At 42.5% G+C, this 72089-nt stretch overlaps 2 protein-coding genes across 2 annotated transcripts in view; one reads left to right on the top strand and one right to left on the bottom strand.

Annotated features, from left to right (window-relative positions):
- Window positions 1–27173: 27173 nt before the first annotated feature.
- Window positions 27174–60361, bottom strand: polr3c (polymerase (RNA) III (DNA directed) polypeptide C). The gene is made up of 13 exons (XM_080769097.1): window positions 60274–60361; window positions 54249–54403; window positions 53804–54074; window positions 49535–49860; window positions 48509–48613; window positions 47497–47670; window positions 46441–46492; window positions 44802–44862; window positions 43128–43278; window positions 39115–39216; window positions 34307–34356; window positions 31291–31440; window positions 27174–28643 (listed from the first exon to the last, which is right to left on the bottom strand). The coding sequence occupies exons 2-13, from the start codon at window positions 54393–54395 to the stop codon at window positions 28559–28561; spliced, it is 1674 nt and encodes a 557-aa protein (XP_080625223.1). The 5' UTR covers window positions 54396–54403; window positions 60274–60361; the 3' UTR covers window positions 27174–28558.
- A 3439-nt stretch (window positions 60362–63800) lies between these two features.
- Window positions 63801–72089, top strand: part of rnf115a (ring finger protein 115a) — a 23041-nt gene continuing 14752 nt past the window's right edge. The window contains exons 1-2 of the mRNA XM_080769099.1: window positions 63801–63890; window positions 69987–70045. Coding sequence (XP_080625225.1) covers window positions 63813–63890; window positions 69987–70045 — 137 coding nt within the window. The 5' untranslated portion in view covers window positions 63801–63812. The remainder of the gene's footprint in view (window positions 63891–69986; window positions 70046–72089) is intronic.

Raw genomic sequence — 72089 nt, 5'->3', positions numbered from 1 at the left:
ATACAAGGTCTATTGTGTAATCGACGAAAGAATGAACAAAATATACCATTTCAAAATACTTATTCCAAAATGAATGGTCATGTGATACGCATATGAACAGCAAAGACATAGATGAAAGCAGATACGACCTGTTACATCACGAATTAGATTCGATATCAGTCTGTTGGTCACACACACACACACACACACACACACACACACACACACACACACACACACACACACACACTTCAATTTCTTGATTTGAGTCCACATTTATAATTATAAAAAACATTATCAAGGGCCCAGATATTTTTCAGTTGCTTACTACAGTTGCTTCTGATGTCCCACACTGATGAATGATGAATTGAAAAGGGTGGACCCTGTTGTAAACAAGTGTAATTATTTATCAGTGTGTCGTCCTAACAGTTTTTGTATTGAGTTGTGCTTTCAGTGAAATGTACCCATTCTGCTAACTGTTTTAATACATACTTCAATCAATCAACACCCTCAAAACATGTGCCTCTGTGCTTGAATGTTTATCCAAAAAAGTCCAGAATGTATAGACTGTAAACAACGCATGCACATAAACTTAATCACATGCAGTCAAGGTCATACACTTCAGTCTGACAAACATGTTGTTTTTTTATTCATTAATATGACTATCAAGTAAATAAAAACATGCACTTCATCTCAAAACGGTTGCCTATATGCCTGGCCTATAGTCTAGGGTAGGCCTATACATGGCTTTGTAGGCCTAATGGTTGGAAAGCTTCCTCCAAACTATTATTATATAATATATATTATATTTGCAAACACATACAGTCAGTCACCTATTGCATTGAAACATTTCTGATTTCACACATTTTTGTAAAACACAAGAGGGTAATCAAATGTGGGTGACACATCTTTGGTATAGGCCTAGCCTAGCAGTTGAGACGAATAAGTCGATAATTTATTCTGACACTTCCCCGAAAAGGCATAGCTGTCCTGACCCCTAATTAATCATTTATTAATATATTATGGATAATTAGTGTGGACTTAGACTGTTATTCAGCTCAAGTAACTGCTTGTCATCTGTCATGCCTGGCAGCTGAACACAAGGTAGGCCTACACAGTGCGGCACTGCGCCTGATGTTCCGTCGCCGCGGTACAGGAATACTAGGCTATAGGGATATTTGCGCATGCCTTGATTGACAGGTCAATGATAACTCGTCGTCCGATCCTTTCCACTTTTACTTTACAGATGTTTACAGATAAATTGTTTTAACAGATAAATAGTTTTAAACACAGTCACCAGTCCTGGCAGTCCATTACATTACACAGACCGGTCAGAGTTCACGCCAAAGTGGCAAAGCCGACACACACACCTGCGCGCGCGCGCACGCACGCAATTGTTATTGTTCTCTATAATGCAATCTTATTGTCTCCTCGGTGACAAGCTAGGAAAAAAGATTGGCGATATGGAAACAATTAAGGATAAGAACAGATATGATCAGGAACAAAGCATTAATTGTCTTGATGTTGTATTGTGTTTTTGTTTCTGTATAATAAAGTAGGCTATTAAAAAATGGGGTGCCCGGTGCACCCCCGGGAGATCCATGGCCGCGTCCTAGGGACCCGTCCTGCACACAAGATTGAACTGTAGGCTACTGTACTGTAATGATTAGACGGTACAGTACTGTGCTAATCTGTTAGCTCTACAGTCGGCTAGCTAAAAACATATTGGAAGCTTCCGGATCGGTTCCGGATGTTAACGTTAGAACTACAAGCGGAAGAGGACTTCATTTTCCATTCATGTAGACGAAAGACAGATATTGGAAACTGAAAAAGGCATTTTTGTATTTTTGATTTCAGAATACTTGTTATCTTGGCAAGAGGTTGTTTAACAAAAAAGAAAAACGCATTTGAGTCAATTTTCGTTTTCCATCCTTGTAGTTAAAAAGCTGATATTGAAAAACAAGCCAATTTTGGAACACCAGACAGAATATTGATTGAACACAAGATACACGGATTATAGCAGACTCCTCACTCAAATGTGCACTTTTAGTTTTAGTTTGGGGAACTCCAAAGCAAACTCCCCCGAAAAATATTAAAGAGAAAATGTTTTTTTTCTTTTTTTTAATAAAATTGTAAAGTATTGAAATCCAATTGACCAATTCAAGTGAAATGTGTGTATAGTTATTGTATTTACAGTAGTTGTATTATGTTTAAACCATTGAGAGCTTCTGTCTGCACTGCCTGTCTGCACTGCAGACAGTGCTCACTGCTGTGGGGTAGGTATAGCCGTGGAAAGCCTGATCCGGTCTAAAGCCCGCCTACTGTCTGTGTCCGCTATGAGGGCCCCCCCACCCCCACCCCCCACACACACAACAGCAGTGACGCCACCATTTCCGTATCTCCACCCAAGATCCACCCAGACCCGGAGGTGAGGTCAGTTCACCTGTCATTTAGGCGCGACATCTGTCTGTCAGTTGTGAATCTTGAGACAATCATAGCGTATAATGCTAAGAAGAAGAAAGACAATGAAGGTCCGAGTCGTCCTCGTCCGCCAAAAAAGAAAAAAGAGTGAAGAAAAAGACGAACGTGAAAAGGTGACACTGAGCAAAATGAGGAAACTTACAGGGTTTTTCACACCATTGAATTTAGCGACGGCTTCAGCGGCTGTCGCTGAAGCAGCTTCTGAAGCAGCAACACTCGTCTACCCAGTCTGAAGCAGATGAGGGTGAAGCTGGCACTAGCCAAATAGACAACACGGAGGAGGATTCCTATAACAGTGACCCTGCTCGCTGGGGTAACATTGATGACAGAGTTCAATCATACTGGGCTAAGAAGGGACCCGAGTCCTGTCAAAATACGGAGGCGGACACCAAAGCATCTGAACGTCAATATAAGGATCAGAGGAGATTTTTCTCCAAATCCCTTTTCAAATGTGAGCTCCAAAACGGCGAGTTTGTGCCCAGAGACTGGCTTCTTTATTCCCCGTCCACTGCTTCCGTTTTTTGTTTTGCATGCCGACTATTTGGTTGTGGAAATAATACGCAGCTGGGCCCTTTTCAATCATGTGGTTGGAGTGACTGGAAACGTGCCTCGGACAGCATTCCGAAACATGAGAACAGTGACAGCCACAGGAATGCGATGTTAGCATACATTAAACGTGCATCAGCGATTGGAGTGATTGACACTGATCTGAGAAAACAACTGGAGTCGCAGTATACATACTGGCAAGTTGTACTTAGGAGAGTAGTAGCAGTTGTAAAAATGTTGTCAGAGCGGGGAATGGCTTTACGGGGCTCTAGTTAAATAATTGGCAGTCCTGACAATGGAAATTACCTGGGCATCATTGAGGTAATAAGTGAGTTTGACCCATTTTTTAAGACTCATCGAAAAATATGGTAATGCTGGAAAAGGTAAACCATCATATCTTTCCTCGACCATATACAGTATGATATGAAGAATTAATTAAGATGATTGGGGATCGAGTATTATCAGATATTATCACTGAAATAAAAATGACCAATACTCAATTAGTGTTGATTCAACCCCCGATGTTTCACACACGGATCAGCTCACATTCATTTTGCGTTATGTGTCACCCGAAGAAGGTGACATTCATGAACGCTTCATAAAGTTTCTTCCTATAGTTGACCACACGGGGGAGGATCTCTGTAAGTCCGTGATCACGGTTTTGGAGGAGATGGGTATTGAAATAGGCAATTGCAGGTGGCAATGCTACGATAATGCTGCAAATATGTCCGGAGTTTATAAAGGCTTACAGTCTCGCATGTAAGAGATAAAGCCGCTAATTGAATGGGTCCCGTGCACAGCTTACACGTTAAATCTTGTTGGTGTCAACAGCGTCAACTGCTGCCTAGAGACAGCTGCATTTTTCAACTTTGTACAAAAGTTGTTCAACTTTTGTTCCAAATCAACAGCTAGATGGGCAGTCGTAACTGCAGGACTGCAGGCTAATGAAAAGAACCGCATTGAAACACTGAAATCGCTCTCCGACACCAGATGGGCTGCACACGCTCAAGCGACACAAGCGCTGTTCAGAAATTATGCAAATATTCAAGCCTCACTTAAGCGCATTGCCGATAATGAGATCCTAAACCGTTCAATTCGAGATGAAGCAAGGTCGCTTCACAACAAAATGAACAAACTTGAGGTTGCTTTTCTGTGCTATGTGTAATTGTATTCTCCAGCGTTTTCATAAAACACGTGAGGCAGCTACAGGCTGTGCGTCTGGACTTGTGTAATGCAGTTGATTTGGTCAGATCACTGAGGTTATGTCGCAGGCTTGCGAGATCATTTTAATGTATTTGAGGAACAAGCTAAATGTATGTCTCCAACAGTATCACAACTTTACAAAGGAGACATAGAGAGACAAAAGAAACGTACAGTGCAGGCCGATGAGTCCACAGAACATGAGGTTAATTTATCAGGGAAAGAAAAATTGAGGTCCACAATGGGACAGGAGAGGCTAAATAGTCTGTCTGTGATGTCATTTGAGAGTGACGTCCTCCGTAAAATTGGATTTTAGTGACCTGATTAAGGACTTTGCTCTGAATAAATCCAGGAAAAAACACTTCACAATGTAACATTATATTGTAATTGTAAACAGTTCATATTTTGATGTCTTGTTTTGTACAGTAAACTGTTTGCAGCAGCATTTCCCTTGAAAGAAGCATTAAAAATACTCAAGCTTTCACATAGCATACTATTTCTTTATTGCTTATCTCTTTTACTGTGATTTTAATATCAGATTTCAAAGCACATTGTGAAATATTTTGCTGTAAAACTGCATTAGTGCACTATTGTCTACTAGTGGCTGCATTCATTCAGCACCATGGACAGTGACTAGTCTGTCTGCCTGCCTGCCTGTCTCCTTCTCTTTTTAGGGGCCTGCATGGGTACCCCAACATTACACCAAAATGAAAACAAAATACCCCCTGGGTACCCCAAAATGAAAACAAAATAGTGTGCGCGCCCCAAGGGGGGCCCTCAAATTTGCTCCAGCCCGGGGGCCCTCAGCAAGGTTAATCCGGCTCTGCCGATAAAGTATCGGGACATCTCTCATAACCTTGGCATGTCTTGCATAGTTTTTGGTATTAATAACCTTGGCATATATTGCATAGTTTTTGGTCTAGTTCATAACCGTGGTGTGTATTGTGTAGTTTATTGTATTTAGTTCATAACCCTGTTGTGTGTTGCATAGTTTTTTGGTATTTTGTTCATAACCTTGGCTTGTCATGTGTAGTGTTTTGGTATTTAATTCATAACCTTGGTGTGTCTTGTTGTGTACTTTTCTGGTATTTAGTTCATAACCGTGGCGTGTCTTGTGTAGTTTTTTGGTATTTAATTCATAACCTTGGCGTGTCTTGTGTAGTTTTTGGTATTTAGTTCATAACCTTTGAGTGTCTTTCAGGCAATGCGCAGCGGCGCGAGCGGTGCAGAGGCAGTCTGCCTGACGTTGGAGGGCTATGCCACCGCGTGCCGGGAGGCGGGCTTCACTGTGGGGGCGTGGCGCCACAACACCACCTGCTGTGAGTTGTGTTTTTTATTGTTAACGGAGGAACAGGAACGCTCCTGAAAGGGTTAATGCCATTTTTCTGTTGTATAAGTAAGATGCATTCCTGAAGCTATTTTCTTTTTATATCGGGTCAATCTCACATGTTGAGGTCAGGTCAAGGCTAAATTTGACCTATGGGAGAACAACAAAATAAACTGTCAAACATCACAAGAACTGGTATTTGTAATAGTATAGCACACTATGATAATATTTATCTTTTGCAACTACATTCAATATATATAAGCTTCAACTCGTAATCAGGATCATAAAATCAACAAAGCATTATCGTTCCCAAATCCTGGTCTACCTCATCGTCAAAAGTATATCCTCTTTATCAACATCCCTTCTCATTTGTAGCTTGAACATTTCATCAGGTGTCAGATCACCCTTAGCGAAATGTGGATCTCCCATCCAAATTGTGTGACATCAGCCAAATTAACTTTCAAGTTGAGCTTGGTGATCTGCCACATTCGACTTGTATATGAGCCCTCAACACGTGGTACAACAGGGCAACAGATTGTTACATTGTGACACCCAACTCACCCAGCACTTCAGGGTAGTTCCCTGCCAGCAAAGTATATTGTGCTCTGATCTTGCCTTTGCACATGGATATGAGGTTGCACAGGACTGTCCTATTCTAATGCTCTGTACTTTAGCCTATACTGTAGGTCCACCCGATACACCTCAATACACCAACAAGACAAGCACATCAGTTTATTCACTGAGCATGCGTATTAGAGCTGGGATCGGGCCGACTTTACACAGCCTGACCCGGGCCCGACTTTGTGTCCGAACCGAAACGAGCCCGACCTTAATTATTAATATATGCGTCCGACCCGGGCCCGACACAGACGCTCCACCCCCCCCCCCCCCCCTTATTTTTTCTTTGAGGAAGGCTACAGCTTGCCTTGCCTGACTGTTACAGTTGGACATCATGCCACTGTGTCTTGTATATTACCATGAAATGGGACCGTGTTATATCTATAGCCTACTATTATGATAGTAGGCCTATAACACGTCACACCGCACGCACTCACAACACACACACACACACACACACACACACACACAAACACTCCTGCAGTCTTACCAGCATTGATGATTGATTTGACATCGGCAATTCTGCATTAGCAATATTTAATCCACACAGCGTGTTCGTGCAAAGTTGCAAACTCTTAATAAAGTGCTATTCAATCAAACAATCCGCGCCAGCGGGAGGTGATTATTGGTAGCCTAATTCCATGGGCAGGATCGAGTTATTTACTCATACTCAACTCTTCACTGTTCAACAGCTAATAAATCAAACTATTTATATTAATCCAACCATCGCGGTTTACATGTTGTGGTTGTGATCCTCCGCTGGTTCTTCCAGCTGTGCCCCATATGTAACCTCAGTTCCTGCGCTCATTCTGTAGCTCCTGACCTACAGAATTAGCGTAGGGACTGAGGTTCACATGGGGCTACGTTCGCTGCTGCTGCTGCTTGCAGCACGTGAGTTGCAAGTTTGCAACAACAAGCGGTGCTGCTGCTTGCAGACAGTGCATTGTCACACTGAACCACCTTAGGCTACTCTAAAGTGCACCATGCGTCCTGGTTAACCAGGAAACACACAGACAGACTAGTCGGATCGTTTTTATTCATATTTACACATTTTATCTATCAACAGCATGGCTGGCCCGAACTGAAGCCCGACCACCAATTATGGTAATGCGCCCAACCCTAGCCCGACCCGTCGGGTCCCAGACGGGACCAGTCGGGTTTCGGTCGGGTATCCCAGCTAAAGTTCCAGGCCCGACCCGACGTTTTCGAGTCTCGGGCTCTGTGATTTTCCGCAATTATTTTTTTCTGTGTGATTATAATAAAAATAGCAATTCTGTTATTTGTGTAATGTGATTGTGTATATTGAGAATGTATTAATTATGAAGAAGGCTGCGCTAGGCGATTCACTTGTGACAGGAGTAGGACTGGAGGCGGGGGTAGCATCGCACTGGACTCAGAGGCCTCGTACACACAAACCAGGTTACTTCCATTGGAAAAGCATTGAGCCTGAGTCGCCCATGAAACACAGACCGAACAGATCATGTCCGTCCGGCATGTGTGTACGAGGCCAGAGCAGCATGCAGCCTGCCCCGCAGTCCTGCACTGCGTGCAGGCAGTAGCTACAGTAGAGAGAACAGTGAACGGTGTGAGACTTGCTTGCTTGCCTTGCTACCGCTGGTTTCCCTCTGGTTTGCGCACCAAACGAGCTACTAACCAACAGTTAACTTGCCAAGTTGCCATATGCTTAAATATTTTATAAAATCAATTGGATTATCACAGTTGAAGAAGCGTCAGGTTTTCGTCATGTTGCACTGAGTCTCGTTAACCCAGCTGGCTGCGATGAATAAAACCTAATTATTAATCAACGTCACCAAACGATCCATGGTGATGTATAACTTAAACGCTACACGTGAAGCAACTTCACTTCAGAGGGAGCTTCAGCTGCTATTCTTGTTTACTCACCAGTCACCACCACCACTGTATGGAATCAATTAGAATGATTGGAAATGGAAGTTATAGAACATTAATAGCCTATTCTAACGCGAGTTACATACATCCTTGAATTATTTCGATAAGTCCGTTGATCTCCGTTCTCACTTTCACACTGAAAAATGGCACAGCTGCGCCACAATTTAGTGCTGTTTTTTTCTCTTTTCTGTCAGGCTTTTGTCGGTCTTCGGGCTTAACATGGTAATTTTTTGGGTTGAGCCGAGCCTCGGACCGACACAGTTAGGGTAGGGTCGGGCCATAATTTTTGGGCCCGTTGAGAACTTTAATCCCAGCTCTAATGCGTATCACCCTGCACCAGGGACATAATGATGCCTGCCTCATCATGACCAAATGCAGTATCTATCATCATCATTAGACAGTGCTTCTTTCCTCTATTCAACAATAGAACATCACTTTGGGTTTGGTATGGACAGCAATACATAATTACCTGATGGAAATTTCACTCACTGATTCAGCCACATTCCTTTAGCCCTAAAACCCCAAATAATTGTTAATTAGTAGGCCTACTAGTTTTATATAGCCGTTGTAAGCTCCTGGCAGCCATATTGGATTCCATCTTGAAAATGACGCCTTTCCAGAACATATGTTCCTAGATTTTCAGTATATTAAGCATGCCTAGAGGTACCAGAACCAATTGGAAAAACCTTTTCAATATTTATTTTGGCGGTATATTACTATGTTTTTCATTGACCCATGTAATTTTCGTGTTATAAAATAAAATGCATGATAGCACTGATAAAGCTACCACTTGCTATCACCTATTTTGTAACTCTAGACATGTACACCTTCACATAAATCACTATGAGCATTAGTCGGCCCGATGGTAACGACCAACCGACCAAGCTCACGGTCATGTTGTAAACACACAATACAGTTTCAGTTCGTTATCGTTTTTCTTTTCCTTTTCTAGTTTTTATTTAGTTCAGTTATTGTTGACATGGTAACCATGGTGATATGTTGACACAGCGTTGCAGTGCCCAGTAGAGGGCAGCAGCGTGCGGCGCTGCGTGGACCCCGCTGTCTCTTCCTGCCCCGCCCTGCTCCAGCCCGGCTCTTCGGCGCCCAGTGGGCGTGGCCAGGCGGTGGCGACGAGGGGGCGTGTCTGCTACGAGGGCTGTCAGTGTGACGGCGACGACAGCCTGTTGGACGGAGACGCCTGCGTCGCAATGAGGGAGTGTGGATGCTTTCACCAAGGACATTATATCAAGGTATGGACAATATTGACCTCATGCACACAGCGGCCATCTTGTCAGTAAGTTACTGGCAGGGTGGCAATTAGCCGCAATTTGCCATTGACGGCCCATACATCCAAACAAAAGTAAAATCTGATTGACAGCACATTAAGCCTGTCCCTGAACATTCAGGGTTCGAATGTTCGCTCGTTAGGGTTGGCACTCAAATCTTAATTTATGGCCTTGAACCATTCGTTTTTATTTATTATTATTATAATTGTTTATTATTATTATTTTTAAATACTCAGAAATATATCTCATGCGATATGCATAATAAGAGTACTATGTTCATGTTGTGTTTACAATAATTTGAAAGTCCTGCATGACAGCAGAAGAGACAAACAGTGACACACACACACACACACACACACACAATGCGATTCGTACAGGTACTCACAATTACCATGTTTTGGGGGCTGCTTGAAAACTCATTCAACTCATGGCTCATTTTTATGGAATGATGAGCTCGCATCAGCGACGTAGGTTGCCCTACTCATAGGATATTTGTGCTTCCCCCCTCCCGACGAGAGTGCTGCTATTCCTCATGCAGATCGGCTATTTTCACTGTTTGCGAGGACGCACACACAGCCGCTCGTCATTACGTGGCGGAGAAAATTGTTATTTTGAGGGTCGGCTTGGCACTTGACGCTGTGTGTGTGTGTGTGTGTGTGTGTGTGGAGAGATCAAGAAAGGGAGCTGTGCTCTCTTCAGCGCTGCGCTAATCATGTTCAAGGCGGATGTATATCGTGTTGAATTGCAGCCTGGTTAAAAGCAATCGGAGAAATTAATTAGAAACAAATGGTCCAGATGTTCGCTCGAAAATTCCTGCCGAAGTTCGAGTCCTAAAAACAGGGCCAGGGTACAGCCTTACAGCCCATACATCAAACTCGAATCTGATTGACAGCCTATACATCCAAACAAAAAAGTCTTATCTGATTGACAGCCCATACATCCAAACAGAAAAGTCCTATCTGATTGTATTAAACAACGTTAAACTCACCAACATTGCAGCTGTAAGAAAAGCTTGAATAGCCTATATCTTCTTTCTCTCTGCAAAGTGTTTGTTTCATGAAATTCAAGTGTTGCAGTTTGGAAGTGCTCGTTGGCTATCGCCCAACGGCCCTGCGTATGACCTGTTTTGAATTTGCACATAATGCAGGAGGCAGCATAGGCGGCGGGTGCGTAAGGCTAGGGAAGGCTTAGCCTTCCCAAAAATTATGCTGGGTATTTTTTTAAATGTATATAATATATGTGGCAGCATTATAGAAGGCTATTGTGTGTGTGTGTGTGTGTGTGTGTGTGTGTGTGTGTGTGTGTGTGTGTTGTCGCTGCCCCCTGGTGATCGCTGATCGGATAGGCTATACACTATACAGCAACTGGCCTAATCAGCATACTATTGGTATGTCTGTAAACCTCGTCCTTCCAGTCGCTTTGTAGCAAAGAGTAGCGCGCACTGGTTTGTTTAGGGAAACGGCAAAACGCAAAATGTCTTTTTCAAGGCAAAGATAAAGTAATTCAGAAGAAGAAGCTGTGAGTCGGCTGAGAACTCAGCAGCACCAGTGCCCGCACGGTTCACAGTTCACACCACTGCAGCAACACGTTCAGCGGAGTGACTGCTGTCTCTGTGCCGTCTGTGAAGAGCCATGAGCCGCGACTCCCGGAGGGGCAGCAACACCGCCGGGTAATCTACACTGACTGACTCGAGACTTGAGAAAAAGACGTCCAAAAGTCGTTGTCTGTGTATAGGCTAATTCATTGGTAAAAGTATGCTAAATAACTCATTTTTAGACCATCTGGGAAATAAATAAATAAATCCGCGGCAAGAGTCCCCCCCCCCCCCCAAAGCAATTCTATAGCCTACCCAAAGGTAAAACGCACCCGCCGCCTATGGCAGCAGGACGTCTCTTTGCTGAAAGCAAGCGCTTCCAAACTCTGACGCGTAGTAAAATAATCACCATCGACGTAAGCAGGCTGCCTGTATCAAGAACGCAAGCATGGAATCCTGTTCGTGTTTGAGTAAGGTCGCTGTGATTGGCCAGTGCCCTTGTGCAAGGTAAGAACGATCCATCCATCCATCCATCTTCAACCGCTTAGCCGTAGTCGGGTCGCGGGGGCAACAGACTTCCCTCTCCAGAGCAACATTAGTGACTTCCTCCTGGGGGGATCCCCAGACATTCCAAGGCCAGTGAGCCAATGTTTATCGATGAGACCTCGGGGTCTCCTCCCAGTGGGACGTCCCTAAGGAGACGCCCGAGAGACGGGGACAATATGGTGCCTTCCATCAAGGACAATACATCCATGGTAAGGACAACATGGCTACCTGTATCAAGGACACTACATCAATGTAAGGACAATATGGATGCCTGTATCAAGGACACTATGTATATCACTTGATGTAAGCAGTTCGAGTAGGACCTTTTGACCCCTGCAGATGCTGGGCCATTCACAGTAGGTACTCACCCATTGAACACACACACACACACACACACACACATCTGCCTGACGGTTTCTCCATTCCTCTGCAGGCGGACGAGGAGCTGTTGACTGAGCGCTGCGCCCAGCGCTGCCACTGTCACCCTCTGGGTGGCGCCGTGTGCCAGGCCACGCCCTGCCGGCCGTGGGAGCAGTGTGCCTTGCTCGACGGCGCTTGGGCCTGCCGCCCCGGGCCTCAACCCCCGGCCTGCCGGCTCCTAGGCGGCATGCACCTCACCACCCCCACCGGCCACACAGTGGCGCTGGCGGACTCCCAGGTCAGAGCCCGTCCGTTTCCTTAACCAATGAATTGTTTGCTACAACATGGATATATATTTAACCAATTGAATAGTTTCCTCAGGTGTACCACTGCAACGTGGATATATATTTTTAACCAATGAAATGGTTTGCTCAGGTGTACCCCTACAAGGTCGATATATATTTTTTTTTCCACCATCTGTTTATTGAATATTTTTTGTTTACAAAATGGACATGAAACAGTGAAAGTGTTCAAGACCCTATGACAAATAACCAATGAAATTGTTTCCTCAGATGTATCCCTACATGGATTTATGTTTTAACCAATGAAATAGTTCCCTCAGGTGTATATATTTTTTTCCTCAGGTGTATCCCTACAACGTGGTGTCTCTCTGCGACCGGACCAGTCGGAACTGGTTCCTCGTGGTCTCCTTCCACGGCCGGTGTGACAACGGCACCACCCCCAGGACAGTGGACGTACTGCAGGTCCTCTTCCACGGGGGAGTGTCTGTCACCATCCAGGAGGGGGCAGTGAAGGTTCAATTACATTTTATTAACCCATTTAGGACTGAGACGAGATTCTAGAAATGTCTTCTAAATCATGACAGTTTTCTGAAAAACCTGTTTCTATATTGTTTCTCAAACTATTTCATGTCGAGGACCCCAAAAATTATATGTAATTATTGGCCACGACACCCATCTGAAAATGTGTTGTTCCAGGGACCTCCCAGAAGCAACGATACAAGTTAAAAATGTTCACTCTGAAAGAATATTCCATGACAAGGTGTTGGCACTGCTCGCAGACACTGAGTGGCCATAGAGCATTGATCACGCCTCCAGGTCTTTAGTTTACTCAAGTTAGGTAATAAGACCTGGTACTTAAGACACGCAAAATACAGCCCTATGTGTGCACGTCCCTGGTGGACGGTGGAATGTCGAGGATTCCCAGCTCAGTCAGTGTGAAATCTGGTCGGATTGAGAGGTCACTTGAGGAAAACAGCCGTTCGTAGGCTGGTAGAAGTGGCAGAGAGAGCCTGGACTGTTGGCTCTGGCATAAACGAGAGGACAATAATGGAAGCCTGGAGGAGAGGGGCAGTGATTCAACCACAACTGTGACGTAGACCGAACGGCAAAGGCTCCAAGGACAGTCAGAAATGCAGTTTAAGGGTTTTTATTCTCCCCCAAACTCCTCCACCAAACTCCAGTACAGATTTGACAGTGCAAAAAAAGGGAAAATGGCAATAATACTGGCCAAAATTAGAAAAATGAAAACACTAATGAACAAAACCCAACTGGATAAGAACTCTCTTCAGGCTATACCTTGATCACACATGTAGCTCTCCCTCTGTGTCATTGCCCACCGGGCCACATCTAACTAACTTGTCTGTCCCTGCAGCCTCCCTATAGGAGTGGATCCTACCACAGGACACAGAATCAATATTAACATTTCTTCTCAATAAATACTTTCACTATAAATACTTCCATAAATAGAGCGGGGGAGGGGGGCACAACACAGCCATCAAACAAATGTTTGGTCAAACCATGTGACTTGGAAATACATTGGGGCGGCCATTAAACACGGACAAGACACAAGACGGATGTTTTTTATGTGTGAATGACGCCTAAGAAGGTCAGGGACCACCTGATGACCTCTCTTCCAGGTCAAGGCTTTATCCATTAGAAATATTAGTATTATCGCATCTTTACAGACTCAAAGATTTGCGCCACATTTTCAAGAATTTTCAGTGGCAACGAAAAACGTATGAAGAAATGTCAAGCAGAACCCGACTCTTAGGGGTGGGCAGCCATCTGCCCAGGCGCTGTTGGCTATCCTCTATTTAAGAGTCTTGAGAAGCATTCATATTTTAACGGCGCGGTAACCGGGATTTAGTACTGATTAACATTGGCGTGTTGTGTGCAGGCCGCCATCTTGGGAAGGGCAAAACACTAATATACGCGTTAAAAGTTCCTGGCGCCATAGGATTTCATGAAATAGACGTTGATTTAGTCCTTGCCGTTCAATGAGTTAATGCGTGGTCCTCCCCAGTGATTTCTGCCCCCCCTCCCTACATTTTAGCTCGCTAGCATTGACGCTATGCTTTTTTGTGTCCAAGATGGAAGCCAAAAGCGGACGCGCGTCATAGTGGAATGCCCGGCACCAAAGCGCCATTGCACCTTCGCCCAGTAGGCGGCACTGTATGTGTTTAATATTCACCAAAACCAGAACCAGACCAGAACTCCAACCACGAGACTCAGGCAATCAATTAAAGCCTCTACAACCACTATATTAGTGGTTCCTACAGCTTTAAGTCCAAATAATCTGAACTAATGTTGTCGTTGTCCCCTAGGTCAAAGGTCATCGAGTGCCCCTCCCCCACACTGTGTCATCGGTCGGCGTGTCCCTGTCGGTGGGCGACACCCTGGACACGGTGGTCCTGAGAAGGGGCATGGCCTCCCCGGGAACAGAGGCGTGGCTGGAGGTGGAGGCGGGGCTTAGTGGCGAGGCCACGGTGAGGCTTGCCGCCGCCGGCGGCATGGGCACGCTCTGTGGGCTCTGTGGTGACACGGGCCGCGCCCCCTTCCCGTCGCGGCAGCCAATCACGTCGTGGCTCCTCCCGGACGTTCCAGCCTGGTATGTTGATGAGCTGCGAAACGTCAGATTCACTTCATTGTCACTTGGATGCACGGTTTAGGTACATGTGAACAACGTACGCTCAGAAGCTCCAATAAAAACATGATAAAACCCTACCAATGGACTTCCATCCATATAGCCTATAAGTATATAAACTCACCAACATGTTCTTGTCTTGAGATTGCACTATGAAACTGGATTTCAGATGTTAACTTTAGCTTGTAGATTGGCTATTTTCAAGGTGCATACTACGTATACAGCAGTTAAAGGGACACTTCATCCTTTTTGCAAAAGTTAAGCAAAATTAACATTATGTTAATGATGTTTAGAAGCTTTAGAACACTTTGTAGATGTAGATTAAACTACGGTCAAAATGAACATAAGAGGACGTCGGCTGGTACTAGAATGCTTGAATGTTATATAGGCAAAAAAATGGTGCAAAAAAATGGTACAAAAAAATGCAATGAATTAGTTTGGTTAGTCAATGGCACATACGGCCATACTAGGCTGAGCCTTTCTTCTTCTCAATGTAAAACAACAACAACAAAGCCCGCCTTGGTTCCCTGGATATCCGGTGCTAAACACAAATGCATCATGGGATATGCAGTTCAACTTATAATCAGTTTCTTAGTAAGCAATATCAATCAAATAAATCATACTGTGAATTAAATCGACTTATTTTCTTTTTAATCAATTATCTTTTTAACTGTAATAATAATAACAATATGCAATGAGCACATTTAACTGTTATGCAATATAAACATTACACAAATGAACTGTAACCTAAGTTAAGTTACAACACACTTTCCTGGGGGTCTTTATGTGTGTAATATGTGGTTTTAGCTATTTTAGATTGTAGCAGTGAGCACAGTGTCTCTGATGTCAAGGACACTGGTCTCACTACCTTCCTGCACTACAATTCCCATAATTCTTTGGTGCACTGCTCCTCATTGTGGATAGAGCTGTCTTACTGAGACAACATGTAGTCCAGGAAGGAAGTGAGCCCAGTGTCCATGACATCAGAGACACCGGGCTCACTGCTACATTCTAAAATATCTAAAACCACATATTACATACATAAAGACCCCCATGAAAGTATTCTAAAGCTTCTAAACGTCATTAACATATATCTGTTTACAAAAAGGGTGAAGTGTCCCTTTAAGCCACATGGCGGTGTTGTGAAATTCGACCGGACCAATATTCCTCAGTGTGTGCGACGCGTGTCTGTCTGAGACCGAGAGGTGAGAGCAGCAAGCAGTTAAAACGGGGCGGGGGGGGACCTTTGCTGGTAGAACTCAACAGATCTACAAGCTAACACAACGCTTGTAGATCTGTTCTTTTTGCATGCGCACAAAATGTGAGATATCAACATGTACGTAGAGTCGCCATACAGGGTAACCCCCTAAAGCAAAAACATAAACAATGCTCAATTCTCTTTTTGCACTATGCCAACCTTTGACATATAACGACCAGTCCCATATTGCTCATTAAAGTGCCTGGGTTTTTTTAGCGATTGTTTTACCTTTGTAAAATCACAGAATATTTTCTGTCGCGCCATTCCCTGCAAGAGTGCTCTCAAACTATGCTGACGGATGTCGTAGAATCAGGGGGAAAAATAATGGTCCATGTGCCACAAACCGTTTGAAAGATACACGCTGTTATTGAGAGCTCGCTCCGCGTGCAGTTGTCCATTGAAATGCACTATAGTGATGTTTTCAGACTGGATCATGTGAATTATTTTACCAATGGGAGGTTGTGACAGAGAAAACATACAAGTTAGGAAAAATCAATAATAATGTGTAATATCATTTGTTTTTACAACTCTGAGAATTTTTTATTACGTTTTCTCTCTCTCTCTCTCTCTCCACAGTGGCTTCAACCAATGACGACTGCCAGAGTTATTGCATATATGTGTATATGTGTTGCATATGTGTATGACAAAACAATACAATGTTTATTTTAAAACTACAGTTTTGTGTGACTTTTCCTTCTAATCTATAGGCTGTTGTTTATCTGTTCTTGCATGATGGCTTAGGAGAACACTGGTTCCCAAACCGTTCCCCTTCCCCCGTTAATGTCGGAACACATTTGTTATGGGTCACGACATTTACCGGCATTTTTTCTTGTGTTTGTATGCGTGTGTGCAGTTTGAGCATTTTTAATATGTAAAATACACTTATTACAAAACAAACGTGAGGAGTAATGAAAATAACCAAGCTACGCCGATCTACAAGGTCACAACGTGGCGCGAAGCGACACGTTGTGAGCTTGTAGAAATTTTCTCAATTTGTTCAAAATTAATGGAATTTCACAGATATTTCTTTCATTTCTTCACGACATTACTGAAAAAAATAAACTTGGATTTTGTAATTCATGAAAAGCCTAGCTTTGTCTGGGAATGTTTTTGGACAATGTTTTGAAATAATATATTTTATTTTATTTTTACATGTTGTGCCTGTATTGACAGTTTCAGTGAGACGGCTATAACTATTTTGGTGATCGGAACTAAGGGATTTCACTTTTAAAAAGGATTTGGTAATTGTATCATCTACTCAGGCTTATGTGAACACCCCAGACAGTTTTTAAATTGATTCAGTGTTTAGATATTTGATATTCAGTTTAGCTGCCCCCCCCCCCCCCTTCCTATACAAACCCATTATAACTTCAAGCAGCAGGCACTTAAACACATTACTGCAGTCAAGTCACAGCAGCAGAATGACTTACTTTGTCACATTAACATTAACATAGTGCTGCAGTCAATTCACAGCAGCAGAATGACTTTGTCACAGTATTAGAGTCACAAACAAAGGTTCCGTGACCAATGACCCTATTCTGCCATACATGATAGGGTGTTATTAAGATAGCCAACTACGCCACCTGGGGAATTGTGCCCCAGGAGATATTTTACTAAGAATAACGCTGAAGTCACCCGGAGCACTTAATGACTCCCCAATACAGATTCAGTAACAATATAGGCAAGGCAGGCAGAAACGTGTGTAACCAATATACAAAGGATTTATTAGATGAATTGGTCAGCAATATATAATTCATCAATAAAACAATGCATCAAGTAAGAAGATATTCCATTCATCAATAGGACTGTTCAACAATAAATATCAATAGATGTATCCAACAGAGTTAAAGTGCGAGCGACTATAAAGTGCATATAGCTAGGGATATCGCACAACTATAAGCCAATACTGGGGGGAGGAGGGGAGCTGGGCAGGCTCACCAGTCCAGGGTGGTGGTAATATAGACAACAAAACAAAACGGCGCAACTCAAAATAAACCACAAAGAAAGAGTAAACTAAAGAGAAAAGGGCATTACCACCACCACTGGACGGCCGTCAACTGCTCCAGCGTAGCTTGTCCCCTGCAGCACCGGTCCTGTAAGGAGGATAAATATTATATCATATATCAGACCTAGAATTATGCATGAAGACACTTTTCCTTATACAAACTCATTATAACTTCAAGCAGCGAACAGGCAGGCAAGCAGGCACTTTAACACTACATTACTGCAGGCAAGTCATAGCAGCAATATGGCTTACTTTGTCACAGCATACAGTAACTTTAACACAGTTCTGCAGTCAAGTCACAGCAACAGTATGACTTACTTCTGGATTTAGATTTTTTTTTAACCCATGACCTTTAACCCTGATAAAAGTAAGTGAAATAACTAATGTATGTTTTTTTGTGATCATTAGAATGTCTAGAACATGTTTTATTCATTATTGTGAAAGATATCCACCAAATGTAAATTATTAATGTATTATTAGTATTTTAATAATTATTATAAATGTGCATAAAATTTACAAAATTTCCTCTGATAAGTCATAGTAGTAAAAAGTAGTAGTAAGGTTAAAATCTGTTTTTTGCAAGTATAAATTAATCCGGGTTTTACAGGGTTAACGCAGTGCTGCATTCAAGTCAGTATGACTTACTTTGTCACAGCCCGCAACTGCATGATGATCCTATCATGCAGGCAGACGGGCAGCAGACACAGAACATCCCGACTCCCGACCCAAACACTGATGAAACTTGTTGTTTGATTAAACATAATGTGCCATGTTATTTTTGCGCCGAGGAGGTATGTATCCATCGCCTTGAACGGCCAACAAAATAAAATTCCGATCTCCCTCCGGCTCCCACAGGCTAGTGAAGCGCAGTAGCCTAACACTTTCAAAGAAAGAAGATAATCTGTTGGATGGCACTTACCGTACACCGCCTTCTAATGAGAGCGCAAAATCTGTCTTGGAAGAGCGCCACCCATCGACTAATCTAATATACGGCAACCTTCCCTGTGTTTCTTCACTGGTCCGATCCAGAAGAGCACAGTTTGCCGGCCACTGCTACAGAGCTGACAATGAGGTTATATATCTTCCCTTACTTCTTCTCTGGAGTCCTGCCTCAGGGCGCACCAGAGGTAGAAAGCTGTCGTTCCCTGATGTCATCGCTATAGGGACACATGCTTCAGTATAGGCAGGAACTTGGGGTGGCAATGAAGGACCGGGAAGTCTGGCGTAGCATTGTGGAATCCATGATCTCGACCGCGGTCGAAAAATTATGATGAGCCTAATGCATGATTTATTCTTCGTCGTACAAAGTGTTCCGTGCTGAAAAGAGGCTGCTTTCTGTCTACCGAGCAATCTTCATTCCTTCTCTCACCTATGGTCATGAAGTGTGTGTGTGTGTGTGTGTGTGTGTGTGTGTGTGTGTGTGTGTGTGTGTGTGTGTGTGTGTGTGTGTGTGTGTGTGTGTGTGTGCGCAGGCGTGTGCGTGTGTTTGTCTCATACACTAGAAACAATATAGGCTTAGGGTATCAGCAGAATTTCTGTGCACATGCTAAGCACACATGTAGGCGCGCGAGTGCACGTGCATGTATGTGTACCGAAATGAAAAATCACCGTTACACCACTGATGACAGCAGATACTTTCACATTATCATCATAAAACATGTATATTTAAGGTCTTTACTGTTTACTGTGAGATCATTCATTATAACATATCAATCAGATCATAATTATTACTCACCTTGAATAGAGTTTCTGTAAACACAGACTCCTGCAGAATCCTGTTTCCAGCTCTGCTCCTCTCAGCCTGCTTCCCTCCAGCCAACACCACCCTGACATCTGATACACTCTGATGTTCTCCTGACACACACACACACACACACACACACACACACACACACACACACACACACACACACACACACACACAATTAGCCTACACCCAAGGACCCCCAAGATCATATGTATTTGGCCACGGACCCCCATGTGAGAGTGTCCTCGGTCAGGGACCCCCATGTGAGAGTGTTGTGTGTCAGGGACCCCCATGTGAGAGTGTTCTGTGTCAGGGACCCCCATGTGAGAGTGTTCTGTGTCAGGGACCCCCATGTGAGAGTGTTCTGTGTCAGGGACCCCCATGCATTTGAGAGTGTTCTGTGTCAGGGACCCCCATGTGAGAGTGTTCTGTGTCAGGGACCCCCATGTGAGGGTGTTCTGTGTGTCAGGGAACCCCATGTGAGAGTGTTCTGTGTCAGGGACCCCCATGCATGTGAGAGTGTTCTGTGTCAGGGACCCCCATGTGAGAGTGTTCTGTGTCAGGGACCCCCATGTGAGGGTGTTCTGTGTGTCAGGGACCCCCATGTTAGAATGTTCTGTGACAGGGACCCCCAGAAGAGAAGATTTGTGTTAAAAAAGCTAATATATTCAAATGTAGATGTACAAGTGAAGTGATGCACTGCAAGCCTGTAGATCTGCTATTTATGACTAACCAACATATAACATATGCAGGAACATGTTGCAGTGGGACCCCGTGGAAACCCCTCAAGGACCCCTGGGGGTCCTTACCCCTTAACCCTAACCCTCAAGGACCAATGTAGCTAAAATAACATGTAACTGTATTGTACAACACTTACATATTACATATCACTTACAAATTAGAGAGATAGATACCGACAGACAGGCAGACAGACAGACAGACAGACAGACCACCTTCACAGAGAGCTTTCGGAGCTTTCAGTTTCCTGGTCAGTGTCTGGACACGTTCCTCCATGTTCCTCTTCCTCGCTGACATCTTCTCACAAACGTCTCCATCAACTTCACAGTGTCCACCTGTGTTTCCTGACAACATCTGATCTATCTTCTCCAGAAGCTGTGTGACCTGACTGACATCTCTCTTCTGGTTGTTGAAGACATGGTACCTGTTCCCACATCGGTCAGCAAGCCAGCGGAGGTCTTCTCCTTCAGCATCAATGTGCTGCTCAATGCTTCGTTCTCCCAGACGGTCTCCATAGACTATAGAGTGACTCCAGAGGCTCTGTGGCAGAAGGCTCATGTGTTCCTCTACTGCTACTCTCATTTCTTTGGTGAATCAAGAGGAACGGCCAGAAGAACAGCATGTGGTCCAGGAGGACAGAGACACACACTGTCCTGGATCTCCAGTCTGTCCATCTCTGAGGTGTCCTGTAGTGGACGGTTGTAGAACCAGCCTGGTGAGTCCACCACTGTCACATGTCTCCCTGCTACGCTGTCCTGTCTCACCTCACAATGCGCTGACCTCTGACCTGCTTTAAAACCACTTCCTGTCAGAATGGTGTTTCCTGCTGAACTCTTCCCAGAGCACCACCTTCCCAACACCACAATGCTGAGGTCGGTCCGTCCTGTCAGAGAAAACATTGTTTACTTTCACTTTGTTTAACAACATCTTCAACGTTTTTGTTTTAGCTACAATAGTTGATCTACAAGCTCATATTGCTTCTCAACCAGGGTGGCAGTCAGACAGATATTTTGTGAAGCCACTAAGGAAATGAAAGTTCATATAATGGCCTGTTGTGGCGCTGTCACTGGACCCAGAAAAACCCCATAGAAGTCCATGTATTTGGGCCAAACTTCACCTAGACTGTATTACCTTAATAAACATGGTCATGAATACTTTTTGCTTTCAGTCACTAGTTTAAAGTCTCATTTCTAATGTCATAATATTCTTTTTGGAAAATGATGGTCCCATTTATAAAAAAAATTACCATAATGCGCATGTTCTGAGGGGCGTGGCTACCGTTACAGTCTATGAACGGGATCCCCCACCCACTCGAGTCAAAATAAAAACCAACGAAGAAGAAGGGGGGAAGTCCTGCCTCGTTGTCTGGGCCAGCCAATGGGCCAGCTGGGCCAAAACGGATCTAGAAAGATGGCGACTTCCATTGCAAGGACTGACAGGCTTCATTTTACGTTCATGTTAGACCCAGGGAACGCTTTGTCCATATTTTTTACAGTCTATGTTCTCAACGTGACACATTGTGAGCTTGTAGATCTGCTGTTTTCTCTATTTGTCATAACAAAATACATCATTGCTGTAAATTAACGACCTGCCTCATCATATAATACAGGAGTGTCACTCTAAAGTAGGCTAATGAAAATAGAAGATCTACAATTTTATTTTATTTCATGTTAATGTTTAAACATGCTGACCCAGGTGTCCCTATTTAAAAAAAAGAAAAATAATAGTGAAAATAAATGAACCAAAAGCTCACATCACATTGCAATGCGCTGTGTTATGAGCTTGTAGATCTGCTATATATTTTATATCAACCCTATACTTAGTTGAGTGGAGTCCCCCAGGGAAGTGTACTAGGCATCTACATGTTTTCACTCTACACTAAATATATTAGCCTACAATAGCTGATCTACAAGCTCACAACACGATGCTACGTGACACGTTGTGAGCTTGTAGATCAGCTATTTCCCCAGAATGTGGGTATAAGCCCTATATACATTATTATAATTATGCCAAATGGTGAACAGAGCAGATCTACAGTACAAGCTCACAACACCTCACACTGTGATGCGTTGTGAGCTTGTAGATCAACTGTTTTGGTGAACTTTTCTTATTTTAACCACCAGCCAGTTTAGAGCCCTGAGGAACTCCGCTCAACCATATGGGTTTTAACCTATTCTGGACGGGAACCCCTTTTGGTGTTTTAAGCATTATGTTATGTTTTAGCTATTGGAAAATAGCAGATATACAAGCTCGTAGCGCGGCACAGAGTGGCACACTAAGAGCATGTAGGTCTGCTATTTTTGAAAAATCTTAAAAATGTGTCGCAAATCTTTCAATATTCTTTCAGAGCGAATGTTTTTAACTCATATCTTTGCTTTTGGGGTGGGGGGGGTCCAGGAACTACATAGGCTATTTTCAGATTGGAGTCGGCGGCCAATTACAGATAATTTCGGGGTACTTGACATGAAATAGTTTGAAAGCCACTGGTATACGGTAAAAACATAGGTTTTTCAGAAAACTGTAATGATTTAGAAGACATTTTATTTATTTTGAGTTTACCAAAAGCTCTTCCCCCGATCAGAACAATGCTCAGTTCTGACGGGTCGCTGTTCTTCCCTGGTTGGAAAAATAAATATTGATAAAGATCACAGATGAGACTAAACCTTTTTTTCCCTTTTAAAAAATAATAATCATTGCAATTATTATGCTCAAACTGCACGCACGCATACACACACACACACACACACACACACACACACACACACACACACACACACACACACACACACAATGTTTCACCTGCTGAAGAGCTGCTGCTCTGAATCCATTTCCACATTGTAGCGAACTGGAAACACCTATAATAATAATGATCATTGTATATTAATGACATTAATAAACCATACAGTATCATTATAACCTTTATTTAAACTCAGAGAACAACGAGGGACAGCCGTGGTAAGAATACAATAGAAACACAGCAGTCACCAATACATCACTGATTATAAATAAAGCAGGAAACTAACTAACTAAACTAATACACAAGATAAATGTATACAAACAGTTACAATGTTGAATATAAGAGTAGAAAAACAACATATTGACCAGTACTGACCTAATGATTTACAATTTATGCATTTAGCTGATGCTCTTAATCCAGAGCGATTTACAGTAAACTGGTAATACATCACATACATAGAAATAGTCATCATGAATCCTACGTAAGCTAAGAACCTGACAGTGGAATATATATATATATAATGAAACTATGCGTATACTAAATAGTGTTGTCTACACTAAGTTACATAAGTTGAGCCTGTCAGAGATGTCAGAGAAGTGATTTATAAACATTTTGTGAAGCTCATTCCAGACACATATGTACGTGTGAGACTTTTGCCTGACGGGGGCGCCAGAGACAAGGTGATGAGCATTCATTATGAAACCTGTTCAGCAGTGGTGGAAAGTATGCATGTATGTACTCAAGTACTGTACTTACTGTAAGTACAATTGTGAGGTATTTGACTAATTTTACATCTACTCCACTACATCTCAGAGGCATATATTGTACTTTGACTCCACTACAATTATTTGAAAACTCTAGTCTACTTTACCTAGTAGATTCTGAGTATTGCTACAAGACATACATTTCCCTCGTCAGCCCTATAGGCCTATAGCGGAGGCTCTACAGGCAGAATTTTGATGGAATCGTGCACTTAAATGCATGGATTCAGATTCAGATTCCTTTATTTGCTATTGTGTAAAACAAATAGGAATTTGTTTTGACATTGCGTGTGTGCATTTCTTATTCCTTTTTTCACAATAACAACAACACAAATACAACACTGTGCAGGAAGTATAAATATAAAGTGCAGAGTTTATGGAACATAGTGCAAACACACGCATGCACACACAAACGAGCAGGTTTAAGTATGTTTACGTATGTATATATCTTTTTTTCTTAATTTTTATCCCACGATTTTTGTAACCCATTTTTCACCCCTGTGTCAATTATCTAATGTGATCCTGGGCTCTACACACCCTCCGCCAACCTAGTCCCCATATATGGGGGACATGGGGAGAGCAACGGACTTGAAGTCCCTGCTTGGCACTCAGCATCAATGGGTTGGATTGGGGCGTCAGTCCCTGCTTGGCACTCAGCATCAATGGGTTGGATTGGGGGGTCAGTCCCTGCTTGACACTCAGCATCAATGGGTTGGATTGGGGGGTCAGCCCTGCTTGACACTCAGCATCAATGGGTTGGATTGGGGGGTCAAATCAACTAATTAAATGATTCCCGAGCGAGCGTGGCACGGCGGCAGCTCACCGCTCCAAGAGATGGGTCAAATGCGAAGAACAGAATTCACTGTGGTAACCCATGTGACAAATCGTACGACGTTGATCCCTCCTCCCTTCCCAGACTTAGTTTTCACACCTCTAAACCTGTGCTGTGACAATACAGTCGATTCTGATTCCAGGTTAAGTCATACTAGGCCTACATTCAGTGAAAACCAGACGCTATGTGAGCTTGTAGATCGGTTATTTCCTGCTGTTGATGTACAACAAAATAGTGTTTTTGACGCGGTTAATAAATACTGATAAGGAAGTATCTGGTGTCGTGTCGTCAGTATTCATGAATTAACACAGCTCTGCATGTGATTTACAGAAAACCAACTAGTGATGCGTTTAAAGATGACGTTTAGTTTGTACCTGATGAAGCAGAGAAACAGCTCGGCGCGTCTCGTCTCCCAGCGTCTACATGCACCGAGAAGTGATTCAGTGAAGAAGGAAGGAAGGAATAAGATCTGTATCAGATGTTTAATTATTAACCCTACTGTAAGGAATAACTGTGTGTCAGAGTTCAAACTCCATTATCGGTTGTATCAAACCGGCCTCTCCCACTTAGGCACTTTCCAGCCTGGCTCATTCATTCCAATGTAAATATCATGGAGTTTACACATTAAATACTGGTTCATTTTTGGAACCAGACCTTCAAAATCTCTCCCAAATCCGTCAACAAGGCCTGCCGTATAATGCACTGGAAAAATATGTTTTTTTAAAACAATGTTTTATCATATAGGAAAACTATTGGTGGAGAGGTTTGTCCATTCTCTAACCCATGTTATGCTTAGCTGTGATTGGACCATATCAGTTTGGGGAGGGGCTTAGCTAAAGGTCTAGAAATTCTGACCGATATTCGATCTCCGGTTATGTACAGGGTCAGATCTGCCGATACCGATTCTGACCGATTCCGATATTATACAGAGGATCAAACCTATATTGGCCCAAAGTGTTAATGTGTTCAATCAATTAATATGCTCTTTTTCCTCAATGAGACGAGTACACAAATGAAATGTGGAATTTTACCATTGACGATCTCATTGTTATTGTGTCATCAATATCAGTGAAAATAATCTGGATTATGTGCAGAGCAATCCAATACCAAAGTCGTATTATCAATGGAAAGGGACAAAATCATGAGAGAGAGAGTCACAGTTCGTTCCAAGACACTGGGTTTGTTAAAACAATCGAAGGTGAACAGAATAAAGCAATAAAGCAAACAAACATCACAAACATTAGAAACAGTTTCTCCTCACACAGCGGATTGCACTGCCGCCAGTGTCGTTTTCGTCAACTATAAAACTAAGACGAAAAATGTTCGTCGTTTTAAAACCTGTTTTTTTTTTTTTGTATCTTTTTATTAGTAAACCTCTTTAATTCACATGTATACCTTTTGGTTTTGTTTTTCTTTTCCTGATCTTCTGATGTATTGTGATGTTTTTCTAGAGGATATTGTATTACTCGACGACACTGAAAATGAGTTTAATTACTCAGTGTAATTTCGAGTGCCACCATTTTTTCCCACCCTAAAACATGATCATCAGGTATTATTACAATATAAGGGGGAAGAACTTCTTCCAAAAAGTGTACAGTATTTGTTAAAATCATGCTTTTATATGGACACGCCCACCAGTTCATTAAGTATGCCTGGTGGGTAGGTACACTCACAAAAACATGCAGTAATCCTGGTCTCTAAACTGCCTCCCCCTGGCCGGCCGGGGCGCCTGATGGAGGGGAAAGGAACTGGTCCAACCAGGGAAACTCCCCCCTGTCAGGTGTAAAAGAGCAACTTGGACACTCAAGCATGAAGGAAGCATGAGTTAAGTCCGTTGCTCTCCCCAGGTTGGCGGAGGGTGTGTAGAGCCCAGGATCACAGTAGATGATTGACACAGGGGTGAAAAATGGGTTACAAAATCGTGGGATAAAAAATATTTAAAATAAAAGAAAAAAAGTATGCCTGGACTGAACTGAAGCCCCTGAACTGAAGCCCCGCCTGTAAAAGATGGACGGAGTCCTCTTTAAGCAATATGAACGTTTATTAGAAGACAAGGTTGGCGATACAAGCTGTGGTGTTTACGTCTCTCTGTCTCAGTGTGCAAGGACGGACATCCTGTCTGGTTCGTGCCTGTCCTATATACCGTAGTACTGCGCAGTGCTGCGCAGGTACCATTGTGCAGTCACAATGTTACCGTATATGACACCGCCCACAGCTATAGTTGTATGATAAGGGGGAGGGGTTAGTGGAGGGGCTGATAGTGTGGTGTCACTATATTACAAAGGGAATATATGCACATAAAAACGACTCCAGGGTGTCTAATGAAGTACTGTCACCTCATAGACACATGAAAAACTGGAAAGATTGTGGCACTCCATCTTTAATGAATGAATACTTGAGTTGCTATTAAATGCCTATTTTGTTTCTAAACTCCTCTGGCGTCTCACATTTCGTATTAAAATCATGCTAATTTTGACCGACGGGGTACTATGTAGGCCTTTGTCTTGAAAACGTTGTGATGAATCTGCTAGATACATTATGATATCCACAATGTTTCCAATGCTCCTTGGTTATATTGTACAGGCTTCTTTTCTCTGAAATCCAGTGCATTTAGCTTCTGGCTTGCATATTGCTTGGCCACTGTTATTTCTCACTATAGAGCACCGAAGTCTGACGTCACTTTCAGTAGAGGGCGTCAGTCCCCAGGTTCATGTATTTGTTTAGTTGCATTGAAATCCACATTGAGGCGATTTTAGATCGCCTCATATAACAACTGTTTGAAAAATAAACATGTCACCCCGGCCGCTTCACTCATATGGATATGAAGAATCAACTGACTGAGAGAAAACGCTAATGTTACTGCTGCTGAATTAGTTAGATTTTCACTAGAAGCAGACTGTATCATATATGAGTGACTGACTGTTGCAAACGATACAGAGACACCTCCCTAACAATAATGCAGACAGCTTGTTTATTTTTGGACCACAACGCTCATAGTAGATGATATTAAGATCACCCCATGTTATTCTCCATAGAGAAATTACTTCCGCGAACCAGGGGAATCGTCGGGATGAGCGAGTTACGTCAGGACTTCGGTGCTCTATAGAACACAAGTTTTAATCAGTTTTAGATTAATTGATTTGCTGATTCTCATATACACACAAAATAATGACTCAATCAAAACAAACTAAAAACAAGCCTTTTCCCAAAGCTTCAATGCACTTTAACAGGTGTCAATTAAGTACAGGAATAATCATAATATCAGTGTGTGTGGGTGTAGTTATGTTGTTGCATGTCTTCAGCAGGCTGGGAGTTGAAGACTAAGGGCTCCATTTTCGTCACCGCTAAAACCCTTCACTATCACTATTTTGAAAAAACATTTTTGAATAGTTCAACTAGCCAATCTACATTGACACGTTGTGAGCTTGTAGACTGGCCATTTGAACTATTCAAGTTTAGGGATATGGGGTTTAGCAGTGACGGAAATGGAGCCCTAAGAGCTCTGTTTTCGTCCATGCTAAACCCCCATACTCAACATTTCTAACATAAAACCTTGGTGTACTCAACATGCCCTGGGTTCACATTCTGGCAAGTGGACTAATAAGGGGTTTAGCATGGACGCAAATGGAGCCCTATATGTTTTCAGTGTGTTGTGTGATTGCGTTGATGTTGTGTTTTTGTGATGCGAGTTGTGATGTCTCTCAGTGCAACGCTGTAGTTGTGTTTTTGTGTTGATGTTGTGTAGTCTCTCAGCGCGAGGCTGTGGCTGTAGAGTTGACGTAGGACTCCAGTAGGAAAATCGTTTCATCCACCTGGTTTTCTGTTGAATCCAACCTGAGAGACAGAGAGAGACACAGACAGACAGACAGTGTTAATGACACTAATGAAGGCTCTGTTCCATTCTGGTCAAACAGAGTTAGTGTTAATGATTAGAGGTGCACCGATGTATCGGCCGACAATCGGTAGGGGCCGATATTGGGCCCAGCGATTTATAGCAGCGGAGGGAGCACTTTTACTGACGGGATGTTATCCCGGATGTGGCTGAAGCAGCTAAATGTAGCCAGAGGCTGATCCGGGAGGTATGATTAAATCTACAGCCACTAGCGACGGGACCGTGGTGGGCCGTCTTTGCTTAGAATTAGACGTTATGATTTACATCTAGAGTTAATAACGTTTTAAGATTTTTGGTCTCGTCGGCTAAACAGGGAGGGGGGGGGGGGGGGGGACATTTTCGATGACTTCCCCGATCTAGCGACGCATTGTGAGCTTGTAGATCGGCTATTTTCAATAGACTTTGTTCACATTTTGAACTTGTGAAATGGGACATTCTGCACAATGAATACCGGAACTTTTAGTACTTTTAAGTACATTTTCAATGCCATACTTTTACTTGTAACGAAGTAGTTCTAAAATTGCAGTATTGGTACTTTTACTTAAGTAAAACAATTGAGTACTTTTTCCACCACTGGTAGTATGGCATGTAGTCTTGTTAATGTGGTGTCTCAGAGCCTCCAAGCTGCTGCTCCCTCAGGTGTGGTGGTCATTAGTATGTAGTATTATACCAGTGTATTGTGGTAGTACCATAGACTGTAAAAAATATGGACAAAGCGTTCTCCGGGTCTAATATGGACGTTTCACAGACTCTCTGACTCACGGTCTGACTCTGCACTTGCTTGGTGCAGAGTCTGCAGAGCCTGGGTCCCACAGGGATCGGTTCTTGGTCCCCTCCTTTTCTCACTGTACACTAAATCCCTTGGCACTATCATCTCTGCTCACAATATATCCTATCACTGCTACGCCGATGACACACAACTGTTTCTATCCTTCCCCCCCTCTGCCACTCAGGTGGAAGAGCGCATCACCGCATGCCTGGCTGACATCTCACAGTGGATGTCCTCCAACCACCTCAAACTGAACCCAGACAAGACTGAGCTTCTCTTCTTCCCAGCTAAGTCCTGCCCTATGCGGGAGCTAACTATCTCCATAGACAACGCCCTGGTAACGTCTGTCCCAACAGCCAGGAATCTTGGTGTTGTCCTGGACAGTCAGCTCTCGTTCAAAACTCACATCACAGCTGTCACTCGATCCTGTAGGTTCACACTCTATAACATACGACGAATTAGACCGTTCCTCACCCAGGAATCAGCCCAGCTCCTAATCCAGACAACAGTCTTGTCAAAACTTGACTATTGTAACTCCCTCCTTACTGGCCTACCAGCATGTGCACTTAAGCCTCTCCAGCTGATCCAAAATGCTGCAGCTCGCTTGGTCTTCAACCAGCCAAAATTCTCACATGTCTCCCCCCTGCTCCGCTCCCTCCACTGGCTCCCGGTCGCTGCCCGCACAGAATACAAAACCCTGATGCTGGCATTCAAAGCAACCAAAGGTATGGCTCCCCCATATCTTGCAAGTATGATCGAACCCTACAAACCCTCCCGCTCACTCAGATCAGCCAACGCAGGGAAGCTGGAAGTACCCTCACTAAAAACGCCGGGACAACGCTCCACACGTCCCAAACTCTTCTCCCTTCTGGCTCCAAAACTGTGGAATGCACTTCCCATTGCAGTCAGAACTGCAGCATCACTCCCAATCTTCCGCCGTAGTCTGAAAACCCACCTTTTCAGACTCCATCATGGCCCATAGCACTTACCCCACCCCCTTAGATAGCAATTCTAGTAGTCATAGCACGTCATAGTACATATGTGTAGCATAGTAGTATAGATGTATAGCTTATATGTATAGTTTCATTATAGATATTCCACTGTTACTTTCTTAGCTACGCATGTTTCATGATAAATGTCTTTATGTGATGTATTCCCATGCTTTTGTTCTTGCTTAATGTAAGTCGCTCTGGATTAAGAGCGTCTGCTAAATGCCTAAATTGTAAATTGTAAATTGTAAAATGAAGCCTGTCAGTCCATCTTTGTAGATCCGTTTGGGCCCAGCTGGTGATTGGCTGGCCCAGACAACGAGGCGGGACTTCCCCCCCTTCTTCTTCGTTGGTTTTTATTTTGACTCGAACGGGGGGTGGCTCCCGATCACAGACTGTAACGGTAGCCACGCCCCTCAGAACATACGCAACTTTATGGTAATTTATTTTATAAATGGGACCATCATTTTCCAAAAAGAACATTATGACATGAGAAATGAGACTTTAAACTAGTGTCTGGAAGCAGAAAGTATTCATGACCATGTTTGTTAAGGTAATACAGTCTAGGTGAAGTTGGGCCCAAATACATGGACCTCTATGGAGATATGGGTTTTTTTGGGCCAAATGACAGCGCCACAACAGGACATTATATGAACTTTCAGGAAGTCCGATTTCCTTAGTGGCTTCACATAATATCTGTCTGACTGCCCCCCTGGGTAGTACACAGTAGTATGTATGTAGTATTATACCAGTGTATTGTGGTAGTACACAGGATGTATGTAGTATTATACCAGTGTATTGTGGTAGTACACAGTAGTATGCATGTAGTACTTGTTAATGTGGTGTCTCAGAGCCTCCAGCTGCTGCTCCTCAGGTGCGGTGATCATCTCCTTGACCTCCTGCAGCTGTTCGTCGTCCGCGCCGCTGGCCTGCAGCGAAGCCAGGATGGCCTCGATTCGCTGAGACTTCTCCAGCAGACGCCTGTCAAATCAGACACAAGCCAATCAGAGTACAGCAGGGGTGGGGTAGGCCAACCTTTTCAGGCAGGGGGTCGGCGCCTGCCCCTCCTATATTCAGCTATTAGTGTGGATTTATAGGGCGCTAGCCCTTCCTATATTCAGCTATTAGTGTGGATTTATAGGGCGCTAGCCCCTCCTATATTCAGCTATTAGTGTGGATTTATAGGGAGCTAGCCCCTCCTATATTCAGCTATTAGTGTGGATTTATAGGGAGCTAGCCCCTCCTATATTCAGCTATTAGTGTGGATTTATAGGGCGCTAGCCCCTCCTATATTCAGCTATTAGTGTAGATTTATAGGGCGCTAGCCCTCCTATATTCAGCTATTAGTGTGGATTTATAGGGAGCTAGCCCCTCCTATATTCAGCTGTATTTGTGATGATGTATGATTATCATAATTTCAATAGGCTTACATATTAAATCATAAACATTCTATTTCACATGAACAATGTATTTATTACAATGCAGTTGAGGGGCAATATATGTTTTATATGCACGATTACAAATAAAATAATTGAATTGAGAGTAGCCTCCGCTACTTCCTCATTTGAGGGACTCGTCGTGTCATCGTCGTGTAATATTGTGATTATGCTACAGTTACCCGTACAAAAAACAACTCAATGTCATTGTTGTAACGAAGATCGATAGAAATTCATATTTTTTAAATGTCATATTTAGCCATACGAGCGCAATATCCATAGCGTCCCTCCCAGCAGCTCGGCCAATAGAATGACGGGGGGAGAGGGGGTGGAGCTAGATTTGAATTTGGAAACACTCACTCACTTCTGTGTACAAACCAGGGGGGCAGTCAGACAGATATTTTGTGAAGCCACTAAGGAAATGAAAGTTCATATAATGGCCTGTTGTGGCGCTGTCATTGGGCTCAAAAAAAACCATAGCCCCATAGAAGTCCATGTATTTGGGCCCAACTTCACCTAGACTGTATTACCTTAATAAACATGGTCATGAATACTTTTTGCTTCCAGTCACTAGTTTAAAGTCTCATTTCTAATGTCATAATATTCTTTTTGGAAAATGATGGTCCCATTTATAAAAGAAATTACCATAAAGTCGCGCATGTTCTGAGGGGCGTGGCTACCGTTACAGTCTATGAACGGGATCCCCCACCCACTCGAGTCAAAATAAAAACCAACAAAGAAGAAGGGGGGAAGTCCCGCCTCGTTGTCTGGGCCAGCCAATGGGCCAGCTGGGACCAAACGGATCTAGAAAGATGGCGACTTCCATTGCAAGGACTGACAGGCTTCATTTTATGTTAGACCCGCGGAACGCTTTGTCCATATTTTTTACAGTCTATGGTACAAACACTGGAAACCTGTCTATATTTTATCGTATGATGTACGATGATCAGAGCACCGCTCACTTCACACGGGTGTGATTTTTCTATTAATACTATAGTGAGAAAATTATTGGAGATTGAAGCAATGTTTTTAATTTAACCCCTTGGTGTTTTAAGCATTATGTTATGCTTTAGCTATTGGAAAATAGCAGATCTACAAGCTCGTAGGTCTGCTATTTTTGAAAAATCGTGAAAATGTGGCGCAAATCTTTATTTCTAAAACGGGTAGTCCCAATACTTCATTCTGATTGGCTGGTTACCGTCACATGACCGGTGTAAATTTCACCGATAACCCACTCCTTCAATCACTTTGTATCATCCTGCAGCCTTGTAGCTGAACTGGGGAAGGGGAGCGCTTGATTGCTTTACAAACACATGCCGTGCGTCTAAGCACCGCCCGGCTCATATGACTGTGAATGTGTGGCTCCAGGCAGCCCCGTAAATACATCAAGCACTATTCTCCCGTCACTTAGGCTACTTGCCGAGCAAAACAAGGAAGTGTTGTGGCTCTGGCTCGCTCGCTCTGGTGGCGCAAAGCGTAGCTACTTTTGTGAATTTAATAGTTTTATTAGGTTAATATTGCTATATGTTTGTAACCGTTTTAGAAAAGCAATAAGCCACTCGAGGCCCCAGCTTACCGTCTGAGGCTACAAGAAGAAAAATGGAGGACAAATGGTATAAATGGACAATATTTAAGGGTATAGGGGAATGAGAGACAATTGTAAATGCCTAGAAAGATGTATGTAACTTTTTAAAACGCAATGTCGATGCCTGTATTTTTTTATTTTTATGTTTTTTATGTTTTGTACGTCTGTGATGTAATATGTATTGTAAGTTTGTTTTTTCTGTCTTGTCTTGAAAAACAATAACATTTTAAGTTATAAAAAAAAAAGAAATAGTTTGAGAACCACCGATATAGAAACATGGGGTTTTCAGAAAACTGTCAGAATTTAGAAGACATTTGTAGAATCGTCCTCAGGTCTAAATGGGTTAAGAGCTGATGGACAGCAGGTTTCCACCCACACCAATTTGCCTAGCGACCAAACTGATCTACATAGTATCTGGAGGGGACTCCAGAGCGCACACACAAGTGCCCTCTCCTACCTGGAGAAAAAGTGGGATTCTTATGATTCCCATTTTGTTTCAGTTTTTTGGGGAAGGGGAGTATTTTTACGCCTTTACTGATAGTACAGACAGGAAACAGTGAGACCCCCTTTTCCACCGGTTATTGGTTCTCAATGATAGATTTAAATCATACCTCCCGTTGTTGTCGATCGCCTCTAGAGTTTTTTTTGGCTACATTTAGCTGCTCCAGCCACATCCGGGATAACATCCGGGCTGTCGGTAAAAGTGCTCCGCTGCTATTTAAATCGCTGGGCGCTATGATTTAATGGATGAAATAACCCTGGACATTCAGAGTGTTAATTAAATTAAAATAAATAAATAAATAAATAAATAACTGATTTCACTCACTTGTTCTCTTTGGTTTCAAACAGGCGTCGATCTATGAGGTTGGCCACCGTCTGTACGGGAGGAAAACGTTACATTACTCACACGTTACTTACAGTAGAACGGTTGAATGTTACATTATAAACGTTACCCACTGAGGACACTCATATACTTATACAGTAGAGCTGTTGGGAGTCTATTATAATAATTAAACTATTGGGGGGGAAAAAACAATCTTCGATCCCTCCCTCCCTCCACTCAGATGTGTCCAAATTTGACTGAGGGACTGCCATTGGATTTTTTGTTTCTGTTTTTTTTCATGTCGTATGAAAGCAGGGAATCATAGCTTCAAATTGACATATTTGGTTGTTCAGTTTGATCCACCAGTTTTGGAGATATGGCTTATAGAGTAATGTCTTGTAGAGAAACAGCGAGTTGAGAAAACAGGCTTGAAAGGTTCACTTCTGTGGTCTCTAACATTACACCTAGCTAAATGTTTAAGCCTTTATTTCATACTTACATGTCGATTTCAGCTCCGACACTTATTTCAGTCATGCTCTAGTCTAGTATGTGAAGAGTCTGCCTGTGCTATTAACTCATTTTTGGAGAAATAAAAAAAAGTTTTTCTCCTCTGGTGAAAAGCTGGAGGTTGCGCGATGGCAGGCTATCAGTCAAATCGGGTCACAATTTATACCTCCTCCTCCTCCCCACACCTACACATATACATAGTGTAGGTTACCCTGCAAAAAGACCCAGGCCGTAACTTGCTCCTCCAAGGGAGCTGGCTCTATTGTCGCTTGCCTGGTCTACCGAGTTTCACAGTTTGGTTCGGTAATCTCTCAGTGCAACTGAGGTCCAAATTGTTCAGATTGATGCAGACTGCAGGGAAGATCATAGGGTAAGACAACTCTCTGCAGTCCATTTATGAGCAGGCTACATTAAAACAGGCTAAAAAAAAATCATCAGTGATGTTACCCATGTTTTAAATGGCGAGTTTGTACTTCTGCCCTCTGGGAGAAGATACAAAGAACCAAAGTGGAAATGGGTGGGTGACGTGACATGGTGTCCCTGGCTGTCCTCAGTGTCACTCATGTATAAATAAAACATATATTTGTCAAAAACCTTCTGAATATTGTGCAGGACATTATGCTCCATGTGAACATACTCAAGATTAAAACATTTCATTCGTTATTTCTTCAGAATTTTCAACCAAACACAGCAAAAATCATATGGTGCGACTGTCCCGGCCTTGTTTCTCAAAGTAGGAACTTAAATAAAACTAAGGAAAAAAATGCTAAAATTATTTTAAAAATTCCATAAATATAATATAGATGTCTATTTGTGAGCCTAATCTTTTCAAAGTCCAAGCATAATGTTTTCAGTCATTTCTGATCAAAAAGATTTTGTCCCCCAAACCAAAATCATATTGTGTGACACCATTTTGGGACATTTCAACAGGCAATTGTTTGGACACCCATTGGGATAGAGAGGTACTTCTTCAGTAAGGCTGTTCAGCACTTGCATTACAATAGCATGACAGGTGTCTGTGGTGAATTATCATTTTAACCTTTTCATGAAATACGATCTTGTTGGAACGCTGACCAATGCGACTCTTCCAAGTGTCTGTGGGTGTGACACCTTTTTCATTAAAAAAGCTAAAGGTATTAGATTTTTTGGTCATAATTACATGTAAATCTATGTTGCTTTGTTATAGCTAGCATGTTGTTAGCATGCTAATGTGTAGCTAGTAGCCTCAATGTTATGTTAAGTGCAGAAAACGTAATATGGTGTGACACTTTATCATAATGGTGTGACTGTTTTCCTGTCACGCCATATGAGTTTTTTGTCACACCATATGGTACAAACTGTATTTTCCTACAGATATAACAATAAATAACAAAGTTCCATGCTTCTTTTGTCCATTTAAACATTTGTTTTAAACATTTTCACCTAAAATCTGCAACTATCCACAATAAATTGTGTTTAATTTCGTTTTATTCAGTCATTGCCATGTTATTCAATGTTAAAGCAATTTTCCTGTTGCTGTTTTTCCTGAGTAATTGTTAAATCAATCTGTAAAGTTCAGTACTCACTAATAAGTAGGTTAAAACACAGTTTGCTTTGAAAAATTAAGATATGATCATACGGTGTGACACAAATGATTTGGTGTGACGTTCCAAATAGTGAAAAAAATCATAAATGTATTAATGATGAAACCATTAATGTTCATGGATTACCGTAAATCCTCAAATAAACTCCTCCTTTCTATTAATTACCGAGCCCCTATTAATCACCGGGAATGGCGTTGAATTAAGTAATCAATTCCGGCCTCCTTTTATGAGCCGGGGTTTTTTGTGTTGTTTTTTTTTTCAAGTGCCGTATCTGTTACTTTCGCTGCTCTGGCTGGCTGTGCCTGTCACGTTAGCGTCCACTGTCCAGATGCCGTGGCTGCGCTGCTCGGCTCGCACACAATACAACAACAAAGTTAACTTCGGAAGAGAGCCCCCACATGCAGATCTGCCCTTCATGCAACGTCGATGAGCGCATGGGGGGTTTTGCAGCCTGGCGCACTGGCGCAGCTCCATGCGCGTTGTGGATCTCTCATTTTATGGAACGAACGTACCACCGGTATGCTGTTAGCTTGTTGCTAACGGGACCCTGTTAGCAACAAGTCTCTCTCGCTCTCTCTCTCTCAGACGTTCTCTCTAACACGTCTCTCTCTCTCTCTCTCTCTCGCGCGTTAGAGAGAGACGCTCTCTCTCTCTCTCTCTCTCTCTCTCTCCCTCCCGTTGAAGCACTGCAGTGTTGCACTGTTCTGATTTGATATTACCGGTATATGAAATAGCCTATCATACATTTTATTTTTATGTTATTATTTGCATCTGAACTTGTCAGTAGCCTAACTGTAGGCCTTTACCACAGTACTGTGGTAGTCTATCTCAGTTGAAGTTATATACCGGTATATTTGTGAATGTGTCGACAGATTTGACTGAGGGACTGCCATTGTATTTTAATTTTTTTCATGTCATATGAAAGCAGGGAATCGTATAGCTTCAAATGACAATGACATTGGTTATTCAAGTTAAATTGATGTGTTGTTGGTTTCAATAGGCTACATGAGCCCAATACATTTTACTGTGTTCTAACTGACCCAAAATGAAAATTTGAAATAAATTCCTCCTTCTTATAGCTGCCTCCTTTCAATAAAAGCCCGGTATCGGGATCGGTTGAGACAAATAATAGCCCGGGTTCCTAAAAGAGGATTTACGGTACATAGCAAATAGTTTAAGGAAGAGTCACAAATATTTGTGTAATTTTAGAGAAAGTTTTGTCACAATAAATACAAAATATATTGAAAGACCGATAACATGGGCCTCACATTGAGTGTTGATTACGGAAATAATATACAGATTTAATACATTTTCACAAAACTATAGTGGATTACAGGTTAGTTATGAACTTAAGAAAGGTGTACTACATTTTCATTTTATAAACAATTATTGTCATGTCACACCATATGACGATTTTAGGCACAAGTACAACAGAATGCTGAATAAACTCTGATTCCAATAAAATATCTAAAAACAAAATATGTTTCCATAAAGATGAGAGTGAGTAGAACAAAAGTAAATCATTTTTATTCCTGTTATTTAAAGGTTTTTAAAAAACACTTTTTTTGGGGTGTCACGTCACTGACCCAAATACATCAGATTAAAAAAATCGTTTGTACCAGCATCAACCAAGATGTTGAACGAGGCTCTGAAACAGCAGTAACTGTGTGAGGCTAGATTATCCACATCATGTGTGCAATGGTGTAATGTTGTGTCTCCCTCTGTAATGTATTTTTGTTTGTCATTGATGTTTTATGTGTGGCTGTAGTTGGGGTGAAAGCCCAAGACAAATTCCCCTTGTGGACAATACAGTTTACCTTGACCTTGAGTTGGGAGTCAGATCGGGGTTGTACTCCAGCTCAGGGTGCCTAAAGGACAACTTTAGTTTTTTTCAACCAAGGTTTTAGGTTGATATTAGAGAAAGAGTGTTTTTTTTGGGGGGGATTTTAGCTGTTTTTGACAGGGGGGTGGGGGCATTCAAGCATGGGGCTAAATATGTATTTATTTTCTTTACAAAATGTTATAGCGATTTCTTTTATTATTTACTATCCTACTAGACCCCAAGAAATTACATCTGGCCACAAAAGATCACAGGATCTACTGAATGTGTCAAATTGAGCCTATTACAGTATGGCTTCTCCCCAGTAGAGGCTACCTTCATATTCAGTAGATAGATCCTGTGAACTTTTGTGGCCAGATGTAATTTCTTGGGGTCTAGTAGGACTATAGTACAGTAAATGATAAAAAAATAAATCACTATAAAATTATGTAAAATAATACATATTTAGCCCCATGCTCGAATGCCCCCGCCCCCTGTCAAAAACAGCTAAAATCCCTAAAACGAAAGAAAGCAGCAAATGAAAAAAAAGTAACACTAATCTTTTACTTTCTCTAATAACAACCTAAAACATGAATCTTGGTTGAAAAAAACTAAAGTTGTCCTTTAAACGTTGACAATGTATCCATCTCTCCACCCATCCCTCCATTGTACCTTGACGTAGCAGTGTTGCAGCAGTATGTGTGTGACTGTGTGTACCTTGTAGAAGAAAGTGTGTGTGCCTTGTAGCAGTGTGTGTACCTCGTAGAAGAAAGTGTGTGTGTGTCTTGTAGCAGTGTGTGTACCTTGTAGCAGTGTGTGTAGCAGTGTGTGTGTACCTTGTAGCAGTGTGTGTGTGTGTGTGTGTGTGTGTGCCTTATAGCAGTGTGTGTAGCAGTGTGTACCTTGTAGCAGTGCTGCAGCAGCATCCTGGCAGTGGAAAGCTGGTTGACAGTGTAGAGGTAGAAGGTTCGAGAGGGGGCGTGGTCCGGAGTCTTGGGAATCTCCTGGCGGCAGCAAGTGAAAGTGGTGCGTTCAGACAGAGGGACAGACAGACAGACAGAGGGACAGACAGAGACAGACGGATTAAAGCTAAACAAAATCTCACGACTGACAAAATGTTGCTGTTGTTTGTCCAAATGTCTGAAATAACTAATAATAACCGAAAATAGGCGGGGTGCATACTTAGTTTAGACTAGTCATTGGTTAGACATGGGTTAAGGTTAGGTTTAGGTGAACTGCCCGGGTGCAGTACGTAGTTCAGACAAGTCATTGGTCCGACAAATGACAACCCACCTCATCTCCTAACCTAACCATAACCGCAAGCACGGGAGCACCCGCTAGGGGGTACATACTTCGTTTAGACTAGTCATTGGTTAGACATGGGTTAAGGTTAGGTTTAGGTGTGCTGCCCCGTGGGAGGTTAGGTTCAGGGTGAGGGTTTGAGATAGGTTGTAGTTGTAGGACTAATGACTGGTCTAACCAATGACTAGTCTAAACCAAAAACTGTCTAAACTAAGTACTGCACCCGACAGACAGACAGACACCTGCAGTTGCACCAGGTTCTCAGACAGACAGACTGACACCTGCAGTTGCACCAGGTTCTCAGACAGACAGACTGACACCTGCAGTTGCACCAGGTTCTCAGACAGACAGACAGCCTCAGCAGGGTGGCCTCCTAACTGCAGTGTGTACAACAGGGGTGCCCAACCTTTTTTGACCAAAGATCTACTTTCAAATTTGCCACCTAGCCGAGGGCTACCAGCCCAACATTTACCGTAATAACCCATTCAACATGCACATGACCAACAGAAAATATTAATAGTCATTGTAAGGTCTGAATTACAAGAATGAAAACATTGCAACTTCTCATTTGGGACTCCACATTTATTGAACTCTGCACTACACTGTACTGTACTTTTCTTGAATTGTGCCCATTCTGCAAATTGTAATATTACATTTTTCCATCAATTAAAAGTCAACAATCACTGATTTATTTTAATAATGTCAGTCTACCTCAGTGGGAACGCTGGCACTGGGGAGAGGAGTCTAGTTTCTCAAAGTCTGGGTTGTAGGAGCTGGTTGCAAGCCTCAGGCAGGCCACAAGGTGGCCATCTGTCATTGTGGTTCTGTACTTTGATTTGATGAACTTCATGTGAGAGAGAGCAGACTCACACAGGTAGGTTGATCCAAAAAAAGCCGTTATGTTCATGGCACATCTCTTGAGGTTAGGATACTTTTCAGGCAGCAGTAGCTCCCAGAACTCTCCCTGCATCCCTTGTGTTGCCCTGGATTTAATCTCGATGTCATTTTGAAGTGTGAGGATCTCATTCTCCACAGAAGGGCTGTCCAGGTGAAACACTGAGGCTACTTTGGATGTGATGGCATCGATATCCACTGTTCCAAAAGTGCAGTGCAGTGTCCTCCTCTTGTCTCCTCCTCCTCCCGTCCTCCTCTGTCCTCCTCTTCTTCTCTCCTCCTGTCCTCCTCCTCTGTCCTCTTCTTCTCTCCTCCTCTTCTCCTGTCCTACTCCTCCTGTCCTCCTCCTCCTCTCCCCGACGTTGAACTGCTGCTTGCCGGTGTGGAAAGTTGCGCAGGTCACTGCTTTGCAGTCTTCTTGTCCACAGCTTGAGCTTGGTTTTAAACACATTCACAGAGCTGATCATGTTAATTATGCATGTATCCTTCTTGCCTTGCAGCTCTAAATTCAGCAGGCCAGTGAGATCGGTTAGGAATGCCAAATCCAAAAGCCATTTGTTGTTCTCCATGTGTGAATTCGACATGTTTACCATAAGCTTTTCGCTGAATCTCTCCAGAAATGTACCTCTGCTCAGCCACCGCCCACCTTACATCTGTGTGCAGCAGCAGGTCTGTGTGCTCTCCTCCGGTCTCCTCCAGGTGTGCACGAAACAACATCCTCTGTAGGCTCCTTGCGTTAACGGAGCACACAATCTTCATAGCGATATATCCAAACTTTCCCACACAGCGCTTGTTGGTGAATGATGCAATGGTAATTAAGGAAGTCCGGAAAATCGTCGCTTTTTTTGCACAGTCCAATGAAACCATTTCTCCCGCCAACCATAGGAGGTGCCCCATCGGTTGTAATGGAGATGAGTTTATGCAGGGGCAGTTTGCTCTGCTGAACGAATTCCATGAACGCCTGAAAGATATCTTCACCTCTAGTGTGGCCCTTAAGTGGCAATATGGTGAGAAGCTCTTCTTTTGCGCTCATGTTTTCAAAGGCCATTCTAATGAAGATACATAGCTGTGCCACATCTACCATGTCAGTGGATTCATCGAACTGCAGGGAATAACACTCACAATTGTCAATGTCCGTTTTTAGTTGCTCCTGGACATCTGACATTTCCTTACAGCGCCGGGTCACAGTATTACGTGACAGCAGCTTTGACGGCATTCATAATATCCTGCTTGTTTTTGAAGTCATCAAACAGTGAATCAGCAGCAGCAGTAAACGCCTCTTTTACTAATTCCCTGTCTTTGAAGGATTTATTTTTCTTTGCGAGAACGTGGCTGACACGATACGACGCTATTGTAGCCGCCGTTGCCTTGGTTGTCGGCCTCGTAAAAGTTGCCTGTTGCCCTACTAAACGGTCCTTCAATTCCTGTACCTTTGTCGTTCGTAGGACTGATTTCTTGGGGAAGGCTGGGTCAATCTTCTTTTGGTGCATTGAAGAATAATGCCGCTCCAAGTTGCACCTTTTGGGGAGGGCCAGCGTCGCATTGCAGAGCAGACAGATCGATTTATCTTTGAAATAAAGAAAAACTCCTCCTCCCACTCTTTGTGAAAATGATATGTTTTGAGTCGTTTCGGTTGTTGTGCCATTATTGTCGCTTGTCTCAAATCACCTTTTTTCTACACCAGTTTTAATGCATCAACACATCCGCCAGCATGATGGGCGCAACTCCACCTGCTGACTTGATTTACGGTTCATTGACCATTGACAGCTTCCAATTATAATTTATTCACGTTCAGCAAGCTTAAAACACCACCTCCGCTGTTTTCGACCAATCGTTAAATGTCACGTTTAATTTATTCACGTGCAGAACAGATGTACTGTACAAGCGAACAACCTGACTGATGCAATGCATAATGCACTTGTAGGAAGGTTGTAGAGCTGCTATTTTCGGTAGCAGTGTATTATGGAGGGCTCAAGCTATCCAGCTCGCTTTTTTTTCTTTTCCCCCCGAAATCATCTCGCGGTCGACTGGCAATCCTCACGCGAGGTTAGTTACACACCCTGACTTCCAACATCACAGCAAAGAGTATTTCAACAGTGGGCTCCACAACTCAATTATAATTCAAACTGATCGCTGCCAGACCAATCTCCCCAGCGAATGTTCTTTTTTTCCCCCCCTGTGTGGCAGATTTGTCTTGTTTCTAGTGGTGGGAAGTAACTAAGTACTTTGACTTAAGTACATTTTAGGTATTTGTACTTTACTTGAGTATTTCCAATACTTTTACTTCTACTCCACTACATCTCACGAGCCAAAATTTGTACTTTTACTTCACTACAATTATTTGAAAAAGTTACTAGTTACTTTGGCGATTTTAACATACATTAACCACTTCACTACATTTCGGCCATTTGAAAATAGATCTACAAGCGATCTACAAGCTCACAATGCGTCGCAAGCTTGTAGATCGGCTATTTAATAGATTTTCTACACATTTTGAACTTGTGAAATGGAACAGTCTGCAATATGAATACATTTTGATGCTGACACTTTTGTACTTTTACTCAAGTACATTTTCAATTCCGTACTTTCACTTGTAACGAAGTAGTTCTAAATTGCAGCATTGGTACTTTTACTTAGGAAAACCAATTGAGTACTTTTCCCCCCCACCACTGCTGGTTTCCAGGCTATGTACAGCATGTCTTTTGGGGCCTCCCTTTACCTGCAGTTGCACCAGGTTCTCAGACAGCAGGGTGTACAGCATGTCTTTGGCCTCCTTGGCAGGAATCATGGCAAAGTCCTCCACCTGCTTCTGCTCCAGGTGACGCTTCCTGAGCAGCAGGCGGAAGATCCGCCCCGACCTGGAGCCAAACCTGAGGGCGATTGAAGTTGATGATTTAACCTGATTTAGGCCCGACGTCGACATTTAAAAGAAATCTTTTTAAAATGTATTTCTTTCTGAAAAACCTCATGTTTCTATATCAGTGGTTCTCAATATATCATGTCAAAGGACCCCAAAAATTATATGTAATATGCCGCCGACCCCCATCTGAGAATATGTTGTTCCAGGGGACCTCTCCAGAAGCAAAGGTTTGAGTTAAAAACCGTCCAAAATGGGTTAAAGCAGGGGTAGCAGGGGTGCCAACATTGGCACAGGGGAGGGTGATCACTGGCACACTGACATAAGTGTGAGAGAGGACATTTATTTTATAATATTAAAGTCTCCTCACATCAGTGGGCAAATTACATCCTGCACATAATTCTACATTCATTCAAACTCTGACTTGGGAGGGAGATAAGTGGGTACTTATTCCTCTATTAAGTCTACTCATCAGTAGGCCTAAAGTGGCCTAATGTTAAGACAATATTTCAAAAAGAAGAACAAATAAGGTTGTCGTGAATATGGGAATCAAAATCTGTTGGAAATATTTGTGTATCGATGTGGTGTCATAATAAAATGTAATGTTGATATGGCACACCGAAGCATGGCACTTCATGTGAAAAACGTTGCTGACCCCTGATTTAACCTATTCTGACCCGAGATCAGATTCTAAATTAATGTCTTCTCCATCCTGACAGTTTTCATTCTGACCTGAGATCAGATTCTAAAAATGTCTTCTATGTCAGTCGCTCTTCGATTTTTCAAAAATAGCAGACCTACAAGCTCGTAGCGCGCCACTCGGTGGCGCGCTATGAGCTTGTAGATCTGCTATTTTTAAATAGCTAAAGCACGACATGATGCTAATACCAAAATGGGTTCCCCCCAAACATGGGTTAAAGTGCAAGTGATTCACCCATTCAGGACGGGATGAACCCCCTTTTTGATGTTTTAACTCATTTCAGTCCGTAGGACGTGTGGAAACGCCATAGGGAATCGAACCGAGGGGTTGCAACTTGCAATGACCGAGTGTGTACACGTCCTAGCGCCTCCTCAATGATATCAGGCGAGAGAAGATCAATAATCCGATTTTTTTTCCTTTTTCAATTTTTGAGTGAGCCTTTAAAGCCACCGTACACTTCGCTCTTCCTTCATATCTGCTGATCCAGGGCGCTCTCCGTGGTTTTGATCTGATGGATATACTAAGCGCTTCATTTCTGCTCCTCGTCCACCTCTCTGACATTTTCTCGGAAAAATCGTGAAAATGTGCCTCAAATCTTTGAATATTGTTACAGAGTCGACACTTTTCAAGTCAAATCTTTGCTTCTGGGGTTGGGTCCCTGGAACAACATATTTTCAGATGGGGGTTGGTTTGGCCAAATACATAATACTTTTTGGGTTCCTTTGACATTAAATATTGAGCACCACTCACTGATAGAAACATAGGTATTGCAGAAAATTTTTGTGATTTAGAAGACTTTTTTTTTTTTTACGTCAGGCCTAAACTCACTCACTCACCTCTCCTGTACGACTGACTCCAGTGTTGCTCTGGCCAGGTTGGACAGTGCTCTGTGCAGGTCTGATCGACGGGCCGTGAAGGAACACGCATACAGTGTTTTACAACAGCATCATAATTTAACAAATTATTAGGGATGGAGCTTGATAACAGATACCCGAACAAATCCGATAACAAGCTCATTGAGCAGAGATTAAAATAGGGTGCATTTCGCATCCCAAAACACAGTATATAGTTAAGGGACGCAATAAAACAACGACCTCTGCATCCACAGGATGCACTACTGTACTGTTTTTTATTCTAGTTTATTTCGCTTGTTATAATAATAATTTCTTCTTCTGTTATCTACATGAATATAACCACATTATAACCATATAAAATGAAATGGGAGTAAAAAGCTGCAATTTGTAAAAAATAAAAAAAAAAGGCAAAACTATGACTCTTAACGTGACTCATCTAAAAGACCATCCCTGCATCCCGGGACTCATTACCTTGAAAACCTATTTACATCACTGATTGAGCACCCGTTATCAATACGCTTTAGGCTTATCAAGCCTGCCATCGAGCATAGCGGCCCGTGATGGCATGTTTAAACAATCAAGACAAAGAGGCGAAGAAGAAGAAATAAATGCGCAAGCGCAAGCATGTGTCTACTCTTCACTATTGATCAGCAGTGAAAGTATATCGCTTCTGGTCAACTTTCAGCTACCCCTCTCCCCAAAAATGACTAAATGAAAGGTGGACTCTGAAAACGGAGGTTTTCAAGTCGGCAAACCTCTGTCTGTCTTCTGTGTGGAGACAGTGTGGCTGTAATGAAATAATATTACCTAAGAAGACTGATAAGAAATGAATGCAACTGATTTGATTTAGGTCATTTTACTATTAAAGCAGTGCTTGGTGAGGATCATAGAACAGGAAACTGAGCTTAATATTAATGCATTTTCTTCTTTGCTGTTTGCCTGGGACGTCCTCATGACCGTGGTGCCCATGTGTTGAAACACAGTCCGGCCATCGACTTGTACAATTTTTTTTTATTTTAGCCCACTGTGTATTTGAGTTTGACATCCCTGTTGTAGATGGTCTGGGCGTGCCAGCGGTACACTGAACCCCTAAAGCCTTGCATGGTTTCCGCCGCCATCGGCGTGTGAATGTGTGTGCGAATGTGTGTGTGTGTGTGTGTGTGTGATTAAAATGTGTGAATGGGTGAATGTATAATGCACAATCTCTGTAAAGCGCCTTGGATAAAGGCGCTATGTAAATGAACCATTTACCATTTTGATACTATTAAAAAAAAGCCAAAAACAAATCTAAAAAAATGAATTAAGAGCGTGTATATAATCTATTTTCTGCGAATAGACTCTGCAACAAAGTAGTACTACTGTATACTGTATATGGGGTCTGAGTTGTTGACATACAGTACATATAAACATATAAAAACATATCACATTGACTCCAACGGTTTGGGTAGTGTGAAAGTATGTTGACTCAATGTCTGTGCTTAGTCTATGGTTTACAAACTTTACCATGTAGCATGACTGACTGACTGACTGACTGACTGACTGAGTGAGTGAGTGAGTGAGTGAGTGTGTGTGTGTGTGTGTGTGTGTGTGTGTGTGTGTGTCAGACAGACATGAAGGATACTGACGACGTACATTCCTCCTCCACTATCTCCTGACTTCCCCACGAACTCCATCTGTTCAAACACAACACAATGGTACTGATGTATTGTATAATACTCACTGATGCAGTATTACTATGGTACTGGTACTGATGCATTGTGTAATACTCATACCGATACCGATACTGATGTAGTTTTACTAAGGGATGCATGATTAGTCGGTAGCATAATCGGAATAGGCCATATCGGCCATAAAAAGTCTCAAAATAATACAGATTATTTATTATTTTCACCAGAACAATGTTCAAAATTGTCTAGTACCTCTTGTGTAGAACAACAGCCACACCATTCAGTTGTGAAAACAGACACTTGGAAAAGAGTATATAGGCTATTTATTGATTGATTTAATATTTTATTAACAGGCTTTGGGCCAATAGCCCATATGCAGACTGCGGCCATCTTACCATATAAGTTAATGGCAAGGTGCTACCTATAGGTGCAACTTCCATTGGCAGCCCATTCATCCAAACAGAAAAGTCCTATCGGATTGTATTACACAACGTCAAACTCACCAACATTGCAGCTGTACAGAAAGCTTGAATTATTCTCTTTCTATCCTCAAAGTGTTTGTTTCATAAAAATCCACTGTGTACTGTACATGTTATGAGCTACTTTGCGTCCTCGTTAGATATCACTCAGCTGCCCTGCGTACCACCTGTTTTGAATTAGCACATAATGCAAGAGGCAGCAGGACGTTGCTTTACTGAAAACGAGTGCTTCCAAACTCTGATGGAAACATGGCCACGGTCTGCAAATGGGCAATAGGGCCTAGGCTTGTTCCCATTGTAGTCCTCTGTATAATATCGGAATCAGGCAGAAATCGGTATCGGCAGATATGACCCTGCAAATCATCGTAGATAAGGATATCGGTCATATAATTTCATAATCGTGCACCCCTAATTTTTACGTACAGGGTCGTCCACCAGCCGGGTGAGGTACTGGAGTTTTACATACCGGGTAGTCCACCAGCAGGGTGAGGTACTGTAGTTTTATTGTAGTTTTATTGTAGTTTTACATACCGGGTCGTCCACCAGCAGGGTGAGGTACTGGTCCAGGATGGCTCTGCTGATGCTGTAGTTTGGCGGCAGCGAGCGGAAGATCTCGTTGGCCGAGAGGGCCTGCGTGCAGACGGCGGCGGGCGGCGTGGTGACCTCGCTCATTCTCAGCATGGTCCTGACGATCTCACTGCTGGTCTGAACATAACGCACGACACAACGATGTCACTGCTGGTCTGAACGTAACGCACGACACAACGATGTCACTGCTGGTCTGAACGTAACGCACGACACAACGATGTCACTGCTGGTCTGAACGTAACGCATGACACAACGATGTCACTGCTGGTCTGAACGTAACGCACGACACAACGATGTCACTGCTGGTCTGAACGTAACGCATGACACAACGATGTCACTGCTGGTCTGAACATAACGCACGACACAACGATGTCACTGCTGGTCTGAACGTAACGCACGACACAACGATGTCACTGCTGGTCTGAACGTTAACGCACGACACAACGATGTCACTGCTGGTCTGAACGTAACGCATGACACAACGATGTCACTGCTGGTCTGAACGTAACGCACAACACAATGATGTCACTGCTGGTCTGAACGTTAACGCACGACACAACGATGTCACTGCTGGTCTGAACTCTGAACGTAACGCATGACACAACGATGTCACTGCTGGTCTGAACGTAACGCACGACACAATGATGTCACTGCTGGTCTGAACGTAACGCATGACACAATTGTGTGTGAGTGTGTGTGTGTGTGTGTTCTTTTAAGAAGACATTGTGAGGACAATAATCCTGGTCCTCTCAAGGACAATTGTTGTTTTAAAATCACAAAATATATTTTTTAGATGTTTCCAATTATTAGAAAAGGTTTCAGGGTGGTGTTAGGATTAGGACTAGACATTTAAAAAGTTAGATTTAGGGATTATACCCGATTTACATGTAGTAACTTGCTGGTGTCGTGCACCGAAAATAGTCTATGTGCGTGTGTGTCTGTGTTTGTGTGTCACCTGGTCCAGCTTGCTGGCCACAGCGTTGATGATAGCCTGATCTCTGAAGTGCAGGTGGAATCGCTCGAAGTTCACCTGCCAGTAGATTCCCTCATCTCCATGGGCCTGAGACGCACACGCACACGCACACACACACACACACACACACACACACACACACTAGCTATTGTTCAATCGATTACAACTTTTTTTCAATTTCTAGTTCTCACACAGAAGGTTTAATAAAATCTATGTTCCCCTTGACAAGATTATTGTTCAAAACAAATATAATCTGTGTTATAGGACTTTTATATGTTTTTTGTTGTTGTTTTGTCATTAATGTTTTCTGTATGAGAAGTTGGGTTCCGTAGAGAACCCACATGCAGATAGTGGATGAAAGCATGATTATTATGATTTTGGGCAACATGCCCGTGACCCCTCCGAGTCAGGAAACAGCGCTCCACCTCACCCTACCTCTAGTCTCCACCCTGGAAACACCTCTCCACCCTACCTCTAGTCTCCACCCTGGAAACACCTCTCCACCCTACCTCTGGTCTCCACACTGGAAACACCTCTCCACCCTATCTCTGTCTCCACCCTGGAAACACCTCTCCACCCTATCTCTGTCTCCACCCTGGAAACACCTCTCCAGCCTGGAAACGCCTCTCCACCCAACCTCTGGTCTCCACCCTGGAAACACATCTCCACCCTACCTCTAGTCTCCACCCTGGAAACACCTCTCCACCCTATCTCTGTCTCCACCCTGGAAACACCTCTCCACCCTACCTCTAGTCTCCACCCTTTAAACACCTCTCCACCCTATCTCTGGTCTCCACCCTGGAAACACCTCTCCACCCTACCTCCAGTCTCCACCCTGGAAACACCTCTCCACCCTATCTCTGGTCTCCACCCAATCTCTGTCTCCACCCTGGAAACACCTCTCCACCCTACCTCCGTCTCCACCCTGGAAACACCTCTCCACCCTATACCTCCGTCTCCACCCTGGACCCCTCCGGGTCAGGAAACACCTCTCCACCCTATACGTACCTCTGTCTCCACCCTGGCCTTCTTCCCGTTCCTCTGCTCTCCGTCTCCTCCGTCGTCGCTGGAGCGTCTCCTCTTCCCGCGGCCGACAAGCCTGACGGGAGGCACCTTGTAGCAGTCGGGGAAGCTCTCGGGGGTGGGCGGGGCGGTGCTGGCCGGAGCCGCCACGGGACCCCCGGGCCCGGCCGGGGCTGCGCCCGAGGACTGGTTGGATGATGATGGGGTCGCTGGCGTCTTCTCCGACACGGGAGGACAGCGCTGCAGGAAGTGAGTCTCCACCAGCTTGGAGAAGGCCTCGGTCACCTCGCCGTACTCCATGCTCTTCCCCTCTGGAAGAGAAAATATAGGACGACGTTAAAAAAGGACCACTTCACCACTTTTCAACCCATCTTCATATAATAGCTCGTCACTAATAATCATGAACAAATGGCGCAAATTATTTTCTACCCTTCTAGTCTCATAGGAAGGCTGTGGGCAGTTCAGAAACCGTCCTCCAGTGACATGTACGATGGGGAATACAAGCTAATAGAAACTGCAGGCTTTCTAGTCCTGAATAGTTGCAATGCGAAAATGGAAGCCATTGTTCTCACGATAATGAAAATCTGAACATTTTTGTAAAAAAATGTTGTTTAAAAGAAAGAATCTGACTAATGATGATGTCACTGGAGGACGGTTTCTAAACTGCCCACAGCCCTCCTTCCTATGAGACACAGACCGAGTAGAAAAAAATTGTGCCATTTTATCATGATCATTAGTGAGGACCTATTATAATGAAGATAGGTTGAAAAGTGGTCCTTTAAAAGGATCCCTGTGGCTAATAAGATTTCGGGGGTTCCAAATTAGTGATGGCAGATTGACCCATTTAGACCCGACGACGATTCTACAAATGCCTTATTTTTTTTATTATAAATATATCCCACGATTTTGTAACCCATTTTTCACCCCTGTGTCAATGAATCTAATGTGATCCTGGGCTCAGACTTGAACTCATGCTTCCTTCATGCCCGAGTGTCCCAAGTTGCTCCTTTACACCTGACAGGGGGGAGTTTCCCTGGTTGGACGTATAGCGCGTGGAAGAAACACGTTATTCCACCACAAATGCCTTCTAAATGCTGACAGTTTCCATGTCAGTAGTTCTCAAACTATTCCATGTCAAGGATCCCAGAAATTATATGAAATTGGCCGCAGACCTACAAGTTAAGTGCCGCGCTACGAGCTTGTAGGTCTGCTATTTTCCAATAGCTAAAGTGTAACGTAATGCTTAAAACACCAAAATGGGTTCCCGCCCAGAATGGGTTAATTGGCAAACACATCGGTATCGGACGACTTTAGTCCGTCCCGATTAATCAATCAGACCGATCGGTTCGATTAATCGGTCTGTCTTTACAGATAAACAAGCCCAAAGTAACAGAAACTTGAACAGATCTACAAGCTCACAATATTAAATATAAAAGGCATTTAAGTTAAATCAGACTTGGCTAAGCCTGCAGTGCAGATACGCTGTTACGTGTATTTTTCAGAATGGAGATAATTATTATAATTTACAGAATGAGATCATATCGACATCGGTAATATCGGTTATCGGCCATAACATATTATATCGGGTATCGATATCGGCCAAAATGTCTCATCGGCACATCCCTCGTTCCAATGCATCCAATGTAATTATTATTTAGTTACAAGCTCTTGTTACAATAAACACCAGCCAAATTTAGGGGAAATCCCAAATATGTACGTATACAAGCCGCACCGGACTATAAGCCGCTAGGCTAGGGCATTAACCAAACGGGATTTTTGATAGTCGACATGAATACCATACAAATCGATTAATAGTCGATTATTCGGCGGTAAAATATCATTATTTTTTTTCCATACAATCAAGCATTAAAAGTTTAAAACACCGTGTTCTGAAACGAACATGGAGTGAAGGGTTAACACAGCCGAGCACAGCCAGCGAAATGCATGCAGGCTGGATTTGCAGCTGCCGTTCTGATTGGCCAAAATTCACCACAGCTGTTGTCAAAGTGACAAGTCTACACTGCCTCACGGATGGACGCCTTGTGAGCTTGTAGATCTGCTATTTTCGTTGTGCAATACGTTTCTACGGAGCAGCATAGCATTAGCATGTTACGTTACTTTGGGATGGAGTTATACAGGCGGGTGCAGTACTTAGTTTAGACAGTACTTAGTTTAGACTATAGTCATTGGGTTAGACCAGTGATTAGTCCTACAACTACAACCTATCTCAAACCTTCACCCTAACCCTAACCTCCCACAGGGCAGCACACCTAAACCTAACCTTAACCCATGTCTAACCAATGACAAGTCGAAACTAAGTATGCACCCCATACAGGCACGGAGGAGAGGCCAGCGCTGGTTGAGTTATACAGGCACGGAGGAGAGGCCAGTGCTGGTTGAAACACGATGGGATGTTATTCATTCAATTCATACAAGCCTAAATGTTCACAACAAGTTACAACCACAGTTCCTTTGGTCTTTATAATGGCTAGGTTATTTAATATTACATGCTAGGCTTGCTAGCTAGCAGGCTACAGTGATCACTTCACTCCGTTGCGACCATTATAACTCTATGATCGCGACATAGGCGCTGTTTGTTTTTAATAATGCTGCACGCCTGCACCTTTGTTAAGCATAAAGAAAGATGGATAAGAAAAAGAAACATGACATCATGGGCGGCAAGAGCTACTGTAGTGTGACTGTCACCAAACCGTGGATAATATTGGGCAGAGTGAGGAGGGACTGTGTCTTGAATGCTGCCACTGCAGCCCACAAGAGTGGTGGTGATACAGTAGGCTTGTATATGATATGAAAACAATCAGCCAGGATGAATGGATTAGTACGTAGGTTGGAGGTGTTTTAATGTTTAATTACCATATATAAAGCCCGTAGCTTAAAGGTGATGGACGTGGACCGGCCATAGATAGATTTAGAAGGCCCCCTAGTGGCCGTTACGTTAGCTCAGAGCCTTAGATGCAGGCTCTGCATTAGCTGTAAAAATCAATAGATTAGCCGCACCGTTGTATAAGCCGCAGGGTTCAAATAATGAGTAAAAAGTCGCGGCTTATAGTCCGGAAATTACAGTACTATTTTCCCTTCAAAAAGTGTGACATTTTTGCACGACACAACGTTGCACAACGCAAGTAGGGGCATTAATTTATGTCAGTATGTAATTGGCCGCCAACCCCCATCTCAAAATATGTTTTTTGAGCAAAGGTTTCAGTTAAAAATGTTCGCCGTGAAAGAATTATATATATATATATATATATATATATATATATATATATATATATATATATATATATATATATATACACACACAGTATATATATTAAAAGATTTGCGCCACATTCACACGATTTCTCAAAAATACCAGATCTACAAGCTCGTGTATATAGCATGCTATGGAGCTTGTATATCTGATACGTTTCAATAGCTAAAAGTATGAAATAATGGTTAATGTGGTGAAAATGCTACGGCGACACAGATGTGTTCCAGGTCTTAACCCATTCAGGACGGGGAAACCCCTTTTGGAGTTTTAAAGCATTATGTTATACTTTAGCTATTGGGAAAGAAATAACAGATCTACAAGCTCGTAGTGCTGCGCTACATGCTTGTAGGTCTGCTATTTTTTCCAATATAACACTTTGAATATAACGTACAGAAAATCCTGGAGGTCCTTGAAATGAAAAAGGTTGCGCACCACTGACATAGAAACATAGTTTTTTTCAGAAAACTGTCGGATGTAGAAGACATTTGTAGAATCGTCCTCAGGTCTAATTGGGTCAAGTAAGAAATGAGAGTGCTTTTTCCACCACACGGGGCCCTCTCTCTCTCTCAGACCCCCTTTCCACCGGTTGGTTCCCAATGGGAACCGGTTCAGTTCAGTAAATTGATTTACGATAACCCTTCCACAGTGTAGTAGCTTTTTCACATTTCCCATTATTTCGCATGTTTGCCTACATAATGCCTCATTTGCATGTTCAAAAATGTAAAATTTGTAATACATATGAATAAATCAATGTCTTCAAGTCAACTGGGGAAGTTTCCTGGTGATAACAATCTAATATAGGTATGTTTTTTTCCCCCACTCTATTCATAATTAATTTAATTATTTTGGAGCTCTGGCTCATGGACTGAGAACCAAAAAGAACTGAACCGGAGGAAAAGGGGCCTCTCTCTCTCTCACACTCTCTCAGTCTCTCCCTCTTAGTCTCTCTCTGTCTCTCCCCTCCCCCCCCCTCTCCCCCTCACCCTCCATGTTGAGCGTCAGCCGGTCGGCCACAGCCTTGACGGTGGCGCTCATGGTCATGTGGCCTCGCTGCAGCAGCTCCTCCACCACCAGCTCCCCGGTGTCTCCGTAGAGCGTCTTGGCCGTGTAGATGTAGCGCGGGTAGCGCAGGACGCGCAGCACGCGCTCCCCCGACGCCTGGTACTCCTGCACGGGCCCCCCGGGGCCCCCGCGGCGCCCCGCGCTGAACCCGCACGCGCCGTGCTGCATCAGCACGCACAGGGACTTCTTCACCTGTATACCCGCACGTACACAAGACACAGACACACACACGCAGGCTTTATTTAGACCCGGAAACCTATGCTGTGTGTTGTTATAGAGCAGGGCTTCTCAAAGTGGGTATGAAAGTATTGTAAAGACAGTAGTATGTGTGTACACACATGTGTACTGTGCGTGTGTAGTGTGTACCAGGTCCAGGGGGGTCCCGGTCTCGTGCACGATGGTGCGGAGGTTCTGCGCTCCGCTCCGCAGGAGGTGAGTTCCCACCTTCTCCACCACCTCCCCAAAGTGCTCCTGCAGGAGCAGGCCACACAGCCGCGCCTCCTGTAGCGTCATCTGCTCTCCTGGCGCACACAGGACAGGAGGAGGTGCAAACGGATATGGATTAACACATTTAGACCCGAGGACGATTCCTTTCAATCCTAAATGTCAGTGGTTCTCAAACATTTTCATGTCAAGGAGCCCCAGAATTATATGTAATTGGCCGCCGACCGCTATCTGAAAATGTTGTTCGAGGGACCCACCCCCCCCCCCCCCAGAAGCAAAGATTTGAGTTAAAATGTTCACTCTGTAATAATATATATGTGGGTGGGTGACGTGACATGGTGTCCCTGGCTGTCCTCAGTGTCACTCATGTATAAATAAAACATATATTTGTCAAAAACCTTCTGAATATTGTGCAGGACATTATGCTCCATGTGAACATACTCAAGATTAAAACATTTCATTCCTCATTTCTTCAGAATTTTCAACCAAACACAGCAAAAATCATATGGTGCGACTGTCCCGGCCTTGTTTCTCAAAGTAGGAACTTAAATAAAACTAAGGAAAAAAATGCTAAAATTATTTTAAAAATTCCATAAATATAATATAGATGTCTATTTGTGAGCCTAATCTTTTCAAAGTCCAAGCATAATGTTTTCAGTCATTTCTGATCAAAAAGATTTTGTCCCCCAAACCAAAATCATATTGTGTGACACCATTTTGGGACATTTCAACAGGCAATTGTTTGGACACCCATTGGGATAGAGAGGTACTTCTTCAGTAAGGCTGTTCAGCACTTGCATTACAGTAGCATGACAGGTGTCTGTGGTGAATTATCATTTTAACCTTTTCATGAAATACGATCTTGTTGGAACGCTGACCAATGCGACTCTTCCAAGTGTCTGTGGGTGTGACACCTTTTTCATTAAAAAAGCTAAAAGTATTAGATTTTTTGGTCATAATTACATGTAAATCTATGTTGCTTTGTTATAGCTAGCATGTTGTTAGCATGCTAACGTGTAGCTAGTAGCCTCAATGTTATGTTAAGTGCAGAAAACGTAATATGGTGTGACACTTTATCATAATGGTGTGACTGTTTTCCTGTCACGCCATATGAGTTTTTTGTCACACCATATGGTACAAACTGTATTTTCCTACAGATATAACAATAAATAACAAAGTCCCATGCTTCTTTTGTCCATTTAAACATTTGTTTTAAACATTTTCACCTAAAATCTGCAACTATCCACAATAAATTGTGTTTAATTTCGTTTTATTCAGTCATTGCCATGTTATTCAATGTTAAAGCAATTTTCCTGTTGCTGTTTTTCCTGAGTAATTGTTAAATCAATCTGTAAAGTTCAGTACTCACTAATAAGTAGGTTAAAACACAGTTTGCTTTGAAAAATGAAGATATGATCATACGGTGTGACACTAAATAATTTGGTGTGACGTTCCAAATAGTGAAAAAAATCATATCTTTATTAATGATGAAACCATTAATGTTCATGGATTACATAGCAAATAGTCTAAGGAAGAGTCACAAATATTTGTGTAATTTTAGAGAAAGTTTTGTCACAATAAATACAAAATATATTGAAAGACCGATAACATGGGCCTCACATTGAGTGTTGATTACGGAAATAATATACAGATTTAATAAATTTTCACAAAACTATAGTGGATTACAGGTTAGTTATGATAAAGGACTTTGATAAAGTGAGCAACTTAAGAAAGGTGTACTCCATTTTCATTTTATAAACAATTATTGTCATGTCACACCATATGACGATTTTAGGCACAAGTACAACAACATGCTGAATAAACTCTGATTCCAATAAAATATCTAAAAACAAAATATGTTTCCATAAAGATGAGAGTGAGTAGAACAAAAGTAAATCATTTATATTCCTGTTATTTAAAGGTTTTTAAAAAACACTTTTTTTGGGGTGTCACGTCACTGACCCATATTCAAAGATTTGTGCCACATTTTCCTAATTTTTCAAAAAATAGCAGACCTACAAGCTCGTAGCTGAGCTTGTAGATCTGCTATTTTTCAATAGCTAAAGTATAACATAATGCTTTGTTGTGTCCTACGCACTTAACACAATATGTAAAACTATGATGTTTTGGTTAGTAGCCATTAGGGGTGTAACGATGTAGTAACTGCATCGAAAAATCGATTTTAATCTCAATAATCGAAGTATATCAAAATGAAAACAGCAACATTGACTATGTATCGTATCGTTTTGCAATACAAATAATCGGTATCGAATCGTTTTGCTATGCAAATAATCAATTGTATCAATACTACATTTTTGTTCGTGGTGCATTTTAGAAGAAAAAAAAAAGAGGGGTTTAATTACTTAGTTTAAAATAATGTCAATGCATTTTAAATAGTTGGTGTAGCGATTTCAAATCATTGAATATCGTATCGTATCGCCATAATGAAGCAATATCGTTCATGTATCGTATCGTCAACCATGTATCGTGATATGTATCGTATCGCTGTTAAAATGTATCGTTACACCCATAGTAGCCACTAGCCATACATGATCTAACCAGTTGAAGAAATTGCAGATTGAGGCATTAGTGATTGCGGAATTTGCGGTTATGATAATTGAAATATCTGAGATCATTAGGGTTTTCTGGAAGACTTGATAACCAAAAATAGGCCATCTACAAGCTTACAACATGTCACACTGCGACGTCAAACACAATTCAATCGTTAATTGAATTGCAATTATTGTATGACAAATCGTGACAGCCCTATAGTACATGGTGAACATAAACCATCAATCATTTAGCCAGGGGCCCCCTGGAACCCCTGTCTAGGACCCCCTGTGGTTCCAACAATGATTTACACAACACTAATGATATTCAACGGAGCCATCTATGAAATTGATGACAGAGTTTAATCTGCAACACAATTATTTGTATGCATTGTACTGTAGTATTAGAGAGTCTCGCAAGATGTATTTGTTACATTTGAATATCTATGATATACAATACGATACATCTACGAAATGTCAACGTTGATAAAATACATCTACAAGAGTCTTGATCTGAGGTAGCTCTGGTCCATAGCTCTAATGCGTTGCATTTAGAGCTATGTTACTGTCGACTTCCACCGCTCGCATGAATGCAGACCAGCCTCTCGTCTTTAGCGTAAATAAAAATAACGTTTTTGCTACTCACCAATACAAAGGCAGGTTGTGTCATTAGAAAGCCTACTTTCCTTAGTGGAAGCACTCTGAACCCCCCACCTCACGTATAAACGGTACCTTTTGGCCAGAAAGGGATTTTCATATTCTCTATGAGGCATTTCTCTGGGCAATATCGGTAGAAGGCGCAGTAGAGTACCTAAGGTCACATTCTCACCTAATACTTCGGTAGACTCGATGCGAATGGGCGATTCTTGCATATTTAATTTGCTGCGGTTTGCCTTCAAGTTCACACTGGCTGTGTCAAGCGCAGCAAGGAAACGAAGCAGGGCATTTTATCAATGTGTTCAATTGATAAAATACACAGTGGAAGCTATGGTGTTAAAAAATATACTTCGAGTAATAGTTAGGACTTTTGACGTAAAGTGAGGGTAACGGATGTGTCGTCGGGGACTGCGCGAGCGCGCGTGTGTGTGTGTGTGCCAGCCACTGTTCTTTTGGGCACATGAACGAGGCACATAGCTACTCCCATCGATGATCATGCGATCACCATATAGCCTACAATTATTATTTTTATTTATTTGACAGGGACAAAGCTCATTAATCAACACGTCAGTTTTCACATCAATGTAAATGGGCCAGAGTTAGCCTAAGCTAAATTCCATCTGTAGTCCCTGGGCAGGCTCTTAAAAAATGAATGATAAAAAGAAGGACAAAGTGTACTCATGATTACAGATTTGAGTTGTTTGTTTAGCCACCTTTTCAGGTTGAATTCGAAGGTCAGATAGTTGGAGGTCTCTCTTAATTCTGTAGGGAGACAGTTCCAGTGATGGGAGGCTCTAACAGAGAAGACTGTTTTACCAAACACACTACGTCTGATTGGCACTTCACAGTGAGTCCCCTCTGGTAGTTGCCCTTGTTGTTCTGTCACCACTGTCCCTTCGATCTATGAACTGTTTCAGTGGTGGAGGTGCAAGTCCATTTAAGATCTTACAAATGAGGCAGGCATCTGCAAAGTGGTTAAAGCCGTCAAAATTAAATAAGTTGTACTTTTGAACTATATGGCAATGGTGGTAACGGTTGGGCTTTTGATCCAGTGTTTTTAATGTCTGTTTGTAAAGTGATTTTGTATTCAGATGCAAGCATGAGTTCCACAGCCAGTCAGCTACATGGACCATGGCTGCAGTTAATTTGTCTAGTTGTTAGTTAGTTTTAGCATGTATATAAAGAACATTTGTATGGAGACAGTTGGACAGATGCATATGCCATGTTGGCTATGCCTACAGTTTTTGAGTGGTGCAACCAGTCCAAGGAACAGCAATGAGCAATGTCCGTGTCCGCCTATGTGTTCACCTATGTAACTATGTGTTAATGAGCACGAGTAGTACCAGTAGGGGCACTGTTGTGCCAGAAAGAGATAGTGCTGTACTGTTGCCTGCTAATGAGAGAGAGAGAGAGAGAGAGAGAGAGAGGGGGGAGAGGGGAGTTGCACCACTCAGTTCACACAGGTGTGATTTTTAAATCATGCTGAGCTAAACATGTGTTTTAACTTTTAATTTATTATTTTTTGTGGCTTTTGCCTTTAATTATTTTATGGAGGGACAGACAGTAGGCTGACAGGAAATGGGGAGAGAGATGGGGGGATGACATGCAGTAAAGGCCGTCGGGATCAGGAGTCGAACCCGCGGCACACTGCCAGACTGGATTACCGCAGCCGAGGTGCCTGGACCGCTGAGCCACGGCAGATCTACAAGCTCATATAGTGCTTTTTTTATCATGGAAATGTTGCGCAAATCTTTGAATATAATATATTATTTCAGAGCGAACGTTTCTAACTCAAATCTTTGCCTCTGGGGGGGGGGGGGTCCCCGGAACAACATATTTTCAGATGGGGGTCGGCGGACAAATTCATTTTTGGGGTCCTTGACTTTGAGAACCACTGACATAGAAACACAGGTATTTATTTATTTTCAGAAAACTTTCATGATTTAGTTAGACATTTTGTAGAATTTGGTGTCAGTCCAAGTGACTGTGATAGGGTGACCAGATGTCCCTCTTTGCGTGGGACAGTCCCTCATTTCCAAGACTTTTCAGGCGTCCCACAAATTGAGACCTTGTCCCACATTGTGACTGACAGGCAATATTGCATCAGTGTTCAAATGCCCTAATAGTTGGCCTTCTGTTGTAAAGCTCTCTCATTGTCTCTTCCTGCAAGATGTGTTTTTAAGCCTGTTAAAATAGCATACAAATAAAAATAAAGCATGATTTTAAAACAAAATGTGAGACACCAAAGGAGTTTATAAATGATAGCCAATAGGCCTATGGTCGAATATGACATCAAGGCATTTAATAGCAACTCAACCCCGTCCCCCCATCCCACTTGTCCCACACAAGCGATACTTCTGTCCCTCAAATGAGCAGTTTGGATCTGGTCACCCCAACTGTGAATAACTCAACAGACAGTGCCTGAACAGGTCAGATCAGTAATCCACATACTAAGAAGACATGTAACTATAGTACTGCACTGACCAGACAGACTGGTTGAGTGTTCATTAACTAACTAGCCAATTAAACAGACAGTTCAATAGACATAACCAGACAGATAAGTAAGCAGATGCTTATGTTATAAACTATAATATAACTGTTAAGACAGTTGACTGAGCAGACTTGTGCAACATGCACATGTCAGACAGTTAGATAACTGACAGTTAACCAATAACGAACCAGTCAGTAACCAGACCAGACAGAATGAAACCAGCCTGTTAGGTAATACAACAATAACCTACCTTTTTTACGTGGTATATGTAATTAATGAGCGTTTAACGTGCACGTGCATCTCATCCGCTCATCATCATCACCATCACCATCATCATCATCACACACAAGCGACGAAGGAACACACAACACACCGCGCGCTGCATGCCGGGACATATGACGCTCCAGCTGCGGGCAAGGAGGCAGGGTTGCCATGTCTGCTTACTATAAGCGACTGATTGATTGAATTGCACTTTGATGTACATGCATTTTATAGGAAGCTGGCTGTGGGCAGTTCAGAAACCTTTTTTTGTTTTTTTTTAAACAAGATACAAAAAATAAAAGAAATATTAGATTTGTATTATCGTGAGAACGATGGCTTCCATTTTCGCATTGCAACTTTTCAGGAATAGAAAGCCTGCTGTTTCTATTAGCTTGGATTCCCCATCGATGATGTCACTGGTGGACGGGTTGTTTTAACTGCCCACAGGCAGCCCTCCTATATGAGACACAGACGAGTAGATTTATTTTTGCTATTTTATCATGATCATTAGTGAGGACCAATTATATTATACATAGGTTGAAAAGTGGTGAAGTCGTTTGTTTTTCTGTAAGGTCACTTGCAAATATTGGTAGTTTGCATGTTGTGGTTTTATTTTTATTTTATTTTTTATTTTTTTAAAGCCATCTTTACCCGGTGGCGTTGCCAATTGCCTACCCTATAGAAGCTGTAATCCTGGGCACTACTCTCCCTCTACCAATGTGGGGAGAGCCCCGGACTTAGCTCATGCTTCCTTCAATGCATGAGGAGTGAGCAGGCTGCTTCTTATCGCCTGACACTATAAGGGGGAGTTTATCCGGTAGGATGTAGCGTGTGGAAGGAACACGTTATTCCAAGTTCCTTTCCCGCAGGCGCCCCGGCTGGCCAGTGGAAGGCAGTATATAGAGACCAGGATTACTGCATTACTGCATTTTTTGTGAGGGTACTCATACTTTACTTACTAATTCACCTCAGCAAAGCCCCACCTTCTCCCACTTAGACACTCCCACTTGGACACTTTCCAGCCGGGCTCATTCGTTCCAATGTATTTGATTTTACACATTAAACTGGTTAATTTTTGGAACCAGACCTTCAAAATCTCTTCCAAATCCATCAACAAGGCCTGCTGTATGTGCACTGGAAAAATATGTGCGTGACATTTATTTTATAAAACAATGTTTTATCATATAGGAAAACTATTGGTGGAGAGGTTTGTCTAACCCATGTTACGCTTATCTGTGATTGGACCATAGCAGTTTGGGGAAGGGCTTAGCTATAGGTCAATTACCCTAGGCCTATAGGGGACATGGGGAGAACATGCAAACTCCACACAGAAAGGGACTTTCACCAACCACACCATATGGTATGGGCACTGATCACACGGAGGAGAGAACATGCCCCCAGCACCCACACCACAGCGACAGCGTCCCCGGCGGGAATCGAACCCTGGGCACGGACGGACCCCTATCTAAAATTATAATTTGTGGGCCGCACCAGATTTGTGTTTCCATAGGCTCATTCATATAGTCTGGATTTTCGGTGGTGGGGTGACCACCGCTCCGGTGGTGAGGTGACCTGCACCGGAGCTGAAATAACGTTGAGCGGTGGTGAGTAAAAACAGAGAGAAGGGCTGGGGCGGCGGTTTGCTCTTCACCGCCGCCACGGCTCGTGACATGTTGTAGTTCGGTGGTCACCTCACCACCGAAAATCCAGACTATGAATAACTCTTTAATGTTTCCAAAATATTTCACACTTTACTTTGCACAGGAGTTCAGTTGGTTTGTTTTTTGTCGTATTCCTACGACAAATATTTTGAAGACCGACATTGTCTCCTATACTGCCCGATGATTGGATCAAATGATTGGAACAGGAATGCGACAACAACCAGAAATATCCATGAATTCAAGGCTTCATATAGGGTGTGTAATTAGAAAACAAGTCGTTTTTTGGGCGAACTATATACCCTTTTACTTTTCACTAGCATGACTGAAGTAAAAAGTAACAGAATATAGCATGTGCTTAACCCATTTTGACCTGGGAACGATTCTACAAATGTCTTCTAAATCATAACAGTTTTCTGAAAAACCTCATGTTGCTATGTCAGTCGTTCATGTCAGGGACCCCCAAGATTATATGTAATTGGCCGCCGACGCCCATCTGAAAATATGTAGTTTCCAGGGACCCCCCCCAGAAGCAAAGATTTGAGTTAAAAATGTTCGCTCTGAAAGAATATATATTCAAACATCTGCTGCCCTACATTTTTACGATTCTTCAAAAATAGCAGACCTACAAGCTTGTAGCGCGTGAGCTATGAGCTTGTAGGTCTGCTATTTTTCAATAGCTAAAGTATAACATAATGCTTCAAACACCAAAAGGGGTTCCCGTATACAGAATGGGGTAAATTCATATTTAGAAAATGTTTCAGATGTCAAACATTTCTGAGATGATGGAATGGTCATGATGATGGTCATGGAAGGGGAACCTTCTGAAGATAATTTAAAAAAAAAACGGTCAAAATGATCCCTTGACTTGACAAGTTGACTCTGGCCACGTTAATAATTAAAGTCGGAGTCCCCGCCCCCACCATTTCCCCCATACTGTACATGTTTTACCCTTTTTTAAATACTTTCTTTATATGACGATTTAATGTTTTATTATAGAAGTACATTATATTTGTACGTCTCTATAAATGTTCTGATGAATTGAAAATGGCAGGTGGACCCTATGTTGTAAACAAGTGTGAGTGCTTTATCCTATGGTGTAAACAAAGTTTTGGTATTGACTTGTGCTTTCGTTTGAAATGTATATATGCCTACCCACTCTACACACTGTGAAATAAAAATATCTAAATGAATAGTTGAGAGTCATTATAAGGGCCGATTCATAGGCCTACTCCTATTTTACCGCTGTTTTGGCGCTGTAGCGCCAAAATGATTTCGGCTCGTCAGAAATTTTCAGTAGCACCGAAGAGCCGACTTTATGACGGTACCCACCGGACCCCGAACCTCAAATGACGTCACATTGTAGGCTCTACAGAGCCGAACTGACTTTTATTCGGCCCCACCCCCTGACCCCTCTTCCCATATATTTTTTTTCTTCCCATTTTACCTCCTTTTACCATGATTTCCTGTTTTTGATTACCGGTATAGAAGTGTCTATTTGTACGTCTCTAAATGTTCTGATGAATTGAAAAGGGTGGACCCTGTTGTAAACAAAGTGTAATGCTTTATGGTGTCAGTTTTGTATTGAGTTGTGCTTGAAATGTACTGTAATTCTGCAAACTGTTAATAAATACTTCAATCAATCAATCAATCAATCAATCAATCAATCAATCAATCAATCAATCAATCAATCAATCAAAGTTGCTTCTTTTGGTCTTGTTTTGGTAGGTTGCTTGTTTCAGTCTCACAACCTGGCAACACTTGGCAAAGTGGACGAGCAAGGAAGGAAGGAAGGAAGGAAGGGAGGGAGGGTCACGTGACCTCCGTCAGCTCGGGGGGGAGGGGGTTGAGGAGGAGGAGAGAATCCAAGATGGCGGAGGCTGCAGCGGTTTCCCCGCATCGCTTCTTCTGCCACTGCTGTAAGGGAGAAGTCAGCCCCAAACTGCCGGTCAGTCTGCTCTGCTTTCAAGGGGTTTCCTTCGCCGTTTAGTCGGGGCTGGCTGTCAGCTCCGTCCGGCACGGCCGGGGGGTAGGATAACACCGGGTTTCTGTCGCTTAGCTAGAGACGCTAGCTCGCTAGCCGTAGCTGTGTAGCAGCTATAGCTACATATACATATACAGGGGCCTGTCTGTCTTGCTCTGTCTGCTGTTTTGTTCTTGTCTATTTAGATGTTGTTGTTGTTATGTGGTTGCTTTTTAAACACGCTACATTCCAGTCTACATGTCCAGATAGAACCCGCAGTGTGAGGAGTGTGGCTTGTTATTGTCCGTGCAGGGGTCTCTCTCTCGCTGGCTGGGGTCTGTTTTAGAAAGTTGGCATTTGACAGCCAGCTGTATCGTACTGTATGTAAACACAACACACGTACATGGTGGTAACTGTACTAGTAGTAGCGTTGCAGCTGCTAACACGAGACGTGCATGTCCTCTTTATTCATCTGTTTGTGTTTGTGTGTGTGTGTGTGTGTGTGTGTGTCAGTGTTGTTTTTGGCAGGCATTTTTTAGATTTAGTCAGTCTTAGTCTTTTGGAAAAATGCTTAATTAGTCTTAGTCAGTCTTAGTCATTTGGAAAAATGCTTAATTAGTCTTAGTCAGTCTTAGTCATTTCTATCCTTGATAGTTTTAGTCGACGGAAACTCCTAAGGGTTTTAGTCAGTTTTAGTCATTTTAGTAAAAGGTTTTAGTCCAGTTTGTCAATTTTTTTAAAATGTCTTTCAATAAAATGTCTATAGCGTACAGGTATTAATTAGAGCTGGGACTCGATTAAAAAAAAATCTAATTAATCAGAGGCTTTGTAGTTAATTCATCTCGATTAATCGCATTTTAATCGCATATCATTATTTGACCCAAGAACTGTGAGAGCCCTTTTTTTTATGGATTTTGGTATACTAGTGAATCAATGAATAGTGAATACATAAGTTTAAGCAATAAAACATTGTTTTTGTAGTAATAATATCTCAAAATTAATAATTTATATAGAGCTTTTCTGAGTACCCAAAAATGCTTTACAAGGGGGACATGATAAATGCAAAAACAACTTTATTAAAGGAAAAACACTAAGTAAATAAAAATAAATATCTGGGGAAAGTAATATTGAAGGTTTTGGATGGTGGGGGCATGTCTCTGAGAGTTTTGGGGTATGCATTCCACAGGGTTGGTGGGGGGGGCTTCAATTGGTGCAGCAAATATGTGACATGAGTTGACCATAAGAAAACACCTCTGTGTTTCTTCCGTGGACATACAGTAACAGCCATAGGAGATTTTACATTTTATTTGGCCATAACCGTTTAGTTAGAATTAGAAACCATGTCATCTGGTCGGGTACTTGAACTGCTACTGGGAGTTGGAATAACATTAGCTCTGATCCATAGTGTTAGAAGGAGGAAAGTAGGCTTTCACATATTTTTTTATGTTAAAAACGAGGGGCTGCACAGCCTGCACTTCCGCGGGTGTGAGTGAGGGGAAAGGATCAAATTAAGTACCATAGAACTCCTGAGTCCTAACTACGCTATCGACCAGAGCTACTGTTGTTGATTGACGTTAGCTTCCAGGCTAGGCTAGGTGCAACATGTTTCGCATTGAGCCGATACTGGAGTCTTGACGAGGCGCGGTGATATGTGAATTCTTTGTTGAATAATTGCACACAAGTGTGCTGTAATCCACGCTATCATCGGATAGCCTTTTAAATTCTATTTCCAATCCACGGGGACAAGCAAAGTGATCTGCAGCGGCTTGGCTTCCCCCAGTCTGGTGATGTTATTGTCTGAAGAAAACACGGAGTCGAAATGGGACGGGGTGTGTGTGTGTGTGTGTGTGTGTGTGTATGCAATGTGCATGCATGCAGATGGGCGTGACCAACAAGGAAAGGAGGATAGACTAGAGGCGAGAGCAGTGACATTATTGGCGAACATTTTCATGCATTTAAAACTTTGTTCGTCAATCCACTAACATGTTCGTCTACCCTCGTCTTGTCAGCGATAACACAAACACGTCTCGTCATCGTCATCGCGTCAAACAGAGCTAATTAGCTCGTCAGCGTCAGTCTTGTCCCGAATTATTTGAGTGTATTTAGTTTTAGTCCGTCTTAGTCCTGGAAAAAGGGGCGTTGACGTCGTCATTTACGTTATCGTCAGTCCTGACGAAAACAACACTGGTGTGTGTGAGAATTTGCAACTATAGATTTTTTTTAAGTGGTGCAACCACTTAAGTAGCTTTGTGTGTGGCTGTCTGCCTGGGTCTGAGCACGAAAATAGCATTTGGTTTCACACTAACACACATACATATTAATTGTATATATGATGACGATGATGATTTCAGGTGTATCAGTACAGTACACAGTACAGTACAGTACAGTACAGTACAGTACAGTACAGTACAGTACAGTACAGTAGAGGGACCGCCACACTGTAAAGGTGGTTGCACACTGGATGCGGTCTTTTGAAAACCAATGGAGAAACTCTCTGAAAAAACGCTTGTATTAAACAACGTTAAACTCACCAACATAGCAGCTCTAGGCCAAGCTTGAATTATCCTCTTTCAATCTGCCAAGCGTTTGTTTCATAAAGATCCACCGTAGACATGTTATGAGCTATCTGTCAAGACATTCTCTGCAGGTGATTATTTTTCTAAGTGTTGGAGTTTGGAAGCACTCGTCGCAAGTCACTTAACGGCCCTGCGTACCACCTGTTTCAAATTTGCACATAATGCAGGAGGCAGAAGTGCGACCCGTTAATAAAAACGAGTGCTTCCAAACTCCAACACTCACCTGCACAGAATGTCTTGACAGAAAGTAGCTCATAACATGTCTATGTGGATTTTTATGAAACAAAAGCTCGGCAGATTGAAAGAGGATAATTCAAGCTTGGCCTAGAGCTGCAATGTTGGTAAGTTTAACGTTGTTTGGTGCACTACTTAGTTTAGACTGTTTTTGGTTTAGACTTGTCATTGGTTGGACCAGTCATTAGTCCTACAACTGTAACCTATCTCAAACCCTCACCCTAAACCTAACCTCCCATGGGGCAGCACACCTAAACCTAACCTTAACCCATGTCTAACCAATAACTAGTCTAAACTAAGTATGCACCCCACGTTGTTTAATACAAGCAGATCGTAAAAGCAAATTGGATGAATGGGGAGTCAATGGGGTATTGCAATTCTAGATTCATCCCATTTTATGAAAACATCTAGAGTTGCAAAGTGTGTGTGTGTGTGTGTGTGTGTGTGTGTGTGTGTGTGTGTGTGTGTGTGAGAGAGAGAGAGAGATGGGTGATCAGACCCTGAGGGACAGAAGTATTGATATTCAGTAATCTGTACAGTAAATATAACATACACTATCATCATGCCATAATAATATTCATCTATCTGTAGTCTGTTTCACATACATCATACATGACACATACTAGTCACATAACTAGTATACCTTTAACTGTAGTATGATTTTAGTTTCGTTCTTAAATTGAAAGTGAGATGATGATGATGGTACTTTCTGTTTTAAAGTTGTCCTCTTCCAGTTTCACTTTACGGTCATTCAAGTTTTCGTCTTGTCTGTGTAGAAATTAGATTGTTTGGTGTTGCTTAGACAATGATGTATCCCTAGTTCTGGCGTGTGTGCGCGTGTATGTGTGTGTGTCGTGAGAAAGTGTATGTTAGATACCACTGTTTCCCAAACATGGGTCCCTTTAGTTTTACATTATTTCAAAACATTTTCATGATTTCCGTAATTGTGTGAAGTCAATGAATTAGAAAACAAATGGTTAAGGATGGGTCCTTGGGCGACAGCAAATTTATCTTTTGGGTCTCAAGCAAAAAAATGTGGGAACCTGTGAGTGTTGGTGCGTGTGTGCAATGTGCATAGTCTGTGTACGTCTGTTTGTGTGGGAGTGTGAGAGAGCTACACACACACACACACACACACACACACACACACACACACACGTGTGTGTGTCAGTAGGCCAGCCAGGCTAACCTACTGTGTCAGATATTGTAGTTAAACCTGCCTGCCTGCTCTCCAGGTATCAGTGCTGCTGAGGCATGCCTCCCTCTCACGTCCCGTGAATGCAACACTTCTGTCTAAATCTGTCACTACTCTCTAGGCCGGTCATAATTATTACGCGAAAACCCTGATCACAAATGCTTGAGCTAATCACATCACTGACTGTAACCCCAGGTTTCCAGAAGGTGGCATACCTTCCATATCTTTCATTCACAGGAAACAAACGTAGGCATATATCTCGTGCCACCCCATACCTCTTATCCCTAAACTTTTGTTTTTTACTATTTTGAAAAACCTTTTAAAATAGTTCAAATAGCGGTTGGTATGTAGGAAGGTAAAAATAATCACACCCGTGTGAACTGTGAAGTAAGTGAAGTCCGTATGGGGGTCCCGGAACATCCAGACCCCCAGGAACGCGCCCAGGGGACCGGGCCGTTTCCGGCGAGCCGCCCCCTGTCCGAAACGGTTGAGAAATGACAGGTCCCCAGGGTCCCTCTACTGTACTGATACACCTGAATTCATCATATATACAGTTAATATGTATGTATGTGTGTATTAGGCTGCAAAACAGTGACACTTGGGTTTGAAAACCAACCAAATGCTATTTTCGTGCTCAGACCCAGCCAGGCAGCAACACACAAAGCTACTTGAAGCAGAAATAACATGCATTTTAAAACAGTTTTTAATATTTAATATCATATTGTCTATGTCCCTCAAAGTTATTTCTAATGGTTTGAGCCTCAATCACCACTCTGATATAACCAGTCCTTGTCATTTCTTTCTGGACTTTGAAAGCAGTTTTAGCTGCAATACCACAATGTCCTGAGGTGGTGATATTCAGATTATTTAATATTTGAGTCATTATAATACTGATGCTAGATAAAACCAGGGTTGTTTCCATTCCATGCCAGCTTGGAAAATCAACAATGGCGGACATTGTAAACAAAGTGGAAATGCAAATGTGGAACTGTACTGTACTGTACACAAGCTACCTGGCCTGTGTGTGTTAGGCTGCAGTGACAACAGTGACACTTGGTGGACGTGGTCAACAAACGCTGTTCAACGCAGTTTTGAGCGGTGTGCCACGTGCCAATGACTGGCTTCGTGTGTCCCTATGTGTCTATGCATGTATCTGTTTGGGCTATGAAGAGCTGCAATACCGCTCAATAACGCTACCACAAACGGACAACAGAAGCTATGGCTTTTATGAGAAAAAAAAACGCAGAAAGATGTCTCTTCATATTTAGTTTTTACACGCTAGATAGGGGTGGGGAATGGGGATCCATCACATTTGAAACCGTTTCCGGAACCGGAAACGTCTGCTTTACAATGACAATACCGGCGGTGTTTCTTCTTTATTTCAAGGACCACCATAAGTAACTCTGAGACTCTGAGTCGGCTGCATAACCGGAGACACACGTGTGATCAGATTTGACTGAGAGTCTGTATCTCCACCAGGAGAAAAATTGAACTTATTTGTTATCCAAAATGAATTCATAGCACAGGCAGACTCTTCACAAACATGTAGCTAGGTGTAATGTTAGAGTCCACAGAAGTGAACCTTTCAAGCCCGTTTTCTCAACTAATGCATGACATTACTCTATAAGCCATATCTCCAAAACTGGTGGGTCACACTGAACAACCAATATGTCAATTTGAAGCTATGATTCCCTGCTTCCTTATGACATGAAAAAAAAAGATAAATAATCCAATGACAGGCTCCCAATCACGGTGGTCCACATGTGCGGTATGCGCGTGACATCATCATCATCATACCCGGAAGTTATGCGGGAATGCCTACTGTATGGCAAAAAACTAATTTCTCGCAGCCCATACATCCAAACAGAAAAGTCCTATTTGATTGCATTGCATGACTTCAAACAACAATAAATTCACTTTGTCACTCGATTTGCCACTCGATCTGCCTGGGTATGCGCACTTTATGCATGCGCATACCCTCTATTATGACTGTCGGACACCTTCTCATATGCGTTCCCTGTTCAGATCTGCCTGCCGAGCCTGCCTAATGTCAGCAACCTCTTCCTCTCTTCCCAGGAATACATTTGTCCCAGATGTGACTCGGGCTTCATAGAGGAAGTAACAGAAGACTCCAGGTGAGAACTGACTGACCTCTGATCCTTCTGACAGACAACGGAGCAGAAAACGAAGGCAACACTTTCCATGAAACGCGACCAACCGCTAGGACTGAATCTCTTAGTACAATGACAGTGGACTTTGCAAACTTTGCGCCACATTTTCACGATTTTTAGCAGACCTACAACCTACAAGCTTGTAGATAAGAGCTTGTAGATCTGCTATTTTTCAATAGCTAAAAATGCTTAAAACACCGAAAGGGGTTTCCGCCCAGAATGGGTTAAAAAAATTGCTCTCTTATTTATCGAACACAACTATGGTGTAAGTAAAGCTTAGAATCACAGGCTGACAATGGAAAACATTAAACTGCACACAAACACTGAAGCCACACGCACGTTTTATTGTTATTCAGATATACATGGAATGACAGCCTTCTAATAACAATTCTGATTAAATTGTCTTGCCCACTGCGTATAAAATGTAAGGGAGTGGGCAAGACAGTTTTTGGTTAAGACTAGTCATTGGTTAGACCAGTCATTAGTCCTACAACTACAATCTCAAACCCTCACCCTAAACCTAACCTCCCACGGGGCAGCACACCTAAACCTAACCTTAACCCATGTCTAACCAATGACTAGTCTAAACTAAGTATGCACCCCTGGTATAAAAGATTGGTTTCTCCAGATAAGGGTGAATTGCCGATCACAGATGTGGAGGGTAAATTACGGATCCATTCATTTGGAGTGAATATCGCCCGTTTGGTTGGCCGATTGATCGGAGCATCTCTGGCGAACGCACTCCCCACAACGTGACTTAAAGGGATAGTTCAGATTTTTTGCCATTAATATAGTGGTTGCAACTGTATTAATTTATTTCCCGAGTTCCGTGGTGGGAGTTCTGCTCTGGTGTTGGTCAATATTAAGTAGTTCCGGTCATGTTGTGGGGGGCACTGGGCAGGGCTCAAGATTAACGGCGTCCCGACGTCCCGGGGACTGTAAAATATCTATTTGGGACGTAAATGTATCTCATCCGGGACGGTTTCGGGACGAGAGGAATTTTTACACTGAAAATGCGCATTTCGTGTGCAGCCATGAGCAGCATGAGAATTTGCCGTGCCGTCAACCAATGCTCTGTCGGACCAAACTATAGTATGCCTCCCGTTGACAACAACAACAACGCACACACTACATTCACCCAACGGAATCATAGGAATTATATTGCTTTTGCCCCGTGGATGAGACATTTAGATTGAAAAACTATCGGTTGGAAGCGTGGATAAGACCATGGTTGTGTGGCACAGAAAGGTTCCATATGGACATGGGGCTTACACTACACCAACGTTTAACGTTAGCTTCCATGCTAGGCTTGCTAGCTGGCGTCGACATTAAATAATATGTTGGTATATAATCATCTGAAGCAACAGATGTTTTCTAATGCTCAGATTGTTCTGGAATTGCTGCCCCAACACTGTGGAATGCACACCCCAAAACCAAAACGCTCTCATTCCACAGTTTTTATTGATTGTATTTATTATTATTATTTATTGATCCTTCGTCTTAGTATTCCCCCTAATAAAGTTGTTTTTATTTGTTTTCTCATGCCAACCATGTAATAGACATTTGAGTATTAATATACCTGCATTGCTGCACGTTATCTGTTGGTCTTGATCAAGTAGCCTACACCAAAATAACAAAATCCATTTGAAAGGTTCTCAGGTCGAATATTGATATGCGATTAAAATGTGATTAATTTAGATTAATTAATTACAAAGCCTCTGATTAATTCGATTAACATTTTTAACCAAGCCCTATTTTTCATCTGGGAGCATTTTGACTAAATCAGTGTATCTACAGAAGAAACATGAAGCCAAACAATGAATGTACTGCATGTATTCAATACATGCAGTACATTATTTGTTTGGCTTAATTGTATTTCTATTACAATAGGAATACTGTAACTGCCGGGGACACTTGTTGGTTTTAACTTCAATTATTTAGTTTGAAGTTGATTTGTTTTATTTACTTTGCTTTGGTATATACTTATTTTTGACACTTGTATGTTTGG

This window comes from Protomyctophum bolini, assembly GCF_963924005.1.
Source record: "Protomyctophum bolini genome assembly, chromosome: 7".
Lineage (NCBI taxonomy): Eukaryota > Metazoa > Chordata > Actinopteri > Myctophiformes > Myctophidae > Protomyctophum > Protomyctophum bolini.
Note: the sequence above shows the minus strand (reverse complement) of the source record. Positions and strands in the feature narration are given on the sequence as shown.

Coding starts and splice junctions, on each gene's coding strand:
- polr3c (XM_080769097.1), bottom strand. CDS start 54,395: ATGACGCTACAGGAGGCGCGGCTGTGTGGCCTGCTCCTGCAGGAGCAC. Junction 54,075..54,248: donor CCGGGACCCCCCTGGACCTG/GTACACACTACA, acceptor GCGGGTATACAG/GTGAAGAAGTCCCTGTGCGT. Junction 49,861..53,803: donor GCTGACGCTCAACATGGAGG/GTGAGGGGGAGA, acceptor TTTCTCTTCCAG/AGGGGAAGAGCATGGAGTAC.